At 40.9% G+C, this 72089-nt stretch overlaps 2 protein-coding genes across 2 annotated transcripts; both read left to right on the top strand.

The window, feature by feature from the left end:
- The first annotated feature begins 686 nt into the window (after positions 1-686).
- LOC147881314 (uncharacterized) lies at positions 687-2903 on the top strand. The gene is made up of 2 exons (XM_087369979.1): positions 687-1867; positions 2018-2903. Exons 1-2 carry the CDS (start codon positions 1070-1072, stop codon positions 2273-2275), a joined length of 1056 nt encoding a protein of 351 aa, XP_087226105.1. The 5' UTR covers positions 687-1069; the 3' UTR covers positions 2276-2903.
- A 13601-nt stretch (positions 2904-16504) lies between these two features.
- On the top strand, positions 16505-18275 carry LOC147881315 (V-type proton ATPase subunit G-like). Its single transcript, XM_087369969.1, has 4 exons — positions 16505-16656; positions 16768-16868; positions 17745-17843; positions 18033-18275. The coding sequence occupies exons 1-4, from the start codon at positions 16575-16577 to the stop codon at positions 18075-18077; spliced, it is 327 nt and encodes a 108-aa protein (XP_087226095.1). The 5' UTR covers positions 16505-16574; the 3' UTR covers positions 18078-18275.
- Positions 18276-72089: the final 53814 nt, after the last annotated feature.

Raw genomic sequence — 72089 nt, forward strand, 5'->3', positions numbered from 1 at the left:
GTGGAAAGGGGGACACATTTTCCAAGACACAGAGTTTAGTCCCACATACTGTAACTACTTTTGGCCATATAGATGGACACTCCTCTATTTCTAAACAAAAGAATATCAACAATGCCAGAGTGAGAAAATGTGGAGGAGGAAAGGGTAGGAACGCACATCAGCAGGGACGAGAAAATGCCACATTTGCCTGTGAGTGGAGGAATTGCGGGATTGTCGGGGGAGAGGATTCAAGGCTAGAAAGTGCCCAAAATTCGACAAGTGGCTGCGAGGAGTGGGATTCCGAGCTTTCAAACCCAAAATCCCCGGCTTCGATTCATTCCCCCACGTGGAGGTTTTGAAGGAGAACATTTGGAGGGTTAACCCTAGTTTGCAAGTTCAAGCATTTGGTCAGGAGAGAGATGGGACATGGAAATTCCGTTTCAAAATCTTGTCTGATCGAGGGATGGAGATATAATCTCCACCGACCGACCTCAGACGTGTGTACGTGCGGGTCAGGAGCCAAATCAGCGGTGGTGACGAGGAGATGCCAAATCAGCAGAAGTGTGTGTGGGTGGGGAGCCACATGAGCAGGGAAGAGAAAATGCCACATGAGCAGATGACATCAGAAGTGCCACGCCATCTTGAATGGAAGGGGGGCAGACACTACAGTGGATAAAAACGTTCCTTTTTTTGTGGGTATGCAGAAAAGCTTGCAAGCAACGCAATCAAGCAATTGCTTCTATCAACAAGTTTCGATCGTTGCGCGATCAAGTGAAATCGCAGTAATAGCAGTGGATCGACGTAAAATGCCCAATTGCAGCATGAAGCGAGACTCGATTCTGCTTCCAAATGATCTTCCCCATCTCTGATCCGACATGCCTCGTCTACAATGCCGCCCGATCGCGATCACCCTGCTATTGGATCGTCCCGCCTTGCAGATTTTGTTACCTTTCGTGAGTCGCCCTCATACGCCAATGACAGTTGCAGTTTGGATTTTCATTCAGCCATTGCATATGGTTCTCAGTCGCAGTTAGCTTTCCAGGCAGCCATTGCTTGTAAATTTTTGTTTTGGGTCTGAATTAAAGCAGAAATGCCTCCCCCTGAGAGTTCTTCCAGTGGGCCGAGTCCTTCCGCAAATGCAGGGACAGGCTCTAAAAAGAAAAAAAAACAAGTAAAGGAAGAGAGAGACCGATTGAAGCAGGTTGAGAAGAAAAAACGAAGGCTTGAGAAGGCTCTCGCTACAGCAGCTGCAATACGAACAGAACTTGAGAAAAAGAAACAGCAACGGAAAGAAGAAGAACAGCGACTGGACGAAGAAGGAGCTGCACTTGCTGAGGCAGTTGCCCTTCAAGTTCTGGTAGGAGAAGACGTGGATGAAGAGTCCGATGGTACTAACAACGACGTTTCTGAAGGGGACGCCGAAAGTGGTTCTGAGGACAAAGGTGAGGAAACTAATAAGCCTGTATCTCTTGAAAATACTTCGAGGAGGTCGAATCAATCAGGTGATTCGAAGCAGCACAGAGGCTATACGTTTAGGGCGTCTATAGCACCTGCTGAGACGAAGGTAGAGAGTCCAGGCAAAGACTTGTATAGTGATCGGGAGGTATCCCTCAACCGCACCCTTGGGCATGTGAATAGGGAAGAACTTAGAAATTTCGAGGAATTGCAGGTGAAAAAGGTATTGGTATCTGACTGGCAGAACTTAAGCAATCCAGAAGACACTTTGAAGGCTAGTAATGACAGGGCTAAGGCAGCAGAGGTGGCAGCAGCACAAGCAGTTGCTGCCTTACGAATAGCAGAGGAGGCAAGAGCTGAAGCTGAAGCAGCGAAGAAGGCAGCAGAAGCCGCAATCAGCCAAGTTTTGGATAAAAAGCAACAATCAAATCAGGTGTGTGCACCTTTTCATAGACTTACTTGGAGCTAGGTAACAAGTATCAGCCTTCAAATTTCCAGCTGCATGTTCACATCATGCTTTGATTTTGCTCAACAATCCGGTCACACATTTCCTTCCCTTTTTCTTTTTGATGCTTGGAAACAGGTCAGTTTCCAGCCTATGAACATAGAGATGGAAAGAGATGAACTGAAGGCTCGGTTGGAAGAAACTGAACGCCTGCTGAAAGAAAAAACTAGACAGGTAGTCCACCTGGAGCAAAATCTGGAAGAAATGACTCACTATTTGGAAGATTTAAAAGCAGAGCTACCTTTTGTCATGGGTGGTGGTGCCAGAAGGGAACTCTCTTCAGAAAGAGGTAGCATTAACGTCACAGAGTCATCAGTTGGGACTGTTGATCAGTGAAGGGCATCGCCTGCACATAGGAAAGTGATAGCTTTTAAGGCTTCTGATTCCCATGGTCTACCTAGCAATCAGTACGTGAAGCTGCTGGTGTCTTGCTTTCTTTTGACATATAGATCTTGACAATTCTCAGCAAATACTGGATGCATTACACCGGCAGCTATGAGCAAAGCCACATGCACCCAGTGTGAGGCCTGACCCAGCTCCAAAGCCCCTCTGGAGTCCATTTTGGCACACCTTGCCCCAAGGAGGGTTTCAAATGCGCACTGGGAGGAGAAAGTGGAAACATACCCATTATTGTAGTCCTTGTCAGAAGCAGCCTGTAGCAGGTTTTATAAACCTGCAAATCCAATCACACCCTGGCTCCAATCACACCCTGGCTGCAAGTTCTGACAATGCAGCAGAGCCTGTACGGCCGCTGAACAACCAGTGGCTGAGGGGGCTTCACAGTTGTGTAACAAGTCTGTGTACTGAGGTCCTTAATGGCTTGGCTTTATATGATCAGAATAGGCTGCAACATTTCATCATGATCTATTATATGTTTAGTGGATGGATTAGGCAGATCAGAGTTGCGGTATTTGTCTGTTCCTTCTCATTGGGGGCAGCTGCCTCCTTAATGTGCATGGATCAATTTGCCGTGTAAAATTGTCTAATACCTTGTTCATGTTTAACTAGGGTTTCAAATTTCAGTGGTGCATTTGCACCAGCTGAAATTTATAAGCAATATTGTTTTGCATTCTTCCTATATAAAATAATGCTGTCTTCAGAGCAGTTGTTGCTTCAAGGAAGAGAATGTGGAGTCATTTTATTATTCTTCTCCCTAAGTGCGAGCCTTCATCCTGCACATCATCTCCTTGAGCATTGCAGTTCAAAGGCCAATGCAGTACACCTATTGTTGGGCACTGATGGAGTCAGTGCCATAATAGCTAGGCCTTACTATGCATAACGTTGTGCAACCGGGATAATTGGGTCATTTTCCCTGTCTGGATTGTAAAAGCTTGTGTGTACACATGTATATCTCTGTGCGTGCCCATTGGTGTCTGTGTGTCTGTCTGTCCCTCTCTCTCTCTCTCACACACACAGAGGGGGGGGGGCGGGGGGGACAGAGAGAGAGAGAGAGATTCACTCAAGATCACTCTTAAAACGGTATACACATGTAAGAACTGAACTTTACTCTGCGAAAAGATAAGATTACTTTTCAGAAATAAATAACAGACAGAGAGGCGAACAAGATAGAGTCACGTAAAGGAGCAGTTGTGCAAAATCACTAGAAAACCTGCTGCATCGGCTTGTGACCATGACTAAACTTATGGCCTTACCATGCGTATCATGTTTCTAATTGGGCAAGCCGAAAGCTCAAGAAAGGTAACCCAGAACCGACCAACGTACATAGACAAGGTGCCCTGGTGCGTTTTTGATGTCGTAGAGAAAGAGATTGTGCAAACAAATCTGCTATGCAAAACTACCTGTCTTATGCCGCTCCTTGAGGCAGCTCAATGGTGGTAGATCACTACAAGTCTACCAGAAGTGTTACGAGAAGATGCCAGGTACAAACAGAAAGTAGTAAAGTGTTGAGCATAGTATCGTGAGCAGCTACAATCAGATAGGAAGGCGTGTAAAACGGCTAGGGAAAGGCCATGAAGACATAGCATTTGTTCTAAGAAGTTTAGACCCAGGGTCACATTGGCAATTTCAATTTAAGTACAACTCAAGTGTGAGGGTAAAACAAGAGGCATAGGGTGCTGGCGCAGTGCCCTCGAAAAAATAGGTTTTCGTGATCACATCTCTCAGAGGAGAGGGAGACAAGGGGCGAGGCGGGACTGAGTGGAGGGAGAGAGAGCGAGACTCAAGGGAGGAAATTCTACTTTTCTAAGGTTAAAATCACTTTAAGATGTCCGCTTTAGACGGGTATCCAAAATAGCAAGTTTGTGGTTGCTATAGCTTGCCCCTAGTGGGGCAGTGCTAACAAACTATTTTTGGCTTGCCCTTATAGCATTGGCGTAATTGATGGAGTTTTCTCTAAGGAGCTAAATTTCCATTTATGGCCCCATCATCCCCCCCCCCCCCAACTACCAAGAAAGGCATGGGAAGCAAGTAGAAGACTTCAAAAAACAAATAAGAGTAAGATACTATCCTCAGGATGGTGGCTAGATATTCATGGCTGGTTCCAAAGGTGGGAAGTTGCCTCATATTTAGATAGCCCCTCAGACAAAATGGATGAGGAGGCACTGCAAAAAGTGCTCCTTGAAGCATTGCATCATAAATGGCAATCAGCTAAGAAAAGAGCTAAGTTTGAATACTATTGCCAACATAGTAGTCCCAGCTATTGGAGCACATATGCTCAAGCAAAGGACAATGTTCAAAGATACATAAGCATGCCCATACCTATTAATGTCAGGCATAATATTGCAAGTATGCGTACCCGTTCTCATATGCTAGAGGTGGAGAGAGGAGCCTGGGGAGATACTTCAAGAGAACGACGAATTTGCCAAATGTGTGATTTGCAGGACGTGGAGACAGAAGCACATGTTTTATTGACATGCCCACAGTATGCCCACATAAGGAAAGATTTTCAAAATGTCGTAGAGAGGCACTCAAATCTTGTGAGCCTACTCACGCATGTACATCCTCCTATCTTGGGCACATATATTGGTAGGATTCTTAAGCACAGAGAACAATGCACGATGTCGTAGGCTATAAAGCAGTGACACTGTGTTACTTTATCGCCCCTTCCTCTTTGGAGGATAGAGACTTCCTTTTTTGTATCTTCTTTGATCAGATGAGGTCCCATGGGTCGTTTTTCGGCCCCCAGAGGATGATAATACAACATTCTATTCTATTCTCTGTGTCTCTGTGTTGCTACTTCTTCTTCTGAGCTTTCAATTTGTCTAGATAGGCCTCTTGAATGTTCCAAGTATTTAAAGTAGGTAGCCTAGGGAGATGTTTGGGTTTTCTCACCTCTCCTTGAGCCACAAGCACTCTTCCAAATTTGCTATTGCTTTTCTAATTAAGAAGAGTTATCAAAAGCGCTTTGTACAAAGACAACTAACCAGAAGAGCGATTTGGGTCAGCGCAAAGAGCGGAGGTTACAGAAGGGAAAGAAACACATCATGCTCTATATCCATCCTCCTTGTCACCCTGAAAAGCGACATCCTGATATGGTCATCCTCAAAGATATGTGATCTATACTATGTGAGAGATAGAGCAAGCAAACAAGCCATGTATAGACGAAAAAGAGAAGCTTCATAGAGCAAGTAAACAAGCCATGTGCGAAAAAGAAAAGCTTCAGTTGAGCCTTGAACTTTACGCCCTTCGTTCATTTGGCGCAGTTCTCGGACAGCTCTAATTCATGGTTTGGTTTTGATTGATCTCATAATTTCTATCCATACACGATCGTGTAAAAACCTTCGTACTCAGGTGTACAAATTGATCGCCGGTCCTCTCCATGTTTTATTTTGTTGATTCGTGACTTAGAATCGCATCTCGATCTTTGACTCCCAAGTTCCATACAGATTTGCATGGAAAGCAGATATCCTAGCTGTAGCCCCAGATCAATGTTGGCCTTTATCATGTTGTGGGCGAATGGCGAATAGCAACAGCAGAGGAAGAAGAAGCAGGAGAGAGAGCCTTGTACAAGCTAGGGAAATCGCAGCAGGAGGGGGGGAGGAGGAGGAGGAGGAGGATCGGCGATGGTAGCGAAGGGGAGAAGGAGAAGCTTGATTGTGGAGGAGGAGGAGGAGGGCGAGGACGAAGACTCCACAACCCACCTTCATGCTCAACGGCACCTCCAGTTCCTCCCCGATGGCTCTCACGCTAGATTCTTCATGCTGGTGTCGGAAAGGGTTGCACCATTGCTGGGCTGATATGGTAGAATTGGCATGCAGAGCCCTCTGGCTTTCCGTTGGCTTTGACCTCAAGTTTGAAGCTCGGAGAGATCTCGACGATGTTGGTGCTCGTTGCCTCCCTGTGCATGCCCTCAACAAGTTTTCTTACACAAAGCTGGGCATGAATGAAAACGTGCTTTTTCTCACAAAATCCTGATCGCGAAGTCGGAAGCCGCCAAGTGAATGCGCTTCCTATAGGTGGAAGAATGGTGCGGCGGTAAGGATTTTGATGGCATTGATACTCCCTCACACTTCAGCTATGTTTGAATGGGATCTAGTTTTTAAAGTATTGTAGAGGACTCGCTTGCTATCTAGCAGAACATTTTGATGCAATCGTTGGCGGGAAGCAGAAAGAGTCTCCCCACAAGCATCTTGGCAAGTGTTCCACCTCAGAGACCTATCAACAACTGCAAATGTTTGCAAATTTGCAAGTTTGTCATGGGACGGGTTCAATTCGAGTTGCCGCTTGGTTAATAGCGACCCACGTTTATTTAGACGATTTTTATGCTTGCAAGGTGTAAGCCTACTACCCTCAGCCTACTGGGAATGCAATTGGCTCATATCTCTCCCAGCACCGTGTTCACTTCCCAAGTTCCATAATCAACAAATTCCACCGCCTTGTGTTTGTGCTTAGAAGAAAAGCGTGTACGCGATGTTAGAACATGAAGCAACAAAACGCCCAAGACGAAAGCAACAGATTTTGCAACATAATGATGGGCATGTCCAAGCGTTTTCCAACACTAATTTGAACTGCTGTAACTTCAAAGAACGTAGAAAGATATCAATTTCATTACTTACATACATGATCGATCGCCTTTTGATACGTAGCATTCAAGCTGGGTAGGGTGATTGTGCGAGCACAGTGAAGAGAAAAAGATCGACCGAATTTTTGGCTTGTAGAAGGTCAATCTCGCATTTCCTTCAGTCAAGCTCCAACAGTAGTTGCAATAATAAGTGTTCTTATGGTGAGTTGAAGTATTGCTCATGGGATAGGGGCTCTCGCTTGTTTTTCTTGTCAAGTATGAGCTTCTATCTATTGTAAGTGAAAGCTTTAATGCTTGGGAGTCACAAACGCCAGGTGCTTCTTTGTTCGATTTGGGGAATGGGTACCTGTTTATTTCCTGAGTGAAACCTGACTAGGCTACCCATTGATCCAATGCTTTTAGCTGGAAATCATCTAGCGCTGATGGTACATGCTCACTGAGACTTGCTTGCGGGCAAGTGTGACAATTCCATTCTGAAATCCCATTCTGTTGGAAAAGAATCTGACACAAATTATCCTTGCTTTTTTTAATAGATTATCCTTTGCTTTTTGAAGAACTTTATGCCTTTTAATTCCTTCATTGGGTGGACACAGATATCTAGTGTTCCATCAATCTGTACGCTGCAAATGGATTCAAAGCGTGCAAGTTTCATTGATGGGCTGGTGGAGGAAACTTGAGCTCAAAGCTCAACAAAGAGATGAGAGGAAGGGAACTTGCAATGGACTTACCACGTGCGACTACGATTACGACTATCGACACTTAGGTAATCTGCCAACACCTTATCCATTAGCGAGACTTATTCTCGGTGCTAATATTCTTGGCATTTATATTATTGGCGCTTATATTCTCGGCGCATGGGGAAGGGTCCGTTCCCTCGAATTATAACTCTTTGGGGAAGGAAGCGCACCGCCTCCCCACCCACACTGTGTGTGGTTATAATAATTATATATTATATATTATCATACAAATATTTTGAATTACTGGTCCATTCAAAATTGCTTCTTTTCAATCTGAATTCTTACAACATTCCTCTCTTTTGATGCATGTTTTTGATGCAAGGGAGCAAGGAAATCCAAGCTAGATGCAAGATCAAAAGATATGGACACCTTTATTCATATGATTATAGTCCATGTGACAATATTGCAATGAGGATGAGTTATGAGCTCTTTTGAGCATCACCTTATTCATGTATTTGTTGGGCTTCAACTCCCAAGATGGATAAACAATATGGCCAAGTTAATAAAAAATCACCACCCCTGACATTTGCAGGGAGGATCGGGTCCTAACGGACCCTACGTCATGTCACATGTCCACATTTTTACTCATTCACCTTTTTCCTTTAAAAAGTTGATAAAAAGTTAGGATTCAAGTTCAATTTCGAGTTACTAGTAATGTGCTCCACCACAGAAAGGCTACCTACCGCAACCTAGTTCATTTCTTTCACTTGTTATATAAAGGTGGGATTCCCCGAGGTGTTCCGTGGTCATCTAATGTGGTCTCCCTGTTCGATCCCTCTCTCTCCGTCATGCCCCTTGCTAATCGAAGCCGTTCTCCGTTCAAGGTTCCATTCTCTCTCTGTCGTCCCCCAACTGTTCTCCATCCAAGGTTCTGTCATCCCCCCAGCGGTGCTCTGCTCACCATCGGAGCCCTCACTCGGACCTACCCCACTCATCCGAGCCCTCGCTCTCCATCGTCCCCCTGCCATTCTCCGTTCAAGGTTCCCGCCCCCTGTCCAAGGCTTTCTGCTTCGTGTCTCGCTCATCCAACCTGCCCTCACTCTCTTTCTTCCCCTAGCCAGTCTCCCCATGGCTCCCTCCTCCCCACAACCAATCTCCCCAGCCAAGGTTCTCGACTTCAAGCAAGAAAACAGGATATATGTGCCTTATTGCATCAGTTGTTTTTCAGCTACTTAGTTACCTCTTGAATTTTATAGCCATCAGTTCTTACAGGTACTTTATGGCCATGGCGGACATGGTTGGAGGAAGTGGGTAGGCAACTAGAGGCCATTCCTAGAAGCTCGAGATGTGTCCTACTTCAAAGTGTGGTGGTTTCATTATGCCCAACTTATCCAAGATGTAAAACATGCACCCCTCATCTTATACTGGCAAAATAAGATCGGGTTTATAGGGTTACCGACGACGAAAGCTAAGCCACTCAAAGAATGGGCTTAGAAGAAGTCCCGGTACATCTCAAGCTTTTGCTATGAGGATTGGCACAAAAATGGAGAAAGTAGAAGATTCTATGATTGTTGCAATTGGTTGTGGCAACGTGACTGTATAATCATTACGTGATTCGCTTGGTTTCTTCATGAGTATTATCAGGAAAGACCGCAAACAGAGGTCTCACATCTTGGAGAATATCTTAGAATCTCTTTGCTCTTCCTTTGAGTGTGTGCCCTAGTAGGGTTGAGGACCCCTTCTCGTCTGTGGGACTCGATTTTCAAATCAAAGCCGAACACCTTGAGCCTGCAATCGAAATTCTTGAGGACTTGATCCAAAACTATCCAAAACTTGATGAATTAACTTATATTGGAAAAATAGTTAAATGGTTTGCCTTGTTTCTCTTTACATAATGTAAGAAAACGATTGCCAAAAAGTAGACCACTATTGAGTTAGGTTGCAAGCAGTAGACTCTTAGTGGAGCTTCAATTTGTGCCGAGTGCATTTGACGTCTTGTAACGGATTTTGTGAGAAAAAAATGAAAAGATTGTTGAAGCCATGGGCTTCCATATAGCCATGCGTTCAATGCAGACGTATCTCAATTCATTTGATAGTTTTAGTATTTTTGTTGTCTATAGCTGGAATTTTCAGTTTACTTATGAGATGATCTGATCTGATCAATAATGAACAAAACAGCTTGAATCTTTCGTTTCCAATGAATCTTTCCTTGACTCATGAATCTATCTCCATTGTGCTTGTACAATATTTGGACTTTGTAGAGTTTGTTCTGGGAGCACGGAGGCGTAGCAAGATGTCCCCCACTATGTTGGATAACTAGATGACTTACTTGTTGCTCTAGCATGGATCAATGTTTGTGAAATATGTGTTGTACAAAAGTTGACGATACATAGGACTTGGAGCCTACAATCTAGCAATAATTGCCCACCATTAAAGCTGGTGTTTGTAATTGCAAAGGAGTTGATAGCACATGCTTGATTTTTCTCAATTGTGATTCTAAATCCGATCTAATAATGCAGTCCAAATTTTTGGTCATGGCTTCACTAAGTGCAGTACCAAACGAGTTCTTATAAGCAATGAGTGGTTCTATGCTTGAGGACATACGCGTGTGGATAGTTAAGTTCATTGGATGCTTGGATTTTCAATGCTATTGGGCCTTCTAGATCTCTCGTAATTTTCTAGTGTAGAAGTTGTGATGGTAGAGAGGATAGAAGTTTACGGCAGTCTGCTATTAGTCTGTTTCCCTCCTTCAATTCAATAGGCAATACTCTCCAGCGATCTGCCTTTGGCATGTTCCTAAGAAGAAACAATTTTGCATGATATTAATGAGGCCCCTAATGAGAGACAATAGCTACGATAAGTATCTAGGTATGATTTGTACTCAATTCTTAAGGGAGTCCTGCAAATTTTTGAATATAAGTGAAGGTGTTGTATTGATATCTTGCTGGGCAGATATTTGCAATTTCTATTTGGCTTAAATCTCTACAAGCAAATTATGTTCATCTGCAAGCTTCCATAGTTTATTCTTTTTTGTGTCAAGAAAGCTTAAGGTAGAATTGAAGTAGTTTCAATTGAAGTCAAGGTTAAGGTTGTTGACTCTTACATGTAGTATGGTGAAAGGAACGGGGTACAAGGGATAATGGTGAGTACAAGTTTTAGGCTCAGCTAGGTTGTTTGCAAATGTCCCAACCATGGTTAGTAATATATTTGTGGTCAAGGTAATAGAGTATGCACAATATTATTTGAATATGCATTTAAGTACTGGTGAACCTTGGTTTTTAAAGTGGTAAACAATTTTTAGACAACCTGTCAGGTAAGTTAAGTTTTAATGTGAACATGAAATTAAGAGAGGCCAACATTCTTACATGGGAAAAAGATTGCAGCTAGTCCCTCTAGTTGAAGTGTAAGCATTGCCTCTTAAATCACACATCAAAAGATAGTTCTCACTTGTGTAGTTGAACTATAAGAAATGCCTCTTAACTCACACATCAGAAGATTAGTTTTCCCTTGCCTTCATAGATATCCTTCATTAAATTACCCATCTCTTTTGAGCAGGCTTAATGAATATAATTCACCTTGTTTGGGCTATTACAACCTTAAAATTAAAGCTTGGTAGGATGATATCCATATTTGAAAAGTTCAACTCAATTAAATTTTTTCAAACAATCACACTTGGAAATTCACAAAGAAGAATCCAATTCACATTAACTCTTAGCGGGTCGTGCTAATAAAGTTTACCTTAGAGAGTAATCTCAGCCAAGGCATGAAATAGACTTAAGTGCAGTTTTTATGAGCACTCATAAGGACTTTATTTCCCCCCCCTAACCCATTTTCTCAAACTTTTATACACCAGTCTCTAAAACAAAAGAGAAGATGAGAGAAGAGAAAAGAGAAGAGAAGAAAGACATTTGTATAAATGGGTCTATGCATGAAGAGATACACTGTTGTAGGCAAATTCTATCATAGGTAGATAATCTTCCCATGAAGACTGTCTCTTAGATACATATGCCCGAAGCATATCTTCAACCAATTGGTTGACCTTCTCTGTACTGCCATCGGATTATGCATGATCTGAGGAACTCATACTTAGAGTAGTTTCTAACTTCTAAAAAACAAGTGTCCGAAAGTTACTTGTAAACTTTGAGTCCCTGTCACTGACTATGTCAGATGGCAAACCATACAGCTTAAACAAGTGGTCCACAAACTCGTGAGCCAGCTGAACAGCTGAAATAGTTGTTCTAGTAGGTAAGAACCTAGCTATTTTTGTCAAACGGTCAACTATGACCCAAATGGAGTCATGACCCTTGCGCGTTCAAGGCAAACCAGTAATAAAATCCATGGAAATACTTTCCCATTTATTACCTGGGATTTGTAATGGCTGTAATAAACCCGTGCTTCTAAGGCGTTCTGCCTTAGTAACCTGACAAACCCGGCAACCTACTACATAGTTTTCAATGAATGCACGCATCTTAGGCCAATAAAAGATATGCTTCACAAGAGACAGAGTCCGATGTATACCGGATGTCCAGCACTAGGAGCATCATGACAGTCCTAGGAATCTTGGATCTAAGGTCTAGAACATCTGGCACACAAATCTTTCCATTCCGGAACAGCAAGCCGTTCCTAATCATCCACTGACCTCTGGCCGCCTGTACCGTAGGTGGCACAATCCCTGAGTCCTGGTCAACCATGGAGCTCCCATCCTGGACTCTCTGCCAATAAGAACTGAAATGAAGAGAAAATCTTCGAAGCTGATCGTTTTGTGGAAAGCCTTGAAGAGGCTTACAAGAAGATCAAATATGCCGGCCCTAGAAGACCGACCAATGGCCTTGGTCGGTGGCCCTGGTTGGGTCGACTTGGCCTGCCATAGGTCCCTATATAAGGGTTCCCTTTGCAGCCAGTCTGCATTGTTGTAGGAGCCTCCATGTGAGGCCTAAAGCCGTGTTTTACTTGCTGTTGTAGGCTGCAACCAGCCCGTGTGCTGGTTGCCTATGACCTGAGCCTCTCTCTCTCTAGCCCTCCTACCTCTCACTGCCCCTTGTCCCCTCAAATCGGGGGCTCATAGGTGGGCACAGTGAGTTTCTAACAATATCTTGATGTTCATTGTTGTCAATACAATTAGTGTACAGGTAGTTATATCGTGTGCACTCCTCTCTCTCTCCCTCTCTCACTTCTGCTATCATAGCTCAACAAAGACTGTGATTGGCATGCAAATATTTATTCTGCATATTCTAGTTGCAATTCCTGCCCGTATTTCTATAAACAATTAGGGTCTACAGCTCTCTATAAAATTACCCCAAGGAATTGGCCAATCAATAGCGTTCCATGCTGGGAGGTCTAGTTTTTTCAATACACCATGTGTTGATTTTGTCCAGCATTTGATAATAATGATCATAGAAAAAGATACTTGATTGGGCAAGTTGCGTTGCAGATCTACTTGCATATTGCAATTCCCCTATCGATCATGAATCACATCCATGAATCCTAAAATGCATCCGTCAGTTGTTGCCATTCCTCATAAGATGAAGGGTATATATCTGAATGAAAAAAAAAGGATTCCACAAATAATAGGAAAAGAATATTGAGTTATGTTATACAAACTCTCAAAGAAGTCACTTACAATATGGTCTATGCTATGGAAGATACTTTGGATTATCCAACAAAATACCTCTTTGTGCATGTACACATGCTGAATCAAGATTTCAAAATTTGATTTTTTCCCGTCCATCGTTCTAAAATCTTTCACTCTACCATTCCAAGATGTCAAAAATTTATTGTTAGACTGTCTTTTCCTTCTCCTATCGGGTTGCATTAGCACCCAGCTTCCTTTTTATATACTCAATGTTTGCGAGTGACCTTTAACAACGATTTTGTTGGGAATTTCTATAGAAGAAATAGAAGACACAGGTCATCAAATCAAGGGTCTTGCATTTATATCTTCATCCTTGCCACTTTGATCCACACAACATTTTTTACAAGTTCGCTAACGAGCCATAAAAAACTTAAAGGAGTTTATATGAAAATAGCTGAAAATTTAAAGCAACATATCAATAGTGCAATGTTAGCCTTAAACACCTAAAAATTCAAAGAAACAAATGGACAATGCAAAGTGCAAAAACTACTTCTTTGTCTATCAAAGACAATCCAACCCAAAATTGAAGCATCTTAAAAATCAAAAGAAGGCAACCTCTTTGGAGCATTTGTAAACTTAAAGAAAGAAGTTGTGAAGGAAAGCGCTCATGCTGAAACAAACCTTGGTGGAGCATGGCTGAGAAAACATGGAGGACGAAGAGCATGAAAGACAAGTAGCTATCTAGGAACCTAGCATAGGAGAGCTCTAGAATCTTCCAAGCAAATTTGATGACCACACAGACCTAATCATACCATGAGGCATAAGGAGGCCTAAAATGACTCCAATTGGGGGTATGATGTCACTCTACGTGGTGGATACTAGGATCATTCATCTTGATCCTAAGGAAGCCGAAGAATCTCCAACAAGAAAGACTGAGAGAGCCCTCAAGGGATCATTGAGTATGCCAATGTTCCATGAAAGCACCACATCGGGAAGCAAAGATGAGTTCTTGAAGAGTCTGCCACAATATACTCCACCCAAGTGGTTGGACCAAGAAATCGTGCCATGAGCAAGGACAAAAAAAGAAGACCAATAAGCTCATATCAATGAAGCCAATCTTTAGCAAGCAACTAAAGTAGGAGAATGGCATCGCCATTAAGAAGCAAGCTCGAGTTCTAGGATCTTCAAGGATGTAAGGGTGAGCATTCTTATAGACATCTCCAAAGTTTCCTTTGAGTGGTCACAATCAAGCAGGTGCAACACTGACATTAATTATTTCCCATGCACCCTAAGTAAGATAGCCAAGCACAAGTTTTACCAATACCTGATAGGCTACTTCGAGGACTAGGAGTAGATGAAGGATGCATTCCTTCTATGGTTTCAATAGGATGTCAATGACGAAGATGTCCACACCAAGCTTCCAAGACTTCTTGTTATGTATGTAGGCACTCATCAAATAACCCAATAGCCTCATCAAATAGCTCAATAGCGCAATAGCCTCAGATGATGAGGATGCAAATATTTAGCAGTACGTTGATGTTGATGGAGGTCTTGAATCCCACTCAGATGTATGATTAATTGCTACAACGGTGCTATCTCTTTAGAGAAAAGCAATCTATCCAAGCCCAAATCCAAAGAAGAAGATGGAATATATTGATGGGGAGGAAGAGGCAAGATCATCTTCAAAGTTAAGAAAGTTCTCTTGGTTTATGGAAGGCTCAGCGCCAATAAAAAATGGTGCAACAATTGCACAAGAGAGGGGCAAGGGATAGACACACGGAGTTTGAATGCCACACCAAATAATATGAAATTTGTATTAAGCATGGACATGACAACATAGAATGCTAGTACAAGAACAAGAAACTATTGATACCAACTAATGTACTGAGGAGCACCTAGAACGCCAAGAGCGAGGGGTTTTGATTTTGATTTTTTGGAAAGCGGAGACCATGGGTGTGTGTACATCAAAGTTTTGTAAAACATTATTGGCCTTGTTTGCTTAATGTCTTTTTTACCCTATTGACTGAGGTGGACATCCACAATTGGCCTTTTTCAACCATATTGAGACCTTTAGTCCCATCTAATAAGGTATTTATGTAGAGGTCATTGTGCTCACGTAAGATGAGGTCATTGTGTTCACATAAGACGAGGTAAGTGACTACCAATTGGAAGACGGATGATGACCTTGTCAGTGCTATTGACTCCATGTCATGCGAAGATGCAAAGAAATAGGAAAGAGATGGATGCCTAGGGAAGAGAGCACCTCAAGGTGGGATGGATCTAGTGCGAATTTAGACAAAGGAAAAGAGTTTCTGACAAAGGGAGAGAGCATCCATGATAAAAGATAAGGGAGCATGGGGTGTTAGAAGCACTACCAAGCAAACTCAAAGGTAGTAAAAGGAATGTAACGATGTTCCATTACCACTCCGCCTTAGCACATGGATGAGACTAGCATGAGTTTATGATAGGAATCTATTTGTCATCGTTACAAGTGTCTAGGATGGGAAGAGCCATTTTTTATCCCATCTTGGACCATGGTCTCAAGACCCTGGAAATGAAAATGGGATCCCCTTTGTTAGGGATTGGAAAGCATGGAATGATGACATGTTTCCTTATCCTAAGCTCCTCAACACATGAAATGATGCAATGTGTCTTCTCCCACCTAACGGATCCCTTGTTCTTACACATGATGGGATAGAAATACACTAGTAGGAGACCCACACATTGGTGCATCACAACATGATTGTACTTGGTGGCAAATAGAGTCTCTGGAAGCAACGAGCATGGAAGCAGTGGAGTTCCTCACTGGAATCTTGATCGGGACTGATGGGAGCAGTCGTCGATGCTTCTGCTGAGTGTTGGAACCTCTTTGTTCAGTTACAAGTTTGCATTGAATGACCGACATTCGATTCCTCTGCTAACTAATTGGCTGTCGTCGATCGTCCGCTTGCAGTTCTCCTCGTAACCTTCGCTTCCAGTAGAGATGTGCATTGGAACCTTTGCGCCCCTTCTTCCATTGTGTCTTTGTTTGTTATTATTATTATTATTATTGAAAGTGTGTCTTCGTTTGTTAAAACCCTCAATTTTTGCCAACCGAAGCACCGCCTGAAGAAGCACCATCTACAAGTTCCAAGAAATCTACTCCAGGATGTAGGGCTGCGATGAACAAAAGGCCATCTCTTGTCCGACACAGACCTTCGTCCGGGACCGGGAACCAGTGCCGGGCACGAGATCTTTCTAAAGGTGACACGTGTCTAGAGAGAGAGAGAGAGTGCAAGAGCATGAGTGATAGAGAGAGAACAAAGTCAAGCGTGTATAGTTAGAAGTGCTAACTACTATCTTACGTTGTATATACAAGTCTCAATCTACGTCTTCTTGTTCTTGTCATTGAACCAAGCAATCGACATGGAAAGAAGCCAGGGTGGTATCCAGATGCTCCTTGCTGCTGAACAAGAGGCCCAGCAGATCATCGCCTCTGCTAGATCTGGTAATCTTTCATCCTCCTATCGCTGAGACTTAAGATTTTGTCTGGAAATTGTCAGGCCAGAACTGGTAGAAATCAGGTTAACTAGATTTTAATCTGCTTGCATTATTGCAGCCAAGACAGCAAGACTAAGAGACGCCAAGGAGGAAGCTGAAAGAGAAGTTGCCGCTTACCGAGCGCAGAGAGAAACAGAGTTTAGGAAGAAACTTACGGAGGTAGTATTTGTTGGCAGTAGTTCACCGTTGGCCGGATACCATGCATGATACTGCTTTTCTTTAATCTATCATGGTGTGTGCAAAGGCTGCGAACTAGGTAGATTTCTTGGTTGAAGCTCTTTCCTAAACCTTTTCGATTTGGGGTTATTTCGGAACCGTACTCGTGGGATCGCTGTTCTAAGCGCAGATCTTGTGATATTATACCACGTCGGCTTTTTTGTCTTCTAGCCCACTTAATATTTAACGTGATAGCTAATAGATTATATATCCTAGGGTGTTGTTTTTGTTCGCTGCTTGATTTTTTGTTAGTAGATCAAACCGGAGGCAAATGTTTTTTTTGGATAGATCATAGTTCTCGTAGTGGATCAGTGGGTGAGAAGTACCATTTGCTGATTGTGAATTGAAAATAGCTTCACTCCCAGTTTCCATGCTCTACTCGAGGGCTAAGGTTTCTTCAATGTATCTTAGGCTGTTCCCTCGGAGGAATTGCTGCACTTGGGATTGATTTTGCTAGACACACAGTTGCCTAGTTCCAAAATGTAAGGGTGCAGCGTTGTCAGTCTACTGCAGAATGACTTGCCCACTTTATTGCTGGAAACAACTTCATAAAGTAAATGCTTGAAATAGTATATTATGGTGTCCCAGATTCGTCAAGTCAGCCTTGTCAATCAGGCATTTTTGCTCATGATGCCGGGGACATACTTGTAGACTCGTTTAATGAGTTGATGTGTTTCGTGTCTTGAGTGTTTCGAATGTCCTAGTTTCCATTCTCTTCAATAATTTGGGTTTTCTACCATAAGATGGGAAGATTTGGTAGCTTGAGTGCTCTAGGAGGATTAGGAAGCATGTTAAGCAGTGCCCGCTGAACGTGTGCAGTCAACTGGCGATTCTGGATCCAACATCAAACGCCTAGAAACAGAAACACAACAAAAGATACAGCACCTTACAAAAGAGGCATCAAAAGTCTCTTCAGAGGTATGCTTTCTCCTTTATTGTGAGAGAGATCAGCATCCATCAGCGCATATTCTCTTTTGCTACCAGTATTGATTAGAAGCTCTTCTTTGTTTCTTTCAGTTCACAGGATGTGAGCTTAATGCTTTTGGTCACAGGATAATAATTTCATTGAACTTATTTCAATAACTGCTTTTTTACTTGTTTTGGCAGGTAGTTGCACTTCTCCTGAAGTTTGTGACTACAGTTAGAAACTGAAGAGAAGGTCTGCACATGTTTGATTGAGCATCGATGAAGTGGTTGTGATGCAGTAGTACTTATTGATCTCCAACTTTCTGGTTCCTTACCAAGATCTTTGTGGCCATTCTTGGGAAATAGTGTGTTTAATGTTCAAGCTCTGTCTTTGCTGAGTTGAAATTCTTAAGCAAATCAGTATGCAAATTGTTTTTGTCTTAAGATTGATGTTTGTTCTTGTTTCTGGCCTTCTTTTTCACATCTGTCATGATTCGCATGCACAATCGCAGAAATAGATGCAAAAGGCCATTATATGTGCCGTTTCATGTGTTGGAGAAGGGTAGACTTAAGCAGGCAAAGAACTCAATGTAGTGTCGTTTCTTTTCTGAAATGTGGCATTTTTCCAAGGTGTCCACATGGCTTTTGATACGACTGCAGATGAAGCCCCGTTTTCGTGTGATTGGCTGTGTCCAGCTTACCGCCCGATGCACCATACATGTTTTGGTTGTACAGTACTAGAACATTTCATGCTTATTCATTCATGGGTACAGCAGTGCTCTGTCATGTGATCTGCTATACCACAACTTGCAATTGTTGATTCAACATAGATGTGTGTTACCCTTGATATGACATAATTTAGGCTCAACCCTAGGTGGGTTGAGCACAAGATGACGTCTTTGCAGAGGGTATGACTGAAGGCAGGTAGGACTGTTCAACTTTGGACAAAGGTTTAGGGTACTGTGGTATGAAACAGGGTAGAGTTTTCCAAATAGCTCACCTCGACCACCTTGGTAGCCTCAAAAGCTTGACAATGTTTCGATGATGTGTTGCTTGGGAGACATGCATTTACGATCACCTACTCAGTCAGACCTTAGGCTTAAATAGATTGGATGTATTGTGCCTCATGGCTTGATGTCGAGACTGCTAGCTAGGGTTCTAGAAGATGTGATGAATAGGCAAGGCTCTCGTGCTTGACCAATTAGGGTTTTCAGTGTATTTGTAGTACAAAGTTGTAATGAAGGCCAAAAGCTAGTTAAGTTAGTGGGGGTTAGGATTATTAGTACTTGGGGGGGTTATGAGAAATTGACAACAACCTAGCCCATGTGCATGCATTTGGCACAGTGGGATAGAAACAATGCATTATTACAAACCATGGGACAATCAAATGCCTATGGAAGGAGAATGGGCAACATGCCTTTAGCTTTGGGAAGTTTAAAAAGGGCTTGAGCAGTGTGCAAAAAGCTTAGGGTTGAGGTAGATTCACAGGTCAATGGAATCCTTTTGATTACCGAGCAATTTGTTGTATCCCACTGCATTGGATGTGTCGCATTGGGTATTTTCTCCTTTTGGGCTTATTGAGAGGATTGTCATGCATCATATTTCACGAGGTGAAATACACTTTGCCTCACTGGCTTGTGCATTTCAACCTTGTATGGTTGGGATATATATGACAGTGGTTGTATGTTACACATTCAATTGTTAGATTTGATACTGGTGTCTTGTGCTAAATATGGAGATACAAATGCCAAAGAGCAGCTAGTTGTTGGAGCTATGATGTCAAGGGGAGTTACGTTAAAGGCTATGTAAGCCCAAAAGATTGGTTGTTTTCAGGTTGTAAATACAAGAGGGTTTTGTGGGGATAGTTGCTCAAATACAAACAACAATCCACATAATGGATATAAAAATGGACAGGAAGAGAAAGGATGTTATATCAATTTGCAGCAAGCAATACATTGCTTTTGAGAGTTTAGCATACTAATGGAAGATATACCAGTAGTAAGATAAGTGCTCTCACCTTCTCTAGATCAGGTTCAATGCCATTTTGAGACACTATATGTCCCAATAATTGCACTTTGGAGCATCCCAAATGACACTTCCGTGGGTTGAATTGACCTCTTGCTTGATCCAACCTCAATGCATGTATATGCAGAGTGATGGAATAAACCGTGACAATGAAGTAGGCTTGATGGATGAAAAAGACAAATTATGAGCCAAACAAGAATGAGCTAATACATGATGGAAGTCAAGATGGAGATATTGACCAACATGGTAAGGCCTTGGATGCACTTAAACTCGATACTATTAGGCATACAAACTTTGAGGATAGTTTTTGAGGCGGAGATGAGTATCCAACACTGTGGCCTTGAAAAAGAAGATGGTTGTTATGACACTTTTACAGTAGAACTTGTAAATGGTAGCCAAAATCATGTAGACAATGGGTAGCAGTTGTTATGGCACTTTAGGAAACGGGCATGATGGCAAGCAAGCCTTACACAACCACATTGGTCTAAATAATTACTATCCCCAGCAGTACATTAGTGCAGATCATCAAAGTAACACAGATATGTAACTTGATGGAAAAGATGCACATAGAAGTGCTATTGTAGGAGACCAAGATACGTCTATAGTTCGGGATGAGGCAGACTTGTGATAACAGAAGTTGAGGATCATGAAGGACAAAGGCAATCAACTTCTCCCGGAGGGTGGTGACCTCACACAAGGTGCATGATAATTGCTACATTCTTTCTAGTAGAGCACCAAGGTACACTAATGAATGGTGCAACCCCACACAAGGTGCATTTTGGGCAATAGGCAGAGTACTTATGATACAACTAGCCAGATCCTTCCATTTGTGGAAAGCCTATTAATGAGCAATCTAGTATGATGTTGCCCATGGGAAGTTCCAGCCGGAGACTTCAACCAGTGAGTCTTCTAAGGGCCAGAGACTTCAACCAGTGAGTCTTCTTCAACATTCCAGGGATCTTTAATCCTCACATGTTACGTGCTAGTGGATGCTTTTGGGAGAGTCTTTCCCTCTATCATTTATTTTCAGTTGTGTTTCAACACAATGCCCGTGAGAGAAGTTGGCCTCAATCTCAATTTGATAGGAGCCTCTACATAGAGTCTACACCACCTCAAATGCAGCCTCGACAGCAAATGCAACATAGACATATTTATTTGAAAGGATGCCACATGCCCAATATGCACATGGGTTTGTGGGGTGTGGGACAATGGTGTTCCCTTGTCAAATTTGCAACATGCTTCCATAAGCTTACCATCTGAGGTTAGATACAAGCATAAAGAATGGCTGTCAGCTTTGCAACGATAGTTTAGATTATATCAATGGATGATGAGACCAAGATTCTTTATGATAGAATGCTCCATGCCCACACATGGTTGAAGATGAGGATTTCATCTTGGGAGCCTTACACATTGGGTAGCTTTCAAGGGCCTCATGTTTGTCATGGCTAGAAGGAAATTATAGCGGTACAACCTAGGGTCGAAGGCCTTACATGGAAGGATTAAACATCCCTGGAATGTTGAAGAAGCATATGAACTTCTAGAATTGTTTGTGTGAATATAGCATCTACAAGGAATATGGTTTTTAGTTTGTTGCATTTGGGCAAGAAAACATACAACAATGTATAAAGAGGTGTGTACAGTAGACTCCATGGGGACAAGCATGTGAAGAGAGTGGGAGAGAAGGAAGGAGTCTCACTTGCAGCTTTCTCACATACACAATGGGGGAATATACACAAAGGTGGAGGCTGAAAACAGTTTTCCTCTTGTTAGTTGTGAAAGCCAAAAGAACTCTAAGTACAAAAGAATAGGTGAATCCTATATGTGGGTCTCAAACCAAACTCAGCTAACTAAGGTGGCATACTAACTGAGCCACTAACTAGAGTACATAAAGATAGCTGTCATCCAGCTATTATTCATGGGCGGTGTACCAACTGCATCTGCAGCTAACAAGTCGGTGACATAAATGCACAACGGTCACCTTGGTATATCACGAGTAGAGCTCGATATCTCAACAAAGCAATGGCTATGTGATTGTGGAGCTTCTTGATGATGAGCATGCTAGTGGGATCAACGCTTACATGACACAGGAGGTGCCACAACATCTATGGCAAAGAACTATCGGACTTTTTCTTTGACCCACGTGACCTGCTTGTTGGAGCATGTTTAATCTACATCAGGGAGTGTTGGAGTTTAACCATCACTTGCACTATCGAGGACAAAATTATATTGAGTAGGATTCATTGTAATGAAGGCCAAAAGTTGGTTAAGTTAGTGGGGGTTAGGATTCTTAGTACTTGGGGGTGTTTGGAAGATAGGCAAGTCAGAGTGGAGAAGGGGGTACTACATAAGTACCCTCATTTCAATGTATTTTTTGATGTGACATCAAATGTATCTACTGTCCCTCCTCCTTCCTCCAACTTGTAGCCTACTTGAGCATGCCTCATCAGCTGGTTATAGGAGCTAGGGTATGGGCACGAGATAGTTTGAGCTATTATGGCACTTTATGAGGGTTTCTGGCAGGGTTTGGACGTGGGGCAGATGGACAAATGAGATCCTGAGCACCATTGGGGTCAAACAATGTTGTCCAGTCTCACTAACCTTGTTTGGCCTCTACATAGACAAGCTTGAGTCTTTTATGAGGGAACTAGGAGGTGATGGTTGTTCTCTTGCTGGTTATGTGCTCTAGATCCTTTTGTACGCTGATGATGTGGTGCTCTTATCGTCGTCCACTGAGGGGCTCCAGAGACATCTAGATGCACTACTGGCTTTTTGCGAGTCTCATGACTTGAAGGTCAACCTAGGTAAAACCAAGGTTATGATCTTCAACACCTCCAAAGCAGCTGCCCACAGAGAGTAGTTTACTTTTGATGGGGCACCAGTTTTGGTTGTTTCATCATACACATACTTGGGAGTTCTGTTTTCAGGACCTAACTTCATGATGAGATCGGTGATGCAGGCCTACCTGAGTAGAGGTTACACTTCTCTGCCCGACTGGAGAGATAGTGCTTCTACTCGCACTTTCAGGACTTGCGAACCAAGGTTCTCCTTTTCAACTCCTTGGTCCGAACCTGTGGGCATGTATGGTAGCACTTGTTGGGGACCAGACCTCTCCAACATAGAGTGGACTCGAGCGAAGAGATTACAGGTTCTCCTACTCTCACGGATGATACACAGCAAGCCATATGTCCCTCATCAGATCATTCAAGTTGAGTTTGGGGCATGCCCACTGCAGTTAGATGCGGCATTCCAGACTTTCACTTATCTCTACCACGTGCGTGCATATGGCTCATGTACCACAGGGCGACACAAGCTACCTTGGTTGGCACTAGCATCTTCTAAGGCATTAGCAGCTCAGTGAGATTAGAGATGTTGGTACACACGCACATGTGGTTGGTTTGAGAGATTGGGTTTTCATATAGACAAGCTTCCACCCTTCTAGTACATTAGTGACGCCCCATTTGTCCCATTCTAGGGCAATGAATTCAACCCAATCATTCGAGAGGATGATCTACAACTACACACATTTAGGACCTAGCTAGCACAGGCAGAGCTCCGTGTGAAGCTAAGTTTCTATCGGGACCACTGCTTGCACATTTCAGCAGAGGGGTTTCATCATCCACTAGGGTACACCCATCCACCTACCACATTCACTCTAGATTGCCCTTGGACAGTTACATGTGTCATCGCACCGACTCCATATCGAGAGTGGGTGTGCAGAGGGGATGCCATGAGGTGGAGTCAGAGGAGCACTTTTTTTTCCATTGCCCAGTCTACCATGAGATTCATAGAGGATACCATTGCCTTTTCAGAGATGGATTTGAGGGCCTCTGCAGACTCCTCCTATACCCATACGAGAGATGCCTAGCAACTTTTATTCATGAGGAAGTCCGACATAGAGATCGTCTCATCAGATCAAGGAGACATGGGAAGGACTTTTATTCACGAGACAGTCCGACATAGAGATCTTCTCATCAGATCGATGAGACAGGAGAAGGGGACCATGCTTGGCCCATCCCAAAGTACTATTGCTATCCTAGCCACAGTTAGCAGGAGATGCAGAGATCCTGAGACCGAGATGTGACACACCTGACAGAGGACAGATGCACAGATCACACTCATTGACATCTCCTCTATTTTAAGACCTAGGGTGCAACTGACCGAGGTTACAATGGTGCTCGTCAGACGTCGGGTAGCGACCAAGAGGGATGAATGAGCGATCCAATACGAGATTCTTACCTACACTACCTAGTCTACCGTTGGTTGTATCTTGATGTTCTATATGCCTATTGTATTGTATTAGATCAGATTGTGTCTCCACATGAGGATGATGATGCTAGGATGGCTGCATAGGTTTATGGTGGACATGTACTATGATATCACTGACTACGTCTACACAGTTTCTAGCATGGGTTAGGATGCTTGCTTAGTAGCTCCATCGTTTGCTCATTGCATCAAGTTTTTCTTCAGTCTCTGAGAGTGCTCTCAATGGAAGCAAGAACGGAAGAAGGAGAGAGAGAGACAGAGAGCCAGACAAGTTTGGTGGGTGCAGAACTACCCTAATCTTCTTTTTCATTCATTTATATATGTGTTTGAGTATTGTACATAACTGGGGTTAAGGCACAGTGACCTTTAACCCCACAACCTCCCACTTAAAGGACAATGTGCCTTTAAGGGAGAACAACCAGTGAGCATACTATCCACTGCCCATTAATACACGACAATACTCAAACCGCTGACTAGGTAGACTCTTCGTCAGCATATCTGCAGGGTTATCATCTGTATGAACCTTGACAAGCTCTATGCGCTTGTCCTCAAGTACCTCCCTGATGAAATGGTACTTGACCTCAATGTGTTTAGTCTTTGCATGAAAGACCGGATTCCGTGCTAGCTGAATAGCACTCATGGAATCACTATGCAATGTCGGTACACCTGTATGAATCCCCAAATCTCCCACTAGCCGATCAAGCCATATAGCCTCCTTGCAACCCTCTGTGGCTGCAACATACTCAGCCTCTGTGGTAGACAAAGCAACGCACTTCTGTGCACGAGACATCCACGAAACTGCACCACCTGCAAAGGTGAACACATAACGAGAAGTGGATCTCCTACTATCCACATGCCTTGCATAGTCTGAATCTGTGTACCCAAGTACACGCATGTCTCCTTTACCAAAGAAAATGCACATCTCCTTGGTACCCTTCATGTACCTCATAATGCACTTAACTGCCTCCCAATGCCTCTTTCCTGGATTAGCCATATACCGGCTAACAACTCCCACTGCAAATGCAATGTCTGGTCTAGTAGCTATCATAGCATACATAAGACTCCCAACTGCTGATGCATAAGGAACCTTGGCCATCATGGCCCTTTCCTCATCTGATTTGGGACTATCTGTATGAATTAGTTTCACATATGGAGGCAATGGAGTACTCACTGCCTTCCCCCCCTCCATATTGAAACGCTGTAATACTTTTGTAACATACTCTTTTTGTGAAAGCCAAAAGAGTTTCCTACTCCGATCACGCGTGATGCGCATACCAAGAATATGACCTGCAAGTCCCAAACCCTTCATATCAAAGGCCTCATGCAACTTGGCCTTTAATGCATCTAGCTCATAAGTATTCTTGCTAGGCAATAGCATATCATCCACATATAGTGCTAAGATTATCAGGCTATTATCCTTAGCCCTTTTAGTGTAGAGGCAATGATCAATTTCACTCCTTCTGAAACCCTGGGACCGAATGAAAGCATCAAACTTCTGATACCATTCTCTAGGCGCTTGCTTAAGACCATAGAGACTCTTCTTTAGCTTGCAAACGAAATGCTCTTTGCCCTTTTCTTCAAAGCCTTCCGGCTGCACCATGTAAATTTCCTCATGCAAATCCCCATGCAAGAAAGCTGTCTTGACATCCATTTGCATAAGCTCCATATCCTCTACTGCCACTAGTCCAAGGATGCATCTAAGTGTGGTCATCTTCACAACCGGAGAGAATATCTCATCAAAGTCCACACCCTTCTCTTGCTTGAACCCTCTAGCAACCAAACGGGCCTTGTACCTAGGCACATCATCACTTGTGACCTTCATTTTGTAGACCCATTTACATGGCAATGCTTTCTTTCCATGTGGCAAAGAAACCAAGTCCCAAGTCTTATTCTTCATAAGTGAACTCATCTCTGATTGCATAGCATACTCCCACTTGCGTTGATCCTCACGCATCATAGCCTCCCTGTAGCAAGAAGGCTCCCTGCAATCAGTAAGCATCACATAGTCTACCCCTGGAACAAACCTATCATGCGGTCTAGACACTCTAGATGATCTTCTCAAGGTCATTTTAGCTTGCTGTCCCACTTGCATATCAGCCACATTTGGCTCATCATTTCCACCAATAGATGATCCATCATCTACCCTTGATTGTATACCTGTGGGAGTACTTGGTGGTACCATTTCTTGCACATTTGGTGCATGGATAGCTTGCTGTCTATCAACATAGGCAGGTGGATTCACATCCTGGAAAGTGATTCTCCTCATTTCCACATCCCTCATGGGTGCCTTATGCATCTTCTTCTCATTGAAGACCACATCATGGCTGCGTATGATCTTCTTTGCTTCTGGATCCCAGAGACGATAGCCCATCTCTCCACTTTCACCATAACCTAGAAAGATGCATTTCCTAGACTTAGGATCTAGCTTCTTTCGAAGCTCTTTTGGCACATGTGCATATGCCTCACACCCAAATATACGCAAATGAGAGTAAGAGGGCTTCTTTCCACTCCATGCCTCTTTAGGAATACCACCATCCAAACTCTTACTAGGTGATCTATTGATCGCATGCACTGTAGTCTTCATTGCCTCAGCCCAAAAACCACCAGAAAGACTTGCATTGGAAAGCATGCATTGCAACCTTTCTTGAATGGTACGGTTCATCTTTTCTACAACTGGATTTTGCTCTGGAGTACGAGGGGATGTAAGCTCCCTCTTAATCCCACGAGTATCACAGAAATGCTGAAAGTCATGAGAGAGATACTCTCCACCATTGTCAGTCCGTAGGCATTTAAGCATTCTACCTGACTGATTCTCAACCAAGGCCAGCCATTTCTGAAATACCTGGAACACATCACGCTTCCGAGCTATAGCATAAGCCCACACTTTCCTAGTTGCATCATCAATGAATGCCACATAGTATTCAGCCCCGCCTAATGACCATGTAGGCATGGGACCACATACGTCTGAATGCACCAAATCAAGGATTTCAAACTCTTTCTTTCCCCTTCTTTTATGGGCTGATTTATTCTGCTTCCCATAGAGACAGTGCTCACAAAATTCAAAATCAGAGAAACTCAAATGCGGTACATAACCCAAACGGCATAAGAGTTTCATTCCATTCTGGCTCATGTGCCCCAACCTGCAATGCCATAAAGAAGTGCTTGGCTGCTCGGTTATTGCAACAACATGATCAAATACCCCTGATACATGTAAGGGATACAAAGTCCCACACTTGGCACCCCTGGCCAAAAGCATAGAGCCCTTTTGAATTTTCCAACTTTGAAAGCCAAAAGTGGTGTGAAAACCAGCATCATCTAGCTGACCCAGTGAAATAAGACTCTTGGTCAGCTTAGGCACATGTCTCACATGTTTCAAAACAAATGCAGACCCATTTGCAAAAGAAAACTTTATGTCACCTGCTCCCACTATGTCACATGCATAGTCATTTCCAAGATGCACACAACCTGTCTTTCCACTGTCATAAGTGGAGAACCATTCCCTATGGGGAGTAACATGGAATGAAGCACCAGAATACAAAATCCAATCCTAGGAATATGCATCATTTGAAGTGGTAAGCAACTCTGCAGATAAACTAGACATGAAGAGAACATCATTGTCACTATCACGTGTGACTGCATTGATCTCCTCGATCTTCACTTTTCCTTTTTCCTCCCTTGGACTCTCTTCCTTTTGATTTGCACCCCAATTTGCATTCTTTTTCTTATCATTTTGCTCTCTTTTCAGCTTGTAGCAATCCTTTTTCATATGGCCCTTCTTGCCACAATGGTAACACTCAATGTTCCGTGCCTTGGATTTGCTACGAGACTTCCCTCTTTCTTGGGACTTCCCCCTGAACTGTGATCTGCCCCTTTGCACATTTAAGGCTGCATCCTGCTTGTTGCCATCCATAGACTTCCATCTAATCTCCTCGGCCAACAAGCTACCCACAACATCATCAAATTTCAGTACTCCACCAGGTGCAGAGTTACTGATAGCTGTACGAAAGGTATCCCATGAGGATGGCAATGAACATAAGAGAAATATTGCCTTAGTCTCCGCATCAAAATTCATCTTCTGAGCCTGAAGCTGGCTGAAAATAATATTGAATTCATTCAAGTGAGAAGCAATGGAGACCCCTTCCTTCATCTGTAGCTCAAACAACCTCTTCATGAGGTAAACTTTATTAGAGGCAGTTTCCTTCTCATAAGTGGCACACAGTTTCTTCCACAAATCTTCAATAGTCTGCTCATTTACTACTGTGAAATAAACTGACTCTGCAAGATGAAGTCTAATAGTAGACTTTGCTAATGCATCCAACTCATTCCAATCATCCTCAGACATATCCGCAGGCTTAGCTTCAATACCTGCCAAGGGTTTAATCTGCTTCTTTTGAATAAGCACATCCCTTATTTGTTCTTTCCACAAAGCAAAATTTGTCCCATCAAACTTTTTAATGCTGAAAAACTCCTTTTCAGACATGGAAGAGGATGCCATGATGCAAATAAAGCAAAATCCCAAATGCTAGTACTTGCAAGAGAGAATCACACCAAATACTAGGTGCACCCAAATGTGTATGCCACAATAGAGTGAAATATCACCAAAATTCAAAGCTCAAAGCATCAAAAGAGGCATCTGACTCATGTGCATATACTATGCATCCATATGAGCAAATCTGGCCCAAAAGAAAATGCCAATAAGTGCCAGATGACTCAAGCATAAACACTGTCCACTGGCATATGCATCAATAATGTCTCATCCAAGAGAGCATAGCACTATCAATGCATCACCTGCAATGTTTCAAAGCTGTCCCTCAGCATAAAATAGCATCCATGTGCAAAGCGTCCATAAAAAATAGCATCCCACAAGGCAATTTGGGCCTATCAGCGCATCCAATAAGGACCGCAATGCATCCAAATGGCCTATAAATCATCCAGTGCAACCTAATGCATACCACGAATGAGCGCACACTGCTCAAATTGCAACCAGAGTGATCTGCATAAGGTATGCTCAAGAAATCATAGTCCCACGGTAATGAGCGCTACTGAAAATAGAACCTGAGATGCTTCAAAACATGGGCGCCATTGCATAATCAGACTCAGCAAGAAAATCTGCAAATATCTCTCTTCTGCCAGAACTCCAAAATCCCAACCGATGAGTGAGAAATGGGAGTCAACACTTATCCACTGCCATGTGGCATAAATCTAAGGTTTCAAAACCTTAGTATGAAAAATGCATAAGAGAGAGACGAAATCGAATACACAGAGATTTATAACTCTGAAAATCCTCCACCGAATCACGCAAGAACTGATAGGTTTCTGCACCTGTTGCAGATCATGCCATTGCCCAAGCTTAGCCAAAATGGGATAAGAAAGACAAGTATGCATATCATTTGATCAGGCAGAATGTGCAAGATGTCACGCTAAGACAGCCCAACACCATCAAGACATCGAAAGAAGCATGGGATATGTTTGCAGCTCTCTACAAGTCCAAGAAGTCTTCCAAGATTCTCACACTGAGAAACCAAATCAACTAGAATTTTCGCAACAATAATGAAACCGGTCATGCTTATGTTCTCCGAATCAAAGACTACAACAATCAACTCGTAGCAGTAGAAGAGACCAGGAATCCAACAAAAATGGTTCAAGTCATCTTGAATGGACTAGGAGAGGGATACGAGAATCTAGTCCAAAGTATTGCCATCCAATGGCAAATTCTGACACTAGAAGAACTTCAGCTAGTCTTACTTGGTGAGGAGCTCAGGATGCAAGCCATTCATGCACGCAAAGGTCATTCTAATGATAAGGCATTCACAGCTTTAAAAAAAAGCAGAGGCAGAGGTAGATTATTCCAGCAAAGTGGTCATCATCAGCAACAACAAAATCATCAGCAAAGTTAGAATCAGCATCAGCATCATCCTCAACAACATCAGAATCAGCAAAGAGGAAATCATTCCAATCGAGGAAGATTCTAAGGATGAGGGAATGCATCCACCAACGTGTCAAATATCTAGTGCAACTACAGTCATAAGTTTGGATACTATGAAAGAGATTGCCACAAGAAGCAGTACGACCAAGGCGGTCAATCCAGCAACAATCGAGGGAATTTTTACGGAAGAGGAAATAATCCTGGTGGACATTCTAGTCACAATCATTTTGCAAATGAACATGGAAATATGTTTCTTGCAAATAAGGAAATGTAGAAAACTGATACAGTGTATCTAGACATTGATTTCAATACAAAAGAAGATTTCAGCTATCAATTCGACCAAGCAGATCAGGATCCTTTGTACATTAACAGCGGTGCATCATCTCATATGACAAATCATCAAGAATGGTTCATAGAGATGAAACCATTAGAAGGTCAGAAAAATGTCATCTGCACATTAGATAATACACCAAATCCAGTTCACAGGACATGCATTATCCCTATGAACAATTTCACTCATACGAAAAGATTGGTGAAAGATGTACTCTATGTTCCGAAGCTCAGCAAGAACCTCTTGTCAGTAGGTCAAATGACGGAACACAACTATCGAGTCATCTTTGATGGAGCTAGTAGGAAAAGGAGTCAAGGAAGGATGCTTCTACAAAATGCTAGCTACAGTACCAGATTTGCATGCCATGTCAACTCAACCGCAATAGATGCCACTATCCGCAAAATGGCACAAGAGATATGGTCATGTCAATTTCAAGAGCTTGATAGATCTCAGGAATCTAAATATGGCAATTGGGATTCCTAAGCTATAGTTTCTTGGAAAAGTTTGCGAAGCATGCTGCTTTGGCAAACAAAAGTGAACCAACTTTGGCAGAAGCACCTCTTGAGCACGAGGTACTCTTGATTTGATACATATAGATGTATGGGGTTATGCCCAGACCCACAAGATCAATGGTTCACTTTTTACTACTTGATTTTCATCGACAACTACAATAGATATTGTTAGGTCTACTTTCTGAACGAAAAATCTGAAGTGTTTTCCAGATTTCAAGAATTCAAAGCCATGGTCAAAAACCAAACAGGCAAAAAGATCAAAATCATGAGATCAGATACAAGAGGTGAATACATGTCTTCAGCATTCATGAACTTTTGCAAAAGTCACGGCATTCGAAGACAATTCACTTGTGCAGGTACTCCTAAGCAAAATGCAAGAGCTAAAAGAAAGAATGGTACTTTAGCAGATAGTGCTAGAGCAATGCTTAGTGAGAAGCATCTTCCGAATCAGTATTGGGTAGAAGTAATAGCCACAGCAAACTACTTGCTTAATCAGCTTCCTACTGAACCGCCGATTCAGGGTATGACACCTTATGAAGCATTCACTAGACATAAGCCACACATTGGGCATCTCCGCATATTTGGTTGCATAGCATATGCCCACATACATGATGATCATCTCAAGAAATTGGATGTGAAGTCATGCAAATGCATCATGGTTGGCTATAGTGAAGAAAGCAAAGCATATAAGTTGTATGATCTCCCATGGAACAAAGTTTGAAACTTACAAAAGATTCAAAAAATCCTACAGTCAATTACAGGTACTATAGGCAGCTCATCGGATCTCTTATATATCTATCACACAGCCAGATATTTATTATGTAGTAAGCTCACTTGCACAGTTTATGGAAAATCCAAAACAGTCTCACTGGAATGTATCCAAAAGAATCTTGAGATACATCAAAGGTACAAAACAGTTTGGAATAGAATATAGAGGAAGTCATCCAAGGTTGCATGGATACTGTGACAGTGACTATGCTGGAGATCATGAGACCAGGAGATCCACACATGGATATGCATTTTTCCTTGGTCAAGGTGCTATATCATGGTTTTCAAACAAATAGCCAACTGTTTATGTCTTTGACTGATGCAAAATATAGGACACTCACTATAGGTGCATGTGAGGCTATATCGCTCGGAAGACTATTGTTAGAAATAGATAACTTCGATGAATCAAAGCCAACAACAATATACTATGATAATCAATCGTCGGTTCAAGCATTTGCATATCACTCCAGGACAAAGCACATTGATGTCAGAGAGCACTTCATCAAAGAAAGAGTGTTACTTGGTGACATCACACTGCAGCATTGTGATCGCAAAGAGAATGTTGCAGACATCTTTACCAAACCGCTCGGTAAAGAGCTTTTTGAGAAACACCGACAAGCTCTTGGTTTGACATAGAGGAAGGACATTCCCATTGAATGGGTGTGATGGAATGTAATGTTTAGTCCTTCTTCGATTCCCCATAACATCTTCTTGAGGGAAGGCCTACTTCATGATGTTGATCTTGAGGGAAGGTGCTGAGAGATCACGCTCAACATCTTGTGATTACATGTGCATGGCAATAGCATATATAGAATGCTATAAAGGAAAGGGTTAGATGCCCTAACCCTAGCCCTAAATGGGAATGTATATATTCTACATTTTGAACTAAATCTAGTGTACAATTAGTCATTTGTGGTGTGCTCTCTAGCTGTGCCCTCTCTCCTCATCTCCACTCTTCTCCTCTCCCCTCTTCATATTTTGTCACCAACCACACCATACAAGTGCAACAAACAACATTCAATACTCAAGCACCACACACACAAAACACTAATAGCACATACACAACACACCAAACCTACAAGCATCATACATGCACATCCCACCCCAGCATTTGAAACCCCGACAAAACAACAAGCCCAATACACAACATATGCGTAGCAAATAATTGAGATATAGAACATCTCAATAGACAACATCAACAACCTGTAGTAGTAGTAGCAAACACAAGAGAAACCCCCATAGAAACCCCAGGGATGCCACCTATAACAATAGCAATAGACAACATACAACAATGCACAATAGCAGTGCATATAGAAAGCTACTAGTAAATGTAGAAATATATAGCCCAAAAGAATGCAACATACCCAGACTTCCTGAAGACAAAGCAACTTTATCCTCATTGCTTTGGGGCAGATTAATGAAAAACCACTTGAAAACGTAGGCCTAGGGTAGAGTAAAGTAGAAGGTAGTGCCTAACGCATAGCTATTTACAAGAAACAGAAGGAGAAGGGAGAAGAAGAGCCCGAGGGCTTGAAGAACTGGTGGGGAGAAGGAGGTGAGTTGAGGAAGGAGAGGCAAACATGGCACCCGAGTAGACGCCATGCAATGAAGGGTTTCAAGTAGCTACCGCTCTCTTTCTAATTGATTTTAAGAAAGCCTAGGTTCTATTGATAGTGTTGATCCATTTCTCAGTGTAGTTAGCAGTTCCCCAAAAAGTGTTGTCCAAGATCCACCTATTTTATCTTGTACATAGGGTAATTGAAAAGAAAAATGGGTCTGCTTTAAACCATGACCTTCTCATCAAACTTCCTCTCATATCGAGAAAGAGACCCACTAGGAGATGACTAAAGAAAGGGGAAAAGTGAAACACTTTGCATATCCAATTAAGGGATAAATCCCTAACAACTTTAGACCAATAAAACCTATCTAGCAGAGCTTTCCTATGGTTGCATCCCACTTGGCTAAACTCTAAATGGGGCACTACAACTTCAATGTCTAGGGATTTCATTCATGTTTTCACATTTTTGTTAATGCGTCATACACGAACCTCATATTCAGTCCCAAACAACATGAAAATAGCATAATGGTAATAAAAAAAATATAACCTATAAAGTGGATAATATTATCATCGATAGTGGACTTATTACTGATGGCAATAGGCCTAATATTGGTAGTAAAAGGCATATAATCGATGGTAGTAGACCTATTACTAGTGGTAGTAAACCTACTATTAGCAGTAGTAGGACTCCTACTGATAGTAAAGGCATTTTCTTGGCATTAGTAGGCAAATTACCATTGTACATAGGGTAATTGAAAAGAAAAAGGGGTCTACTTTAAACCACGATCTTTTCATCAAACTTGCTCTCATATCGAGAAAGAGACCCACTAGGAGATGACCAAAGAACAAAGTGAAACACTTTGCATATCCAATTATAGCAGCAGTAGAGGCCTCCTACCAATAGTAAAGGCCTTTTCTTAGCATTAGTAGGCCTATTACCGTTGGTAATATGGCCACTACGGTAATTGCGTCTTCTCGCCATGTTGGGTGTCAATGTGTCAAAATCAAACCATTACAGCAACAACCAATCCCTTGCCTTCATCATTGAATTTGCTTCCATCACTTTAGTCACACCACAAATGAAGCATGGATGAGGTACATATGATGCTATGGAAGATACTTTTGATGGTTTTCATACACCACTTTTGTAAGATGCATAGACTAGTGACTCTCCAAACTATCTCCACATCCTAGCAAACCAAATGAAGTGAAGTGAAGATGTGCTCCCAAAAACATTGGAAAAAACTTTGGGTCAAGCCATCCTCCCCTCGGAACTTATGATGGGGGAGAGCTTTGAGGGCCTCCCAAAGCTCCTTGTTCATGAACAGAGCTTCTAGTGGGTTGCTTAAACTCTATGGGATAGCTAACGGTCTAACATGCACCCAAACTACCTCTCAGGCTACAAAAGTCACAAGCTATTCCTCCTTGGACTGAAACATCAGCCAAAAGAAGTTTATGATCAACTGACCTCTATCTTGATGTTTCGTGTGCACCTAGACCTATGCGTGCCATAACCTCTAAAGCTGAGTCCTAGCTAATAATGGCCTAGTGGTCTAGAAGAACTGTCTCATCATTCTATCCCCCTACGGCACCCATCTAGCCTAGGAGGAGTAGCATAAGAACTTGGCCTGATGAGCCTTTGTGGCCTATAAGTCAAGCCGCACACTCTCATACCTACCACCAAGCGACTAGGAACTTGAGTCTCACTCTTTAAGTCTATTAATGGATGCGAACTCTCTCCTGCTCTACTAAAGAGCATGTCTCCAATGAAGGGCCTATGGTTGTAGCTCCTAGACACTCCGTTGGATTGCATCTACTACCCAAGGTACCCAATGCTCATAGGCCTCCACATAGGCTACCTCTAGATCTTGGTTACTACCTACTACAACTATGCCTCATGCAAGAGATCATCTGGGATGTGGACCCCCTTTTTGGGGTTGGTCTAGATTGAGTATGATTGGAGAGTGATCTGACATCGTGATACTTGCTAAAATGCTTGTGGAGCCTCCCTTGTGTAGCACCCAATCCCTAACATAAAATCTATCAAGGAAATCAAGCAAGCCATCATGGCTCCTCTTGCCCAAAGAAAAGTGAAGGCTACTGGGAGCTTAGTAAACTTTGCCTCCCTCTAGGGGTCTATGCCACTGATTGCAAAAATGAACTCCTCCCAAGTGCTCCTCTCCCGTTATGCTGGCATCTTGGTGAAAGAGGCTCCTCCCTCCTTGTCCTCCATAAAGTTTAGATTGCTGAAGTCACCTCCAACAATCTAGGAGTCAACATATGGGAGGCACCCTATCAGATGCCTCCAAAAAGCGGGGTAGACCTACTTGTAAGGGAGTGCATACACATTCAAAATCCCAATCCTCGAGTCACTAGCATGGAAACCCATCCAAACGGCACTACGTACGATGAGCTCACCCCAATCAAAGACCTTCGATGCTTCCACCTTGGAGGCTGAAGTGCAGACCCCTCCACTCTAGCCTACTGCTGGGGATCAAACCTTTGGGCCCCTCCCAAGGAGGAGGTGGTGGGGCAACGTCCAATGTCCTATTGCTAAAAGCATGTGCTCTTGAATCAAAAGAAAATCTACCACCCATCCTACCACTGCTCTCAGCAACTCCTGTCAAACTATCAGATATTGTAGATGACTACATGCACAATCATGGAGCCCATGCACATTCCAACTCATCACTGCCTAGTTCATAGGGAGGGAGTGGTAGAAAACAAGGCTTACTTATGGATGGGAGCCTACTCCTAAGAATAAAACCTTTGTGACTTTGAGGGGGTCTAGAGGGAGAGTAATTTGTGTCTTTGTGTCACTGTACCATGGTCATGATGACTGGCTCAATAGAAACCTTCCATGCCCACTATATCATGAAGGAGATATCTCCCCCAATTGCTTAGCTGAGCATTTGATAACACGGGTGCGTGAGCACTACTTGAGGTGATGCGCGAATCACTCCTACTACCAAACTTGAGGTCAACTTGTCTGTGATAAAGCCAAGTTGAAAATGAGTAGAAGCACCATAAGTGAGCCATAGATCCAACCCCCATGGGCCCATCCACTCATCCATCATTTGATACAAGTGATCCTCCATCATGGCCTCGAACATCGTTAGTCTCCACTTCTCCACACCTCTGGAGGCAAATTGATGAGCCCAAAAATGAAGCATGAGTGTACAGTTAGTATCTTGTGCACTCCTCTCTCTCCCTCTCTCTCATTTTCGTTAACATGGTATCAGAGCTCCATTTCCAATCTTAGAAGATTTGCTCATGATTGAAAGACACTTGAGAGGTGGACCTACAAGAGCAACTATGCATTCATGGCCAAAGTGATGGAGTTTGATGAGCCAACCTCCTTCAAAGATGCAGTGCAAGTCCCTAAGTGGAAACATGCAATGGATGAAGAGTACAATGCTCTTCTCAAGAATCAAACTTGGACCTTGACAGATCTTCCTACAGAGAAGAAGCCCATAGGATGAAAATGGGTTTACAAAGTCAAAATCAACTCAGTTGGTGAGGTTGACAGATACAAGGCCAGGTTGGTAGCCAAGGGATATGCCCAAGAGTATGGCACAGATTATGAGGAGACCTTTGCACCAGTTGCACAGATGACTACCATCAGGATAGCCATAGCTCTTGCAGCTCACTTTGATTGGCCCATCCACCAAATGGATGTGAAGAATGCCTTCCTCAATGGTTTTCTAGATGAAGAAATCTACTTGATACAACCTCTAGGATATGCAATTATTGGGATGGAAAAAAAGGTATGCAGGTTGTAGAAATCACTTTATGGTTTGAAACAAGCTCCTCGTGCATGGAATGCAAGGATTCATTGTCACTTTTTGACATCTAGTTTTCAGCCATCAAATTCAGATCCATCTCTTTACATCAAAAAAACTACAGAAGACATCCTTCTTGTAGTACTGTATGTTGATGACTTGATCATCACCGGCTCCAATGGACATCTCATCTTAGAAACAAAGAGTCAGCTTACCTCAGAGTTTGACATGAAGGATATGGGAGAACTCCATGATTTTCTTCGTATAGAAATATGGAGAGATGACACACGGATCACACTTTCTTAGGGAAAGTACACTCAAAAGGTACTTAAGCAGTTTCATCTACATGACTGCAAGCCACTCCCTACTCCTATGGAATGCAATATCAAGTTGTCCCCACTTGACACTTCTTCAGCTTCAGATCCTCCACAGTACAGACAGCTCATTGGTAGCTTGATCTATTTGACTATCATCAGGCTGGACATATCCTATGCAGTTGGTGTGCTTAGCCAGTTCATGTAGAATTCCAAGAAGACTCATCTCCTTGCAGCGAAGAGAGTACTCAGATACCTTCATGGTACATGGGATCATGGACTACATTATGCCAGGGTATCCGACTTACACTTCCATGGTTACACAGATGCTGATTGGGTAGGAAGTGTAAATGATAGGAGATCCACCAGTGGATACTGCTTTAGTCTTGGTTCCATAGCTTTGTCATGGCAAAGCAAGAAGCAACCAACAGTGGCATTGTCTTCCACCAAAGCAGAGTACAGAGGATCCACCAATGCAACATGTGAAGCAATTTGGTTCAGAAGGCTTCTTTTAGAGATTGAGGTACTTTCTAGAGACCCTATTGTGCTCTATTTAGATAATATGAGCAGCATTCAATTGGTAAAGAACCCAGTGTTTCATGCCAGAACAAAACACATTGAAGTGCATTATCACTTTGTTCATGACAAAGTTCTTAGTGAAGAAATCGACTTGTATCACTTTCCCTTGATAAGTTTGCACACTTTTGACATCAGCTTGGCCTTCGCCAATTGCAACTTAAGAGGTGGAAGTGAACGCTAAGTTATACACCTTTGTACATTCAAAAAGTCCAAAAATTGTGTTTTATAAATCACCCTCTTCTTATGCAGTGCAATTTAAGAGGGGGTGTTGAGAATGGTGTGTGTAAATTGCACCATAAGGGTTATGGGACAAACCCTAACCCTAACCCTAACCCTAACCCTAAGGGGTCCATGTATATATTCCTATTTTCCTTGGAATACAGTTAGTGTACAGGTAGCTATATTGTGTGCACTCCTCTCTCTCTCCCTCTCTCACTTCCACTATCAGAGACTGGGGGGGAGAGCATGCCTGTTGCGGGAGCTCTGGAACTTCTCCTCTACAATGGTGGAGGGTCGGGTGAGAGGACCAACTCAAATCAACCACAATGCTTGTAACATATTGTTGCAACTATTGCAGCGGGACTTGGATGCTCGAACACCCTACTTTAAAGGGGGAACGTGGGTGCTTAGACCCCCTACTCTAAAGGGGTTTGTTGGAGGAGCGACGGGCGCACCCTTTGGCGGTGATGGGCAACCTTCATGGGGGTCACTTGACTAATCTTCTTAGGAGTGGAAGGCTTGCTATGCCATCTTCCTACGATTGGCCCATTGTCTTCAGCTCTTTGTGGCTCACTTTTTGAATTTCTTTTTCTTTTTTCCCACCTTAGTCCATTTTCCCTCGAAGGGCTCTAACTAGGGGTCTACAACTCTTGCTACTATTGCTTGTGAGGGTGTTGGGTCCTATCTAATTGGGGCTACCTCTGATGCCTCTATCCATACTACAAGGGAGCTTCCTTTGACCTCTAGTGCAATCCCTAGCTAGGCGGCTTATCTACTTGCATTGAAGACATTGCCTTGGTAATCTAGATACCTCTAGACTTTGCCAGAGCACTTCCAATTCAAAAGTCTCAATGAGAATCACCTTTGAAAGGGACTTTGGGTTATCTACAACCATCCTAAGCCAGGAATACCATCATCTACCATAGCCAAAACTGCACACTCCGAGGAGACTCTAGCATAGCACTAAAATCCCGTCCGATGGAATGAAGGATGGATTTATAGTCTCATGGGAGCCTCAGGGATTGGAGCAACATTAGGAATTGAGGGACATGGTGCATTGATTCCATGCCCTCCACCATGAATCCATGGTACTAGGGAAAAAGGTAGACCAAGTGGGGGCCAAGGAGAATGAGGCTCTACTTCACAAGTGCCTAGGTGGTGACGGTGGAGCTCTCGGCTGAAGATTAAGAGATAATTGACATGCACATACACTCTAGAGAAAAATGGAGTAGCATAAAGTAAAAATAGGGCAATTGCAGAATCAACACAGCAAATGTTTAACAAAAAGAGGATCCCAAATCCATATTAGGCAAAATCTTGTGAATAGTAATCTACTTATTAATGAATAGAAGTCCCAGTACCATTTTATAGAACATGATACTAGAAGAGACATTAATAGGTAGTAAGCCCTCGATCATTTGAGAGTTTTGGCTCTCTAGCTAATGCGCATGTTCCATATGAACTCAAAAAAAAGCTTGATGTTAAATCCATCAAATGTTTCTTCATAGGATCTTTAAAATAATAAGATTGTATGACATAGTAAAAATAGGTTAATTGTCTCTAGAGATGTTCATTATTGATGAAACTTCAAGATACTTTGATCAACCTACAATAGATACAATACCTAGTCCATCATCAAATCTAGTCATTCAAAGGATTATCTTGCTAGCGCTATTAGACAATGCTCAATCCAAAACGACAAGACAAAGAAAAGGCAAGCAAAAATGATAGACTAGAAAGTTTCAGTGCAAATCTCAGATCTTCTCGGATGAAAACTAACAAAAAATGTGGACTTAAAGAACCAAATTTTCCTTCATTGCAAAAGTCATGGAAATCAATGGACCTACATCTTTCAAAGAAATAGTTCAATACTTGAATGGAAACATGTTTTGGACAAAGTTATAATGCTCACATAAAAAATCAAACTTGGTCTTTATTGGATCTTCTAGTAGGAAAAATGCACTACTGTGCAAGTGGATTTAAAGGGTCAAATTCAATGAAGATGGTAGAGGTGCAATTGCAACAATGATCAATTTGTTGCAAGAAGATCATGCACAAGAACATGGTATAAATAATGGAGAAAATTTTGCATCAATTACAAAAAAGGAAAGTGTCCAAAAATTATTGCTCTAGCGTCACATGTTGATTGGAACTAAAAATAAGATGGATGTGAAAAATGCTTTCTTGAATGGTCTTTTAGTATGAAGAAATCTATATGCAACAGCCAAAAAGTTATGCTGGCAAAGATCAAGATCAGAAAGTTTGTAGATTTCTCAAATCATTGCATGGATTGAAGCAAGCTATTAAGCATGGAATGCCAAGATCAATAATTTATTTATCGATATGGGGTTTCAACCATTAAACTTAGATATTCCTTTTATGACATGAAGACATCACAAGACATTGTTCGTATGACCTTTATGTGATCAATTTGATCATCATAGGATCCAATGCCACACTCATTTTTAGATTTAAAAGTTTAGGTCACATTGGACTTCCATTATTTTCTTGGTAGAAAGTTGAAGAGATACACCTTGGTATTATGTTGACATAAGAATAGTATAATCATAAAGTCATGAAGTAGTTTTGGATGCATGATGCAAATAGGTACCTATTGCCATGGAAACAAATATAAATCTTTCAACCTATGATAGGCCATTGGATAATATCTTTGAGATGCATATGGGATAGAAGACTTAGTTGGTTGGAGATGAGGAACTTCAATCTTAATTTTCTTTACTTGCTTTGGATAAGTGCTTTACTTTTTTATCTTAATCTTGGTCTTGCTTTATTGTGGAATTCGTTATTTCAACTACTCTAATGTAGCTCTTGGACTTTGTTTACTTGGGAAAGAGGTTAGAACCTCTAATACTCATCAACACATTTTACACATTTTCCTTGTAATTCTAATTTTCACCTCGACTTTGGAACACTCATGCTATGATGTCGACCAAATAAACTAAAAATATATACATGTTCACACTTTGGGTGTAGGGTCAGGATTTATCGCATGAATCCTATCTCTAATATGGTGTAATTTAGATCATTCTCAATAGCCCCTATTAAATTGAAATACATAAGCAAATGGTTCTTAATAGTATAGGTAGATTACTCGAAGTAAGCTTTATTTAACCATTGTTAGACTAGACATTTCATACTCGGTTGGCGTTCTCAATTAGTATATGCAGAATCCCAAAAAGGCTTGTCTAAATGTGGCTAGAGGTATCTCCACATATCCATACACTTAAACCTTTATAGTTTTATTGATACACATTGGGTTGGTGATTTGGATGATGGAAGGTGTACAAGTGTTTATCTTTCAGTCTCTGCTCAATAGCCTTGTCATGGTAGAGCCAGAAGTAGCCAATATTATTTATTGAAATAAGAATAATAGGATTTGCTTGTGGATTAGTATTGTTCAAAAGGTTAATCTCCAAGCTTGAAATTTTTGTCAAGTGATCGTATACACTCTATTCTAACATGACTAATATTCACTTGACAAGGAACCCAATTTTTCATGCTAGAACAAAGCATATTGAAGTGCATTATCACTTCATTCGTGAGAAATTTCTCAGTGTGGTGAGATTGATCTTGCTCATGTTTTGACACAAGAAAAATTTGTAGATATATTTTCCAAACTACTCTCCCTCGACAAGTTCATATCCTTTTGAAAAGGCTTAGAATTGTCTACAACTTGAGAGAGGGAAGTATAGTTAAGTTGTACAAGGTACTCTTTCCATTACACACACACACACACACACAAACTTACTATTCTCCTTTTTCTTTTGCATCCATTTAATTTCTTAATTTTTCCTTTTCCTATTTTTTCTAATTCCTTTTCCTTCTATCTCACAAACACTCCCTAATTTTTCCTAATTCCTCCTAATTTTTTTCAATTTCTTTCTTAAAGCTCTAAATCTCTCTCTCTCTCTCTCTCCCCGCATCTTTAACCAATTTTCTCCAATTTTCTTTCCTATTTTTCCTCTTCCTTCCCCATAAATTTTCCTAATTTCACTTGATTTCCCCCCAATTATTTTTTAAAAATAAAATTTTAAATCTTTTTTCATTTTTTTAAAATTCTCTCTAGGTCCCTTTTTATACACCTTTAAAGTCCACATCGAGCTGTTTAAGTCTGTGTTTAAGCTACTATTTTATTATGATCCTGATAACAAGGGAGGGGTGTTTATGGCACGTGTCTTCCCAATTAAAGTTAAGTTGGTTCTTATCGTGTTTTCTTGTTGGATGGTGGTAGCTATGCAGACTCTCCTCTTTAATAAAAGAGATGCTTATCAGGACTTCACCAAGCTCCTATTGTTTTTACAAATATGTTTATTGCAAAAACATTATTATCATTTCTCATCAAAGCTCTTATATACTTTTTATGGAATTTCGTAGGTGCTTTACCTACATACTCAAACTCTTCCTTAATTCTATAATGTTCTCTTTCTATCCTTTACCCTAAATCTTTTGTCTTTTCACTATGTAAAAGGGTCTAGTCTTCCTACACACACACACACACACACACACACACACACACACACACACACACACACACACACACACACATGCATGCATGCATTTGCATGTAGCTCTCTCTCTCTCTCATCCCCTCAAGTTCCCTTGTATTATTTGATTGTGGTGGTAATTTGACACCCATTTAAACATTCCTTGAGTTATGATGTCTAGATTTGAATTTGGATTCCTTCGCTGGTATGATGATGATTTGGACTCCTTCGCCAGTATGGTGATGAGAATGTATAATCCTCATTGATCAATGAATCACATATCTAAATTTATCCAATTGAAGGGAGATCCACCACACCTAGTAGCCCTTTTATCTATAAATTATAAATAATAGACACTATGGGATAGGGAGGACCACCATGCCTATAGCTAGCTCTAGGGACTGAAGTTTCTAGAGCACCATTTCCTTGTTAATGTGGTGGAGTCCTTGGTTGAGTAGTGGGGACAATTGGCACTATGTCTAATTTCATTTATACAAATAGTGAGGTGATTATGCCCTAGGATCCATGGATGTTGAGTAATGCCAAATAGAGAAATATAACCCTATATACGAATCATGGCCAAGAAGTAACAAGACTCGAAATGGCTCATCCCCCTTGAATTATATCTTCCCTCACCATCCTAGAGCATAATGGCTCTTAGTCTACCCATGCTAAGTGCAAAGAGAAATGTCTCCACTAGTCGTCTAAAGAATCAAGACATTTTTGCATTCCTTTGCAGGGGCTTCAATTGCATTTCTTGTGGCTTTCCTAGAGATTTGTGACTTGCACGCTTCTAGGTTTTCTTTTTTTAAATAAAAGTGGAAGCTCGACATAAATTTTGAAATTTTGAACTTTTCATGGTTCAATTCTTCTTTTGGTGCATTTCCAAGTGGCGAGATGCCTTTCAGAATTGCATTTGTAACTTGTTGTCAAGGAGCACTACCTGTGGAAGCAAAACACAAGACTCGTGAAACTCGACCTGTGGGAGAAAAACACAAGACTCGAGGAGCTCAATGGACCATCCCAAGATGATATCGATAATCGGGGTGTGTACTACTACCTCCCACATTCCCTCTCATCACATGAAGGGAACCTTGTGCTACTCTAGACAAAGGGAGAATTGAAGCGAAGCAATGACCATTTGAGTGTAGTGACGACCTCTTTATTGGCTGGGAATTTCATAGAAACTCTCATAACAATAGGGTTGAGGGGTATATAGAGTTCCCCATGTTTACATTGTAAAGGAAACCTATACAAAAATGTATAAGGAGTGGTACATAATTTCCCCTCACCCCCTATTTTTCCTTTAACTAGCCTTTTCCATATTATTTTCCGTGTTCAACCATTCATCATAAGGTAAAATTCTTCCTCCTTGGAGAAGAGACTCATGTACAAACTAATTTTCAGCCTATGTGGGAGCATGAAATGGGCTCATCGATGCCCATTCCACTCAATCAAGTGATAGTAGTTCCAAGCATTACCACCAAAAAACTCAAATAGGTTGGAATGCTTTTTGGCATAGGTTTGGCACATGATCTCACTACCTACACGTGCACACTATTGTGTAATGGTCATGGTATTGGCCAATGTGAATGGTAGAAGATCCTCTATGTTATTCCAATTTCAACATTGGATGCACCAGATTTGACTCTTATATGGCTAATGGAAGTCGTTTTGATGATTTTATTTGCCAAAAAAGTGATGATCTAAGGCCTTTCATAAAGCATTCGGTTGGTTTATTACACTTTCTTTAGTTGAACAGTGCTCGAACCACAATTAGCTATTTCCTCATTAGAGATGGTTGAATTTACTCTTTCCTTACTTTGCACTTTCATTTTAGCTGTTGCTGCATGCTTACCCATCTTCCTTAGTGCTAGAATGGGAGACGTATACTACAAAACCTTAGCATTTATATGTTTAGGAGATAGAATGGAGCACTACCTACAGATACATAGTCCTTGTTGCCCGGGGCACATGTTAAATTTGGTTGACACTCCTTATGTCCCCATTATTAGGGTGTTCATCAAATTTTCACACAAGTTGTGTTGCTAGCTATTTATCAAAGAGTTATCGAAGTTGTTCTCTTCCCCACAATTCTGTCTGATTTTTGTCTTGGTAGTATAGTAGACCTGGGACTTTACATGATATTTTAGCCCTTTTATGCTAATTTAAAGCTCTCTTCCTCTTAGTAGAGTTGATCTGAGAAGAGAAATGGAACAAGAGCGTATGGATTTGGGAGGTTTGTATGCTGCTTCGGAGTGATTATGCTTCTACTTAGCACAATGAGATTGTGTATTGTCATATATATGATTCTACAATTTGACATTTGATTGGCCCTTCACACTTTTGCCTCTCCATGTTAGTCATAGAATGTAGCAGTATACCCAAATCTATGAAGGATTTTGGCTTTTTATTTACAATTGCATATGGGTGATTATTTGTCTAGTTTCATGGCATAACTTAGCTCTACATGATACTCATTGTTTAAGTACAAAGACTTTGAAGTCGGATTCTAATATTAGATGGAACTTGTATGGCTTTGATATGGAGTAAGACTCCATGAAACGTGGGAAAAGTGATTGACTCACTAGGGATCATAGCTCATCTTATGCTTGGAGCCATTATGGATTGAAGCTATTCTTATGCTTTGCTCTCAGCCTGGCTTTCTTTTCTTTAATATGAGCTCTAAGCATTTCAAAAAATACAACATTTTCTTCTATCACTAGGTACTTCAATACCCCAACTAGTTGTTTCTTGTCCAGAAGGATATTCACCTTCCTTCTGTTCCAACTCCTCCTCTTTAATCGATTCAGCTATCGTGATGGCAACAAGCTCCACATCTGAGTCCTAGATCTCACATTGTTCAACACTTTGATGCATGTGTAGAGGCATGTCGGTGGTGTTTCTACTTCTCTTGATTGGGAGCCAATACAGGCAGTATCGAGCTAGTATTTCCCTAACTCAGACCAACAACATATGTCACGATGTTAAGCTTGACCCTCTGATAAAGATGGGAGCCAGGCAAACTGATCATGCCTTGGAATTGATGGCATGGTAACTTTAACCATGGGATGCAAGGACTTTGAAGGAGACAGGTTGATCTTGGTCAAGTTGATTGACTGCAGAGATAGGTAGATCATAGCTATGTTACGAGCAAATTTTCCCACTTGTGTGGATGAATACATTCTAAGTTATGCTCCACTATCTTCTACTTCAGATTTCTAAGTGTGGGGTTAGTGTGTGTACACCAACAGTGTAAGAGATCCAATATCCTCTTCTGCAAGCTAATCCACTTCAACTAGTCGATCTGACCTTTGTGGATTGACTCACATTGCAGTAGCCAAACTAATCCACTTCAACTAGTCGATCTGACCTTTGTGGATTGATTCGCATTGCAGTAGCCAAACTCTACAGTGCCTGACTAGTTTCTCCACATGCTTTGCTCACTCTACTATATGATTTTTGCTGCTCTATGCTCTTAGCCAACTAGTTACTAGCCATTCCATTATTTGCTACCCCTAAAGCTACATTGGGTTACCATGTTTAGAGACCTCTTGATACATTGCCCACTACTCCTAGCCTCTACTGTGAGCTAGTTTAAAATGGCCTCTGACTTGAGTTTTTTGTGCCTTTGTAAGTCTACATCACATGCATGGCATGGTATCCCACAGCTTTAATTTCCACCTCCATAGTTGTTGAGCAACCAATCTACCTCCACAGCCATCTCTTGGCCCAAACTTCTACTCTAGAAACTTGAGACCAGACGCAATGCAACCAAAAGCTACCTATAATAAATGCAATGAAACAAAGACCTACAATTACAACTAGCAACTTGTAGACATACAAAGTGGATTGGGTTGCTATGCGATGAGCTACTAGACCAAACACATGGCACTTTTGGATAGACATGTGGCAACAACCATTTGTTCACAAGACACGTGGTAGTCAAAGTCTAGTCAGCATCCATCTATGGTGACACAAGGCAAGCTTGCCCAATTATCACTCATAGAGACATTGGCATTATAGCCACTTGGTAGCCAAAGTTAGCAAAATCTTCATAACTTTTGACCCATACCTATCATCTCAAATCGTGAAGCCTCATCATCAAAATTGCACTATTTTAGAGAGGACTAGAAGGGCATAAGAACAATCTGTAACCATAAGAACAATCTATCACCCTAACCGTAATCATAACCCTAACCATAACCCTAACCATAAAGGGGAAAATATGTACATATATTTGTCATCATGAAGCAATAGCTTTTGCATGCAGAAAATGGGAATATCAAGCCCATAGAAGTCGGAAAATCATCCCAAACTAGTACCAAATCAATAACACACTTTTGGTTGGGGGGTAAAAAAATAAATAGTGCATGCACACACATGTAATCTCTCTCTCTCTCTCTCTCTCTCTCTCTCTCTCTCTCTCTCACACACACACACACACACACACACACACACACACACACACACACACGCACACACACACACACACACACACACACACACATCCCTTCGAGGACCCTTGTGTGCTTCAGGCTTGTTAATATACTGATGGCCCATGAAGATAGGAAATCATACTGAAGTCTTTCATTAAGAACATGATGTTCCACTTATGCACAAGCTCAGTCCCGGGGAGCTTATTGCATCCTCTAGAACTTGACAATGCTTTTTATTATTGTTTTCTCCATAATGCTTTTTATTATTGAACTCAACTCTTTCACCTTGTTTTGCTACCCCTACTTTGCAAGACTATGGGCTTCTTTCATTCTAAGGTACTCTTTTGTGATGCGCAAGCTGCACACTTGACTTAGCCTCTACATTGCACGTGTTTCTTTGCCTCTACCTTAATTAGTGGTATTGATTTATTGCATTAATCTTTGCCTAGTATATATATTTATCTCACCTCTTCTCTTCTACTCTTCTACCACTCGTTTCATTTGTATTTTTAAAGCTCTCTTTGTTATATACTCTGGTGGGCATTGCATGGCGGCATGCCCTACTCTCAAAGGGGTTTTACGTGGAGTTAGTCCTTTATAATATATATATATAAAATCCGTTCATTAGGGGCCATGGTACTCATTAGTATTAAATTATGCAGAACAAGTCATCCCTTTATAATCTTTTAAATTATTTTTAAAGAGCTTGGTGCTTGGGTAGAATAAATGTGATCTCTATGGTTTATTTGGTAGTTTGCAGCTTTGTCATAACGAGAACATATGTAATAAAATGTCCTTATAATCCGTTCATTAGGGGCCATGGTACTCCTTATTAAATAATGGTACTCCTTATTAAATTATGCAGAACAAGTCATCCCTTTATAATCTTTTAAATTCTTTTTAAAGAGCTTGGTGCTTGGGTAGAATAAATGTGATTTCTATGGTTTATTTGGTAGCTTGCAGCTTTCTCATAACGAGAACATATGTACTAAATGCTTTTTTGATGGTTAACCTTTAAGTTCTCCTTGGTGATTCTCGTTTGTATAAGCATAAAATTGCTTTCAAACTTATAAATTTTTTATTTAATTCTTCTTGTTAATTTTATTCAATTTTAGTAAGACAATTGATTATCCATTGCTTTAGCTTCTATAAATTAATTTCTACTTTCCATGATTTCCCTTATTAAATTAATTACTTTATCCATATCAGTTGCTTTATTAATTTAATATCCGTATTGAATAAATTTCTTTGTCCATATCAATTGCTTTATCTCTTTAACTTATTTAAATTGCCCTTTTTATTTTAGCGCTTTATGAAAATTTATGCAGTTTTGCTTAAGTATCTTAAAACTGCTACCAATTATTTAATTGTCTAACAAATTATTTCATGGCCTAAGTACTTTTCTTGATCCCTTAGGAGTTCCTTGTTAATGTAACTATTGTATGGATGTGGGATCCCCCCTTGTTAATTCTAAAATTTTGATGCCCTATGTTTCTAATCATTTTAGAATCTTGATAGGTGTCTTGCTCTATGTTATACGTGATAACAAGCTAGGGTTTATAGGCATTACTGGTCTTCCCTCACAAAACTATGATGTTGTAACACATTGTTTTGTTTGGATGGTGGCAAGTAAGTGGACTCTGCCCTCGGATCCTGGACTACCTAATGGGTTTGACACTTTTATACCAACCTTTATTTTATGTACACCCATATAATAAAATGATTTTATATCCACCTTTTTTGGGCTTCGTGTGCCGTGTTGTTAAAAGGTTTTATTTTTTTTACACACACACACACACACACACACTATACATATATGTTTCTCTTCCCCCCCCCCCCCCCACACACACTTCCTACACCTCCTCCCTTTTTGTTTAGACCCTTGCTGCCTTCTCTCTCTCTCTCTCTCTCACACACACACACACACACACACGCACACACACACACATTCTTCTTTACATTCCTCTTTGTTGGTCAGACCTTGGCCCCCTGTCTCTCTCTCTCTTGCTTCCTCTCTCTCTCTCCCGCTCTATCTCTCTGTCTCTGTCTCTCTCTCTTTTCATCTCTCTCTTGGTTTTTTAATATAAAATATTCCTTAATTTTTCTTCAATTTTTCTTTTTAGTTTTTGTTAAATCTTCATTTTTTCCTTTTAATTTTCTTTAAATTATTTGTTTAGTATTATGTCCTTCCCTTTTTTTCAATCTTTTCCTCTAAAACCCCCTTGCGTTAATCTACTTTTTATTACTCTGGTGATATCCCAGTCTACCGTCTATATATATATATATTTACTTACGCTTAATTCTTATATTCTAAATATCCTAATTTCTTTTTACTAACTGTACCTAATTAACTTTAATAGCTTAATAAAATTCCTAGTTCTCTAACCTCATCAAGCTCAAGTAAACTAATTTCCCCTAGATTAGTTACTCCTAATTTCCCCCACGACTTTTTTTCACTGCTACATGTGGCTTCCCAGGGTTTTCACTTGCGCCCGACTTTCAAGTCTCGACTGTCTCCCCGACTGACCCTCCCGTATTTATATAGACTAAACCCTCCGTGGGTACCCTCCTCATAGCTTGACCTCACTGCATAAGTGGTCTATGGCCAATGCCTAGGCTACTGTGAAATTGCGAGCCACGCAACCCTGAAATCCCTTGGTTCCTGCTCTTTGGTTGGCATCTTGTTCCTCTAGTGCTCGCCTGGGTACTGCCTACATGAGCCGATTTATAACAACTACTGCGGCGATGCTGCAGACTGTCCAGTACCCTTTACTTCCTTATTATCGCCTCCACACTGTTCAAAGTCCAGTGCCCTCCGCATCCCACGGCCCTGCGTACGTGCTCTCAGTCTGCGACCGTAACGCCCACCCTACTTCCAAGCTCCAGCCTTCAAGGCTCAAGCTACAAGGCTCAAGCCTCCAAGCTTACGGTACCGAATGTACTGATTCAACTCGCGACGCCCCACTAAAGAACTCTCACTGTATTGTGGAATATATGAGAATACCTCTTTTCAATTAAAAAAAAAGAACTCTCACTGTTTTTGGTTTTCGGTTTTTTATTTTTCATATTCTTTAGAACCCCCCCCTCTCTATATAAACATTCTTTAATCACTGCTCTATTAAAGTACCTTTCAATAAAAGTTTTTTTCTTCTATCCTTCTTGAACCTATGTTAGTCCCTTTTTGGTGGAAACCCTACTTTTTGCTACTACGTCTAATCTCTCCCTTTTTCGAACCTATGGTTATTTCTCAAACCTATGGTTGTCTCCCCCTTTTTTCTCTCTACATGTAAATGTTATTTCTAAATTTTGTTTGTATATTCTTGTACTTTACTTTCTTCTAGAAGATCCTAATCTCTACAAAATAAAGGCTAGCTACTTGGCCTTTGAGTCCAATGTCATTTATATAATTTGGACATAAGTTAAATGGTTTGGGCAATCTATGTAACTGGCTTTTTTTCCAATCTCTTCTCCCACCTCTTCTTTCCAAAAGTAAGGGGCCCTTCTAAACTTGGTTCACCTCGTTCTTCCCTTTAGATATCCCCAGTGTAAACATTGTTTTCATTTATTAATTACCCCCAGATAATTGTTTGTACCCTCCATTTTTTTAAGTAAAATTTTTTTTCCCTCTACAAATCCACACCTAACCACTCAACCTAACCATTTACCTTATACACTCTTGAACAGACCCATATTTTTTCATTTAATTTTCTACATCATGCTGGTGAAGTTTATGGCTAAGCTTTTAATTTATTGTGACCCCGATAATAAGGGAGGAGTGTTTATGACACCTGTCTTCCCAACTTAAGTTAACCTGGTTCTGATCATGTTTTCTTATTGGATGGTGGCAGGTATGCAGATTCTCCTCTTCAAATAAATGAGATGCTTGTCAGGACTACACTAGTGTTACTATTTTTTACACTTTTGTACCAACTTTTGGTTGTATAAACAAATGTGTAATAACTAGTTTTTTATCCACCTTTATCTGAGCTTCATGTGCCGTGTTGTTAAAAGGTTTTTTATTTTAAACAAACAAACACACACACACACACACACACTTCCCCTTCCCCTGGCAGGGGGAGGAAGGAAGGTATTTATGAAGAGCCCCACCACAAGGGATTGATTGATATGTCAGTTCCTAGTAATTATAGAAAAGTCTCAATCTTGGAACAGAAATTAGAAATCAAGAAATATACAGATTAATCACCTTGACTATGGTGATCTAGATAAAAGATAGAGGTATATTATATGGGAATTTTGAATTGGATCATGTGGATAATATTGATATGAGAGTTATGTGTTATCCCCTTAAAAGCATATCATGGGTAATGTGGTTTTTAAAATCCCCTAAGAGAGAGGTATGGGATTCGACTACTTGTTAAACCCATGGGGGGCGGACGTGGTGAAGATAGAGTCATTGAAGGTCGCCAGTTTTACTGTAACATCATTAACACAAAAAAGAGGAGAAAAGCAGGTATTGGACCATCGGAACAGGGATGATATGGAGAACTTTAACGTAGGAGCATGACCAAGGTATCACTAAATATTGATAAAATAGATTAATGGGAATTTGGACTTTACAACCCCCCAAACTATATTGAGTTTACACACACACACACAATAATTTTGATTAGTAAATGTATCTCACACACAAAGACACTTATTTCTTTACACACACACACACACACATGTTTACTTCCCCAACTATGAATTATTCTTCTATGTACACCCTATGAAATCTCCCCTTTATACTCTCTTTTTAACCACCCCACACACCAAGCCTACTAATCATCCCAACACGTGGCCCATGTGCCATGTCATCTTATCTGCCACGTGGTAGATAAGGCTCACACAGTTCTGACATGTGGCACGATTGCCACATCACACCTTATCCCAGTGCCATGTCAGCAGGGACACATTATCCTACCAGCTCATCAGCAGCAACGATCTGCCACATCATAACTGCTAGCTCAACTACCACATTAGCACAGCCACATCATTGTTGCTGACATCATCTACCATGTCATCATTAGACCCTGGGTTGAAGGGTTAGTTAATTTTACCACTGGTCAATCAACCATGGTCAAGTTACCTTGACTCAATCAAACTGCCACATCAACATCCCAATCAGTTGCCACATCATCAGTGCCATGTGGCACACTGACCCTCTGCAAGCACACACAGTGCTCCATAGGCACTTCATGTGAACACAGGTGCCACCTCAGCACAATGCTCCACAGGCATAGTCACTGCTAGGTACAGTCAGTCCATGTGACCCCCTGATTGCCACATCATCATTTTGCACATTTTCACTCTTTTTTGCCCTCCACCTAGATCAAGCCATATCTCTTGATACAGGAGGAATTTTAGGGTGCTACAAAAAGGTGAAATGATTAATTTTTTATGCTCTACATGCTCGTCACATCACACGCACATTTTGGATCAAGTTACACTCACTTTTGAGCCTCGCTAACAAATCCACTTCCTACATCCACATCAGCCTCTACATTGACGCATCTGACCTAGCACTTAAAAAGAACAAAAGGAAAGAAACTATTTGTTGTTCTTTCATCGATCGATGGTTGGTATAGATCTAGATCAGAGTAGACTAGATTGCCATAGAGGGGACGCTTTGAATCTCCCCAAGTTTCCAATCTAAGCCATGCCCAAAATTCCCTACTAGTACCTACTCAGAGTCAGTCCATATGCTCACATACGGCTTCACATCATCACATTACCTGAAACCTGACATTCATCAGTTCAGTAAGCAGACTTCACAGTTGTTCAGAGGCATTGCCGATTGATCAGTGGAAGATAGCACATGATTTGATTTCACACACACATGCCATCATTGTAAAGCCTATTCAGCTATTTCATGGCATTGTGCACTTTATTTCAGCCTTGTAAAGCCTCTTGGCTATTCCGGCATCATTTGCCACCATCCTTGTAATTCAGATTAGATTATTTATATTGTAGTTCTACCTTCATCGACAATTCAAATTTCACTTGCCACATTCACTGTTTTGCAGTTGATTCATACAGTGATTTACATGACACTTTGAGTACATTTCTTGCACCATGTCTACGACTAGCAACCTCAATATGGAGGCATCTACTAAGCTAGACAACTCCAATTACGGCACATGGAAATATTGAATGGAGACCATTCTTGTACTTCAGGACAAATGGAAGTATGTCGATGGATATACACCTAGACCATTGGATGATCCAGCCAGTAGTAGCTCTACTCCACCTATTGTCACAGCACCAGTAGTGGGATCTACAGCTACACAAACAATTTTCGCACCTGTAGCAGATCTTGCCATTGCCTGAGCATAGACAAAATGGGATAAGAAAGACAAGTACGCATATGTGGAAGATGTCATGCTAGGACACTCAACCCAGTCAAGTCATCGAAAGAAGCATGGGATATGTTCGCAGCTCTCTACGAGTCCAAGAACACTTTTAGGATTCTTACACTGAGAAACCAGATCAACCAGAGTTTCCGCAACAGCAGCAGTGAAACTGGTCATGCTTATGTACTCTGAATAAAAGACTACAACAATCAACTTGCTACAGCAGGAGAGACCATGAATCCCACAGAAATGGTTCAAGTAATCATGAATGGACTCGGAGAGTGATACGAGAATCTAGTCCAAAGTATTGCCATCCAACGGCAAATACTGACACTAGAAGAACTTCAGTCAGTCCTACTTGGTGGAAGAACTCAGGACGCAAGCCATTCAAGCACGCAAAGGTCATTCTAATGTGATTAGGCATACATAGCTTCATACAGAAGCAGAGGCAGAGGTAGAGGCAGAGGTAGATCATTCCAGAGAAGCGGTCATCATCAACAAAGTCAAAATCAGCATCAACATCAGCATCATTTTCAGTAACATCAGAATCAGTAAAGAGGAAATCATTCCAATCGAGGAAGATTCCAAGGACGAGGAAATTCATCCACCAACGTGTCAAACATTCAGTGCAACTACTGTCACAAGTTTGGATACTATGAAAGAGATTGCTCGTAAGAAGCAGTACGACCAAGGCGGTCAATCCAGCAGTAATCGAGGGAATTTTTGTAACAGAGGAAATCATTGTGGTGGACATGGGAATATGTTTGTTGCAAATGAGGAAATGCAGCAAATTGATACGGTGTACCTAGACATTGATTTCAATCCAAAAGAGGATTTCAGCTATAAAGTCGACCAAGCAGATCAAGATCCTTGGATCGATAGCAGTGTGTATCATCTCACATGACAAATCATCAGGAATGGTTCACAGAGATGAAACCATAAGAAGGTCAAAAGAATGTCATCTACACAGTAGATAATACACCGAATCTAGTTCAAGGGACATGTGTTATCCCTATGAACAATTTCACTGGTACGAAAGGATTGGTGAAAGATGTACTCTACTTTTAGAAGCTCAGCAAGAACCTTTTGTCAGTAGGTCAAATGACGAAACACAACTACCAAGTCATCTTTGATGGAGATGAATGCACTATCAGAGACAAATCCATAAGATGTCAGCTAGTAGCAAAAGGTGTCAAGGAAGGACGCTTGTATAGAATGCTAGCTACAGTACCAGATAAGCATGCCATGTCAGCTCAACCGCAATAGATGCCACTATTTACAAAATGGCACAAGAGATATGGTCATGCTAATTTCAAGTACTTGTTAGATCTGAATCAAAATATGGCAATTGGGATTCCTAAGCTACAGTTTCTTGGAAAAGTTTGCGAAGCATGCTGCTTTGGCAAACAAAAACGAACCAACTTTGGCAAAAATACCTCTCGTGCACGAGGTATTCTTGATTATATACATACAGATGTATGGGGTTATGCTCAGACCTGTAGCATCAATGGTTCACTTTACTACTTGACTTTCATCGATGACTACAACAGATATTGTTGGGTCTACTTTCTGAAAGAGAAATCTGAAGTGTTTTCTAGATTTCAAGAATTTAAAGCCATGGTAGAAAACTAGATAAGCAAAAGGATCAAAGTCATGAGATCAGATAGAGGAGGTGAATACATGTCTTCAGCATGCATGAACTTTTACAGAAGTCACGGCATTCAAAGACAATTCACATGTGCAGATACTCCTTAGCAGAATGCAAGAGCTGAAAGGAAGAATGGGACTTTAGCAGATAGTGCTAGAGCAATGCTTAGTGAAAAGCATCTTCCGAATCAGTATTGGGTAGAAGCAATAGCCACTGCAAACTATCTGCTTAATCGGGTTCCTACCGAACCGATATAGGGTATGACTCCTTATGAAGCATTCACTCGACATAAGCCACACATTGGGCATCTCCGCAAATTTGGTTGCATAGCATATGTCCACATACATGATAATCATCGTAGGAAATTGGATGCAAAGTCACACAAATGCATCGTGGTTGGCTACAGTGAAGAAAGCAAAGCATACAAATTGTATGATCCCATCAACCGCAAGGTCATTATCTCCACAAATGTAATCTTTCTCCATAGATGTAACTTTTTGATGAGGAATCAGAATGGAAAACCTCAAATACACAGGAGATAGAAGCATCGATTTCACAGTCATGTACAGAAATGGTTGATGAAGAAGAGCAAGAATTGCCAGCAACACCCCAAGCAGAGCCATAGCAGCTCAGATGGTCTACTAGGCAAAGCAAACCTCTAGCCAGATTGACATATGCTCAAAAAGGCAAAGCAATTCAGGTTGAAACCACCAACTATGCTCTTATGACTACCATCATTGGCTACAGAAGAGCCAGTGTACTTCGAAGATGTACTTCGAAGATGTAGTAGACAAGCCAGAATGGCAAACTGCTATGAATGAAGAAATGGATGCTTTGTAAAAGAATAATACTTGGGAATTATGCGACCTTCCATGAGGAAAGAAGGCCATACAACATCATGTGATCATGTGTGCATAGCACCATCATGTGATCATATGTGCATAGCACTAACCCAATAGAGTGCTATAAAGGAAAGGGTTAGATGCCCTAGCTGTAACCCTAAATGGGTTTGTATATGTTCTACATTTTCAAGTAAATCTAGTGTAAAGTTAATTATTTGTGGTGTGCTCTCTAGTTGTGCCCTCTCTCCTCATCTCCACTCTTCTCCTCTCCCCTCTTCACATTTTTGTCAAACCCAACCTTACCTTCGCTCAGTCCCTCAACCATTTTTTCCTTTGCACTTTCTTCCACTCGCTACCCTTGGGTATCTCTTGTAATGCCTCTTTTCACTTGCACTACTTATGTGGTCAACAGACTTTTACGTATTGCTCTTATGCTCATCACCTCTTACTTTAGCTTCTCCTTGGTTTCGCTAGTCTACGTTATGGAGCTCCTTCTTTTTTTAGCACCACATTTGGTTTCTATTGGGCTTCTACCTACCCTCATGTATCTTTGTGCCACCTTCAAGCTCCTTTGTCTTCTCATGGGATAACCACCTTTTGTTTCGTCGGCTTCTTTTAGCTTCTAATTGAATGAGCTCTTACATTACTTCAATGATGAGATCTTACACCACTTCATGGTTTTATGTAGCAGTTCAGACCCGATGGTCTCCTTCTACGCTGCTCTTTCACGACCTCGTTACTCTTTGCTTTCTCTTTCGCCTCGATACTCTGCTTTTATGGGTGGCCTGTCGTATGAAATGATGAAGGTTTTTAAGTAAAAAGCTTTATTACGATCTATCTTCTTCTCCATAAGCTTGGACGTTCTTGGCTATCCTTCTTTCATTGCTCCTCGTGTGTAGTCGGTTGCCCATCTTGCTACTTACATGGTGCATGGACACTCTAGTTACGTACTTGGCTAGAACACGGTGGCAACTCTCTGTTTTTTACTTATGGCTCCTCCCTCGTTTCGGCTTGCTTCCTCTTTCTCACCCGTTACCTTGTCACCTTTCTCTTCCTTCCACTATCTTCATGCTCTTTTCTTCCTCCTCGACCGATGTTGACCGACCTCTTCACTCAGGAACTTATGCTTTATTCTTATATCCCTCGTCAACCTGTTGCACAGTTCCTTGGCTACTAGTTTGATAGACCCTTTTGCACTTCTTCCTTACCTCGGCTCTACGTGATAGTTTTTCATTGTTTTTGTGCAACACACACACACGTCTTGTCAACCGTTTGGTTGACTTTATGATAGATTATTTCATCCCTTATCTATGGTTTATTCTATAGGAAAACCTATTTATTATTTAAGGTCATTCTAATTAGTCAACCATATGGTTGACTATCTTTTTGCTACTTGTTTTGCTTCTTATTTTTTTAAGCATTTAAGTTTAGTTATGTTTATATATGTTACATTAAAAATCAATAAGGTGGTGCTCCTTATATTCAGCTAGTTATATATATTTACACACTCTTTTTGTTTATTTATTTATTAATTTTTTCCTTTACTATAGGTTCAGTTACTAAGTTAGATTCAAGAGTTGCAATTACTTTTCTAGTTAAGTTATCATTGGCTATACACCTATCTAAGTAGCCTTCATTTTACTTTACTTTGATTTAGATTTCTTAATTTTCCTAATTTTTCTAAAGCATCGCTCTTGCTTCAATTGTAGGTTTCTTTATAATTTTCTAATTAATTACTTTCTCCTCATTGTCCAATTTAATTTATGTGGCTATTTTCAATTTAATCTAACTTGCACTTGTCTCTATTTAATTACTTTATCCAAATCATTCTATTATCGATTTTTTATTCAATTGTTTTAGACTTAGTTGTTTAGTTTCTCTTTGGTTTTTCACCTAATTTAATTGTTGTGATGGTCTAACCTAAGGGAGTGGAGTACCCCCCATTTGATTGCTTTCTGGTAAGGGTGTGGACTACCCCCCTTATTGTCTCACACACTTTAGTGGTGGTTGATTCCCTTTTATGTTAGATTTGTGACACCAATTGTACTTATAGCACGGTATTTTCAAAATTTTACTTGCAAATCTAGATGATTGTCTATGTTCCTAGGTAAAGCAATAACACGCCAAGGAATACAGGCATTACCTGTCTACCCAATTGAGACTATGATGTTCTAACACCTAGTTTTACTTGGATGGTAGCAGGTAAGTGGACCCTAACCTTAGAACCTGGACTACCTGATGGATTCAACACCCTTTTCCAATCTTGTGTTCCTATTTCAAACTCAATATGATTGTAAATTCTCAATTTTGGTAGAATTTTTTGCAACTCCCAACTTAAATGTCGTAAATATTTTTGTACTTGTCTCATATATTACTTTTTATACAAATGGTGGAATAATTGTATGGCTCATTTATTGATGGGACTATTAAATCTAAACACACACTGATTTCCCAAGGTTTGGGCTAGTGCCATACAGTTAATTCACATTGATTGGATATCTCTTTATTATGTATAATTCGTAATCATGTTTTCATTAGATAATTTTTGGCTTGAGATAAATATTTTTCAATAGATAATGTTTTGATTCCACTTAATTTGATTACTAATTATTACTTTTTATGTGTAGAAACATGGGTACCACCCTACTGTGGAACTAGGATACACTCATACTAATGACATCACTTTTTGACACTTATCTTATTGATCCTTTTTTCTCTACACACTACTAGGTGGGGAGTAAGTTCCATGTGGTGGTGGGCTTACTCCCCACCTTGTGGTCTTACCCTCTAGGTTGGGGGTGGGCCACACACACACACACACATTTTTCTCTAATTTTTTTTTCACACGCACACATTTCCCCCTTGTCTTTTCCCCCTCACACACACAAACGCACACATATACTTCCATTTTACACACTTTCACCTTGACTCAAAAAAACCCCCCAAAACCCCCCCTACAGGAATTTTGTTTTTTATCTCACTTATTTCTAATTATCCCCCTTCTATTTAAATTTCTACATTTTTTTAATTTTATATTATTATGTATTTCTTTATTCTATAACCTACCTTCGCCTTTAAGTGTGTGTTTGGATGTGTGTGTGTGTGTGTGTGTGCGTGTGTGTGTGTTTGGATGGTGGCAGGTAAGTGGGCCCCGAGCTCGAAACCTAGACTGCTGCCTGAGGATTTGACATATTTTTTCAATATTATGTTTGTTAAACTCAATATCACTAAAAATTCTTAATTTTGGTCGAAATTTTTACAAACTTTAGTTGTTGCATTTTTCACCTTAAATGTCTCAAACATTTTTTCCTCATTTTGTGACCCGCCTTATTTTTTACTAACTTTCTTATCTATTTTGCAGAAGTGGTTTACGCATTTACTATTAGCATCCTTTTTTCATTTTGACACTTATCATACAGATCCACGTTTATTCACTAATTATCAGTAGGTGGGGAGTAAGTTCCACATAGTGGGCTTATTCCCCACCATGTGGTCTTACCCTCTGGGTTGAAGTGGGTCACACACACACACACACACAATAATTTTGATCAGTAAATGTATCTCACACATAAAGACACTTTTTTCTTTACACACACACACACACACACACACACAAACACACACACACACACACACACACACACACACACACACTTCCCCAACTATGAATTATTCTTTTATGTACCCCCCGTGAAATCTCCCCTTTACACTCTCTTTTTAACCACCCCACACACCAAGCCCACTAATTGCCCCATACCTCCTCTAATCCCTTCTCAACTCATGCACTCATTCACTCCTTACTCCACTTGTGACTTAAGCTCTCTTTAATTATCTAAGAATCCTTATGGTTGTCTATATTCCTAGGTAAAGGGATAACAAGCTGGGAAAACAGGCATTACCTATCTACCCAAACATAACTATGGTGTTTAGACACCTAGTTTGTTTAGATGGTGATAGGTAAGTGGACCCCGACCTCGAAACCTAGACTGCCTGAAGATTCGACATCTTTTTTTAATATTATGTTTGTTAAACTCAATATTATTAAAAATTCTTAATTTTGGTCGAAATTTTTGCAAATGTTAGTTGTTGCATTTTTCACCTTGAATGTCTCAAACATTTTTTTAAAATATGTTTCCCTTTATAAACTTTTTATGCAATTGATGGAATTAACTATATGGCTCAATTATTGATGGGACTTTTTAATCTACACACACACACACACACACACATGTACACTTCCCAAACTATGAATTATTCTTTTATGTTCCCCCCCGGATGAAATCTCCCCTTTACACTCTCTTTTTAACACCCCACACACCAAGCACACTAATCCTCCCATACACTCCTCTAATCCCTTCTCAACCCATGCACTCAGTTGCTCCTTACTCCACTTGTGACGTAAACTTCAATTGTGACTTAAACTTTTTTTAAATTATCTAAAAATCCATATGGCTATCTATATTCCTAGGTAAAGCGAAAACAAGCTAGGAAAAGCAGGCATTATTTGTCTATCCAAATGTAACTATGATCTTCTAACACTTACTTTGTTTGGATGGTGTCATGTAAAGTGGACCTTGAACTCGGAACCTTGGCTGCCTGAGGATTTGACATCTTTTTCGAATATTGTGTTTGTCAAACTCAATATTATTAAAAATTCTTAATTTTGGTGAAAATTTTTGCAAACTCTAGCTATTACATTTTTCAACTCAGATGTCTCAAACATTTTTTCCTAATATGTTCCTCTTTTTTTACTTTTTATCCAATTGATGCAATTGATTGTATGGCTTAATTATTGATGGGACTTTTTCATCTATACACACACTTTGATTTGGTCGGGCTAGTGCCACACCATTAATTCACATCCATTGGATAATTCTTTAGCATGGATAATCCATAATCATTTTTTGATCCGCCTTATTTTTTACTAACTTTAATATCTATTTTGGAGAAGTAGTTTATGCATTTACTATTGGCACCATTTTTTCATTTTGACACTTATCATACAGATCTACATTTATTCACTTCTTATCAGTAGGTGGGGAGTAAGTTCCACATGGTGGGCTTACTCCCCACCATGTGGTCTTACCCTCTAGGTTGGGGGTGGGCCTTACACACACACACACACACACACACACACACACACAAGCATACTAACCTTTAATGTACTGTGCCTTCTATAGGGTAGGCTTTTATTCACTTACTTTTATCATGCCTCCTTTATGGAAGGCTGGGAATTTAATTAATTTTTGACTCCTTTCGTTTGTATTTGTTCTGACCCCCCTTTTTTTCTAATATAAGCCTGGGTACTTATTGTTTTTTATGAGTATTATTCGTGACAGCAATAACAAGTGGGGGAAGGATGCTTGGATACCTGTGACCCACTCAATAATTTGTAAAGTTTAAACTTTGGTTATTGTTTGGTTGGTTGGCAGGTATAGTTCTTCCATCCTCGAATAATTGTTATCAAGAACACAACTACCTTGGCTACCCCTTGAAGATACATTGTTATCTCTTTTTTATTTCATTGAAAATCAATAAAATAATTTTTGGCATTTCAGCAAGAATCAATATAATGTTTGGAGTATATGTATCTTTTCTAAATCAATTTCCCATTTCAATTATTGGTGATATTACTTGGAAATAAATATATGGTTCATTTATATAATGGGATACTGAATCATTTACACACACATGAAGACTTCCCTAACTATGAATTATTCTTTTATGTACCCCAAATCTTTACTTTATATTTTCTTTTTAACCACCCCACATACCAAGCCCACTGATCGTTCCATAACTCATCTAACCCCTTCTTATCCCATGCACTCATTCGCTCCTTACTCCACTTGTGACATAAACTTCACTTGTGGCTAAATTGTTTTTTAAATTATCTAAGAATCCATATGGTTGTCTATATTCTAGGTAACGCGATAACAAGCCGAGGAAAACAGGCATTACCTGTCTACCCAAATGTAACTATGATGTTCTAACACCTAGTTTGTTTGGATGGTGGCAGGTAAGTGGACCCCGACCTCGAAACCTGGACTACCTGAGGATTCGATATCTTTTTTCAATATTATGTTTGTCAAACTCAATATTATTAAAAATCCTTAATTGTGATCGAAATTTTTGCAAACTCTAGTTGCATTTTTCAACTTAGATGTCTCAAACATTTTTTCCTTATATGTTTCTCTTTTTAAACTTTTTATCCAATTGGTGGAATTAATTGTATGGCTTAATTATTGATGGGACTTTTTAATCCAAACACACACTTTGATTTCCCAACTAGCCTTTGGTCGGGCTAGTGCCATACAATTAATTCACATCCATTGGATAATTCTTTAGCATGGATAAATCCCTAGCCATGTTGTGATCCACCTTATTTTTTACTAACTTTATATCTATTTTACAGAAGTGGTTTATGCATTTACTATTGGCATTATTTTTTCATTTTGACATGTTATCATACAAATCTACTTTATTTACTTATTATCAGTAGGTGGGGAGTAAGTTCTACATGGTGGGCTTACTCTCCACCATGTGGTCTTATCCTCTTGGTTGGGGGTGGGCCACACACACAAAAAATAAAAATAAATAAATAAAAATTAATTAGTAAATGTATCTCTCTCTCTCTCTCTCTCTCTCTCTCACACACACACACACACACATGAATACTTCCCTAACTATGAATTATTCTTTTATGTATCCCCGTGAAATCTTTCCTTTACATTTTCTTTTTAACCACCCCACATACCAAGCCCACTAATCGTCCCATACCTCCTCTAATCCCTTCTTATCCCATGCACTCATTCGCTCCTTACTCCACTTGTGACTTAAACTTCACTTGTGGATAAATTGTCTTTTTAATTATCTAAGGATCCATATGGTTTTCTACATTCCTAGGTAAAGCGATAATAAGCCAGGGAAAACAGGCATTACATGTCTACCTAAATGTAACTATGATGTTCTAACACTTAGTTTATTTGGATGGTGGCAGGTAAGTGGATCCCGACCTTGGAACCTGGACTACCTGAGGATTTGACATCTTTTTTCAATATTATGTTTGTCAAACTCAATATTATTAAAAATTCTTAATTTTGATCAAAATTTTTACAAACTCTAGTTGCATTTTTCAACTTAGATATCTCAAACATTCTTTCCTTATATGTTTCTATTTCTTAACTTTTTATCCAATTGATGGAATTAATTGTATGGCTCAATTATTGATGGGACTTGTAGGAATGATTAAATCCAATTATTTTCTAGGAATCAATCTTTCTTTGTAGATCGATAACAAGTCCAATAATGCTCTGACACCTGTCTACCCTTCTAGTTTAAGCTATTCTGACTTAAGTAGGTTGGATGGTGGCAAGTATAAGCATTGCTGGTTGAAGTTTAGTGCAAAGGTTCTTCCATGAATTTTTTTTTCAATCTTAAAAATATTTTCTTTTTGGGATTCAACCACAATCTCTAGTTTTTATAAATATCTTTTCTTATATATCATTTGATGTTAAAGTGTTGTTCATATATTCTTGGACCTTCTTGAGGGGTTCTAATCTAATCTTTACACACACACACACACACACACACACACACACATGCGTGTGTCTGCACACTCGCACACACATGCTAAAAATATTTTCTTTTTGGGATTCAACCACAATGTCTAGTTTTTATAAATACCTTTTCTTATATATCATTTGATGTTAAAGTGTTGTTCATATATTCTTGGACCTTCTTGAGGGGTTCTAATCTAATCTACACACACACACACATGCATGTGTGTGCACACACGCACACACACACACATGTATACTTTCCCAACTATGAGTTAATATCTTATGTACCTCTCTTTACACTCTCTTTGTAACCACCCCACACACCAAGCACACTAATCTTCCCATACCTCCTCTAATCCCTTCTCAACCCCTGGACTCATTCGCTCCTTATTGCACTTGTGAGTTAAACTTTTATTAAATTATCTAAGAATCCATATGGATGTCTATATTCCTAGGTAAAGTGATAATAAGCAGGGAAAAGTAGGCATTACTTGTCTACCCAAATGTAACTATGATGTTCTGACACTTAGTGTTAGATATCAATGCTCCACTCTCGTGTAACTATGCGGGAACCAGCTAACTCTACTTGTAAGACCCCGATATGAGGAGAAGGCATTTGAGTAGCTCGGTTATCCGATAGGTCCTAGTTTGGACACCAGATGGGAGCCATGTGTGGCCTGATGGCTGGACGGCTTCAGATAGAGTTGGCACACTGCCAACTAGGCTACATGCAAGTGCGGGAAGGCATCCCATGACTGACCGCACTGAGGGTAGACAGAGCATTTCTCAGGGCAGCCCACTCTTGGGTTGCGGGGCCTGTTTGGAGCCCCAGATGATCCTGGATGGCTGTGGGCCGAATGGAGACCGTAGGTTAGTTGCTCTATTCTGTGCCACGGTTCTATCGTGTGGTCGGCCAATTGAGTCTAACCGACTACGACTAGTGGCTATATAAGAGCAAGCCTGTGAAGCCCATTATCATTACTGGCTACAACAACCCTGATTCCTTAGCATCCAGCCTCTGTCCTCTATTGTTTCCAGCATGCCATCGAAGCTTCTCTCATAGGAGAGCATGGCTGGAGGCAGCGCCATCTATTGTATCAGTTTTACAGTAATCAAATTTTTGATTCTCCATACTATCTGCTTTTCTCTCTTGCATACGAGATCCTATTATCTATTGAGCACATACGTTGTATTGTTTTCTTACATGGTATCAGAGCTTGGGCTCTAGCAAGAAGATTTGGTAGTGTGTTTCTGTTTGCGAGCAGATTGTGAGAGATGGCCTAGCCCGCAAGACTGCGAATCCCATTGTTCGGCGAAAGCGAAAAGTTGGACGGCACTAACTATCCACTCTAGAAGTTCAAGATGAAGACCATCCTAAGCGCATACGAGCTTTGGGATACTACTACCAGGGTGGACATGAAGCCGGTTGTGAGGCCGAATCCAGCCAATGCAGCACAACAGATAGTATTAAATCTGGATGAGATTCCCTGAGATTCTCATGTGGACAAGAAGAAATGCAGATGTGCTGTGTTCTATTGTCTGCAGTGTAAGTGATTCTATCATGGCATTAATTCAACATGTCACCACAGTGAAGGAGGCATGGACGGTCTTGAAAAATCAGTACGAGACCACGAATCAGACGCAGATTCAGAATCTGGAGACTCAACTCGCGAACGAGAAACTGTATGAATCTAAAATGGCAGAGAAGTTCATCACCAGGGTGAAGAATCTGCACGATCAGAGGACTGCGATTGGCATCACCATCACCAGCGAGAATCTAGCACGAAGGTGCATACAGATTCTCCCACCAAAGTACGACGGTCTTGTTATAGCGCTGAATACGCAAAATAGAAATTCACCCAACTTTGAGGATTTCAGCACGATGCTTCTGGAGGAGGAGATGCGTCAAAAGACGAGGACTGAAGAAGATTCGGCTTTCTCGGCTGGATCAAAGAAAGGTATGGATAAGGACTCTGGTAACCCATCTTCTTCTGATGATCGAAAGAGAAAGAAGAAGATCAAGTGCTTCTATTACCAGTGCTCGAGCTAATGTGAGAAACAGTAAGCTGTGGCATGAGAGGTTTGGTCATCTAAACCTTAGTTCTTTAAAGGAGATGCATAAAAGTGGAATGATTGCAGACCTACCAGAAATTACAGATCTTCCCAATGTATGTGAAGCTTGCATGATGGGCAAGCAGCATCGGCAGCCCTTTCCTAAAGAGGCCAGCAGGGCAAAGGCTCCTCTAGAGCTCGTTCACATGGACCTCTGCGGAAAGATGTAGACGAAAGCTTTGGGTGGTTCCTACTGCTTCATGATGCTGATCAACGACTACAGTAGAAGGATATGGATATACTTCCTGAACACTAAAGATGAGGCTTTTAGTAAAGAATGGCATGTAATGGTCGAGAAAGAAACGGGGAGGAAGGTGAAGAAGTTGAGATTAGACAGAGGTGGTGAGTTCACATCAAGTGAATTCGAAAGTTACTGCAAAAGTCACGGGATCAAGAGGCAGAAACCCCCACCACATACACCATAGCAAAATGGAGTAGCAGAGCACAAGATGCACGTCATCTGCGAAATGGGCAGGAGTATGATGAAAGGGAAAGATTTGCCAAAGACTTTCTGGAATGAAGCATGTAACACGGTAGTTTACATTCTGAATCGTAGCTACACAAAGGCTATGAACGGGATGACTCCACTGCAGGCCTTTTCTGGTAAGAAACCTTCAGCTGCACATTTCAGATTTTTTGGATGTGACTGTTTTGTGCATGTCCCTGATGCTAATAGGACCAAATGGGAACCGAAGAGCCGGAAGTGTATTTTCTTGGGCTACAGTGAAGAGGCGAAGGGTTACTGTCTCTATAATCCTGTTACCAAGAAGGTAATAGTAAGTCGCGATGTGGTCTTCTCAGAACAGCCGCATCAATTGGAGGATGCTTCCTTCCCAGCAGACAACCAGGACCAAGATATGCATCCAGTACAACCACCAATAGCAGAACGAACTCCCCCAATGGTGCTTGGGAGGATTCAAGATAAAGAAGATGAAGAAGAGCCTACAAAACCACAACGGCAACGGCCATTCCCGAAGTGGGTAAAGCAACTTTTGGACAGTAGAGAACCTCCAGCCATTGAGGAGGAACCATCCGAACACCGCCGGTCCAAGAGATTAGAGGAGCAAAGAAGGGCACAAGAACACTTGGTCAACTACGCTTTGATGACAGAGGTGATCCGTGCTGAAGAACCCAAGTATCTTGAAGAAGCACAGGGTGATGATAGGTGGATGGAGGCTATGCAGTTGGAGTATAGCTCCATAATGAAGAGCAACACTTGGGACCTTGTGGATCGACCACCAAAACACAAGGTAATCGGCACCAAGTGGGTGTACAAGACCAAGTGCAAGTCTGACGGCACGTTGGATAAGTACAAGGCTCAGCTCATGGCAAAAGGATTCGCACAGGTACATGGTTTTGATTATCAGGATACTTTTGCTCCCACAGCTCGACTAACCACAATCCGCAGTGTTTCGGCTTTAGCAGCACATGAAAGTTGGCCCGTGTTTCAGATGGATGTAAAATCCGCCTTTCTAAATGGAGATCTCAAGGAGGAGGTATACATGGAACAACCACCAGGTTTTGTGATCCCCGGTTCAGAAGGTAAAGTCTGTAAACTAAAGAAGGCACTTTACAGGCTGAAACAGGCCCCACGAGCATGGTACCAACGGATTGATGCCTACTTTTTGCAAAACGGGTTCAGGAGGAGCCCATCTGATGTAAATTTGCATAACTACAGAGAAGGAGGCTTGTGTATGATCGTGGTTCTTTATGTGGACGACCTTGTCATAACAGGGAACCATGAAGAGAAGATCTCGTAGACAAAGCATTTGCTAGGAAGAGAGTTTGAAATGACAGACCTTGGACTGATGCATTTCTGTTTGGGGATTGAAGTTTGGCAAGAGCCAAAACAAATCATCTCATAGCTGAAGTATATTAGAGAGATACTGAAGGCATTTGGCATGGTTGAGTGCAAGACAGTTGGCACCCCTATGGAGGTTGATGTGAAGCTCTCAAATGAGGATTCATCACCAGTGGTGGACGAAGCGAAGTACAGAAGGCTTGTGGGCAGTTTGATTTACTTGTGTAACACACGGCCAGACATCAGCTTTACGACTGGTGTACTAAGTAGGTTTTCCAATAAGCCCCGGGAGAACCATTGGAGGGCAGGGATGCGGGTGCTGAAATACATCAAAGGCACACTTGATTATGGCATCACCTATACCAAGGGCAACATCTTGACCGGATTCTGTGACTCGTCAGATTGGGCAGGAGACGTGGACAGCAGGAGATCAGTGACAGGTTACTGTTTCTCACTTGGATCTGCAGTTGTGTCATGGGTCAGCAAGAAGCAACCTATAGTTGCTCTTTCTTCTACTGAGGCTGAGTACAAATCAACATGTTTTGCTTCTTGTGAGGTAGTGTGGTTAAGGAGGATTTTAGGGGACATGGGTGTAGTGCAGAACAAGCCTACGCAGTTATCATGTGACAATCAGAGTTGCATGGCAATTGCAAAGAACCCTGTGTTCCACGCTTGCACAAAACACATTGAGATTCAATATCACTTTGTACGCGAGCTCATCATGGATGGAGAGGTCGACTTGGTGTACTGTCTGACTACAGAGAATGCTGCGGACATCTTCACGAAGGCTCTTGGAAGAGACTTGCTGGAGAGGCATCTTCATCGACTTGGCATTGGGCCGAAAAAGTAAGTTCACTTGTGGGTGGACATTGAGGGGGGATGTTAGATATCAATGCTCCACTCTCGTGTAACTACGCGGGAACCAGCTAACTCTACTTGTAAGCCCCCCATATGAGGAGAAGGCATTTGAGTAGCTCAGTTATCTGGTAGGTCCTGGTTTGGACACCAGATGGGGGCCATGTGTGGCCTGATGGTTGGACGGCTTCAGATAGAGTTGGCACACTGCCAACTAGGCTACATGCAAGTGTGGGAAGGCATCCCATGACTGACCGCACTGAGGGTGGACGGAGCATTTCCCGAGGTAGCCCACTCTTGGGTTGCGGGGCCCGTTTGGAGCCTTAGATGATCCCGGATGGCTATGGGTCGAACGGTGATCATAGGTTGGTTGCTCTATTCTACGCCACAATTCTATTGTGTGGTTGGTGGCCTGTTTCAAGACCGATCTCCAGTCGGTGGCCTATTTCAGGACCGACCTCTAGTGGGCCGGTTTGGGCGGACTGGGTCGGTCTCCCAATTTAGTCTAACCGACTACGACTGGTGGCTATATAAGAGCAAGCCCGTGAAGCCCATTATCATTATTGGCTACAACAACCCTGATTCCTTAGCATCTAGCCTCCGTCCTCTACTGTTTCCAGCATGCCATCGAAGCTTCTCTCACAGGAGCGCATGGCTGGGAGGCAGCGCCATCTATTGTATCAGTTTTACAGTGATCAAATTTTTGATTCTCCATACTATCTACTTTTCTCTCTTGCATACGAGATCCTGTTATCTGTTGAGCATAGACGTTGTATTGTTTTCTTACACTTAGTTTGTTTGGCTGGCAGCAGGTAGGTGGACCCTGACCTCAGAACCTGGACTACTTGAGGATTTGACATCTTATTTCAATATTGTATTTGTCAAACTCAATATTATTAAAAATTCTTAATTTTGGTGGAAAATTTTGCAAACTCTAGTTGTTGCCTTTTTCAAATTAGATGCCTTAAACATTTTTTCCTTATATGTTCCTCTCTTTTTGCTTTTTATCCAATTGATGGAACTAATTGTATGGCTCAATTATTGATGGGAATTTTTCTTCTAAGCGCACACTTTGATTTCCCAACTAGCCTTCAGTCAGGCTAGTGCCATATAGTTAATTCACATCCTAGTCATTTTGTGACCCGCCTTATTTTCTACTAACTTTAATATCTATTTTGCAGAAGTGGTTTACAGATTTACTATTGGCATCATTTTTTCATTTTGACAATTATCATACAGATCCACTTTTATTAACTTCTTATCAATAGTTGGGGAGTAAGTTCCACATGGTGGGCTTACCCACCATGTGTTCTTACCCTCAGGGTTAGGGGTGGGACACACACACACACACACACACTTTTACACACACACACCTAGCTTAATTGACAGGAGCTACCCTAGCTTCTACATTGGCCTTTGGGAACATATGTTCTTGCAAGGATTCTACAAACCCTGGTATTTGACCCTGGATTTAGCTATTTTATACTATAAACTATTTACCCCCTTACCTTGGCCATCCTTGCAATTAGCTAATTATATGTGGGGTCAGTCTTCCCTTTAGCTTTTTAGAACATCATGGCCAAGGCCTCTCTTTTCACACCAAGAGGATTTAAAGCCGCACATGGCACTAAACCACTCCCCATCACTTGTTTTAATTAGTACATGATATTGATCCAAGTACCTTCTTCCTCGTCCATTGCATTAGTCATGAACCATTTAAAATGGAGGCCTTTATTTATGCTTGATTTACCCTTATCTCACCCCAGTTGTGTGCTAATGGCAAGGAAGAGTAGGTCATGTCTTGACATTGCTTGGGATTTAATGTGCACATAATCTTGTGCCTGTTTAACATGATTTACGTACATGAATGACATTCGCATGTAATGACTGTAAGCAGGAGGCCTTTGAGCATGTGCGATGATACACTATTGTTGAATCAATTGGTTTCTCTATGATGAATAACTATGTACAAAAGCATTTGCATCTATGCATCAGTCAAAGAAACACAAGAAGATTAAATTCACTCCTTTGCATTTATGAATCATTCAATGAGGTATAACACATTATTCAAAGAAGCATAACATATTATTAATGCATTTTTATACATTATACAATTCATTATAATGCAATCCATGCATTATATAAAGAGACATTCAAACAAACATTACACATTTTGCATCATTTGCAATATTTAGACATGCCATTCAATTAAGCATTAATTGCATCAATACAATGAAACATAATCATTTGCACAATATTAAACATTTAAAAATATGGATTTAACGAAATATAGTTCTTCATCAAACCGTATTTCACAATTTAATACCAGGTACCATTATGTTTAGGGTTTGCTATTAACTTCATTTATTATCATATTTTAAAGTTTCTTAGAATCCATGGGTTTCAAAGGGTGCCAATATGCACCTCTAGCAAATTTTTACAAAAAAAGGCCTCCAAACCTCTCATCTATTATGTGCATATGATGCAAAAAGTGGCTCCTAGACACACCATCAAAGATGAGGGATCTAGAGGCATTTTTTTACATAGCAAACTTCACAATGCATGCTAGTGCACTATCCTGGACCTTGTGGATGAAAAGAAACTAAAAGTTTGAACAACAGTTTAAAACAATCAAAACCTAATTAGTTTTTTAATGTATGTATACCTTTTTAATTATATTTTTTGGGCAATGGTCATAGTGATGAAACAAACCACTGATTTTAGTGCAAAAAAAGGCCTCTAGACCATTCATCATTATGTGCATCTAGAGGTTGCTTTTTGCATTAACAGTGCCTCTAAAGGCCTTTTTTTGTAGCCGTTTTAAACATGTAGATCATTGTATCTTTGTGCACCTTGTGGATCAAAAGGACTTTTAAACATTGTAAGTGGTTTGAATGCCTTGAAACCCTAATTAGGGCTTTAATGCATTTAAGCATAGATGACTCGTGAAAATCCTTGTTAGGTTTTTGATTCAAATTAGTATAATTTGTGCATTTGTTTATTCAAAGATGTGATCTCTATAGATTGATAATTTTGCTCATATAAAGTGGGGACAAGTATGTCCTGACTTGCACATTAGATTGAGGGGCTCTTTTCACATGCCATAATATTCCATCAATAGATGTCTCCTACTAGAAAGTTGGACATCATGAAGCTGAAGATGTTAAGACAACTATTAAAGTGGAGGGAATAAAGATAACTATTGAAGATGAAGACAATAAAGCCAAATAGTAACAAGGTTGTGCTATTGAAGAGTTACATTAATGCTTCGCTTGTGGTCACTTGTTGTGTGATGCATCTATCTGCCATTGCATTTATTCTTTTGCATGTGCTACTCATTACTTATCTTTGCTACTATTGTACCATCTTTGTTGTGAGCCACTTATTGCCGGTTGAGTCTTGCTAGTAACACTGTTTTGTGTGTTGTTGTTGTTGGTCAAGTCTTGACTATGTGTGCCAATTGTGTCATCATTGAACACGTGTACTTTCTACACTACTTTGCGGCTATTAAGTGGACTGGAGGATGAAGTGAGCTTTGTTATAGAATTGTGTCAATGACTTTGATCTTTGTTTATACTTCTATTGGAAGACACAACTTTCCCAAAGAGGTAAGAAAAGTGGGAGGGTATTCCACCTGACTACCAGAGGCTTTTATTTATCAAGGAAAAAGCTTCAAGATGGCCTAAGAAGAAGATCTTTTCTTAGACATGGGATGAAAACAAAGCATACAAGTTGTGTGATCCCATCAAGGTTGATGAAGAACTAGAATGGAAGACATCACACAAGGCATCGAATACACAAGAGACAGTTACATCAACTAGTTAGCCACATACAAAGAAGGTTCATGAAGAAAAGCAAGAGTTTCCA

The sequence above is a fragment of the Dipteris shenzhenensis genome, chromosome 31 (assembly GCF_047967505.1).
Source record: "Dipteris shenzhenensis isolate YYH24624 ecotype China chromosome 31, Dip_SZ_1.0, whole genome shotgun sequence".
NCBI classification, from domain to species: domain Eukaryota; kingdom Viridiplantae; phylum Streptophyta; class Polypodiopsida; order Gleicheniales; family Dipteridaceae; genus Dipteris; species Dipteris shenzhenensis.

Coding starts and splice junctions, on each gene's coding strand:
- LOC147881314 (XM_087369979.1), top strand. CDS start 1,070: ATGCCTCCCCCTGAGAGTTCTTCCAGTGGGCCGAGTCCTTCCGCAAAT. Junction 1,868..2,017: donor AAAAGCAACAATCAAATCAG/GTGTGTGCACCT, acceptor GCTTGGAAACAG/GTCAGTTTCCAGCCTATGAA.
- LOC147881315 (XM_087369969.1), top strand. CDS start 16,575: ATGGAAAGAAGCCAGGGTGGTATCCAGATGCTCCTTGCTGCTGAACAA. Junction 16,869..17,744: donor TTAGGAAGAAACTTACGGAG/GTAGTATTTGTT, acceptor GAACGTGTGCAG/TCAACTGGCGATTCTGGATC. Junction 17,844..18,032: donor CATCAAAAGTCTCTTCAGAG/GTATGCTTTCTC, acceptor TTGTTTTGGCAG/GTAGTTGCACTTCTCCTGAA.